At 52.3% G+C, this 52,248-nt stretch overlaps 2 protein-coding genes across 2 annotated transcripts; both read left to right on the forward strand.

The window, feature by feature from the left end:
- The first annotated feature begins 106 nt into the window (after positions 1–106).
- Positions 107–5,465, forward strand: LOC145340333 (phospholipase A and acyltransferase 2-like). The gene is made up of 2 exons (XM_080184785.1): positions 107–369; positions 5,055–5,465. The coding sequence occupies exons 1-2, from the start codon at positions 133–135 to the stop codon at positions 5,163–5,165; spliced, it is 348 nt and encodes a 115-aa protein (XP_080040911.1). The 5' UTR covers positions 107–132; the 3' UTR covers positions 5,166–5,465.
- A 7,583-nt stretch (positions 5,466–13,048) lies between these two features.
- LOC145340332 (atlastin-3-like) lies at positions 13,049–49,250 on the forward strand (the record flags this gene model as incomplete). Its single annotated transcript, XM_080184784.1, has 14 exons — positions 13,049–13,130; positions 16,439–16,571; positions 18,476–18,731; positions 19,728–19,871; positions 21,628–21,732; positions 29,239–29,289; positions 30,870–30,926; positions 35,526–35,618; positions 36,327–36,465; positions 37,905–38,032; positions 39,256–39,312; positions 40,791–40,862; positions 44,701–45,187; positions 49,034–49,250. Coding segments are annotated over exons 1-14 (2,021 nt in total), but the record flags the coding sequence as incomplete, so codon positions are not given.
- Between the last annotated feature and the right edge of the window lie 2,998 nt (positions 49,251–52,248).

Raw genomic sequence — 52,248 nt, forward strand, 5'->3', positions numbered from 1 at the left:
TCCCTCTCTCTCTCTCTCTGTCCTTCTCTCTCTGTCCCCCTCTCTCTCTGCCCCCCCTCTCTCTCTCTCTCTCTCTGCCCCCCCTCTCTCTCTGCCCTAGGTGAGGTGTGTGATGCGGGAGTGGGCAGTATTATGTCGGTCCTTACGGAGAAGGCGTGTATACGGAAGGACCGCCTCAGCGTGGTGGTGGGATCTGACCGTTACCGGGTCAACAACATCTTCGACAACCAGCTCCCCGCGCGGCCTGTACACGAGATCATCAAGGACGCAGAGCGCCGTGTGGGCGAGGAGGTGGATTACAGCGTGACCTCGGCAAACTGCGAGCACTTTGTCACTGATCTCCGATACGGAGTGCCAAAGTCTGGGCAGGTCAGCACCTCTCCCCCCGGATCTAACCCCGTGCTGTACCTGTCCTGGGAGTGTTTGATGGGGGACAGTGTAGAGGGAGCTTTACTCTGTATCTAACCCCGTGCTGTACCTGTCCTGGGAGTGTTTGATGGGGACAGTGTAGAGGGAGCTTTACTCTGTATCTAACCCTGTGCTGTACCTGTCCTGGGAGTGTTTGATGGGGGGACAGTGTAGAGGGAGCTTTACTCTGTATCTAACCCCGTGCTGTCCCTGTCCTGGGAGTGTTTGATGGGGGACAGTGTAGAGGGAGCTTTACTCTGTATCTAACCCCGTGCTGTACCTGTCCTGGGAGTGTTTGATGGGGGACAGTGTAGAGAGAGCTTTACTCTGTATCTAACCCCGTGCTGTACCTGTCCTGGGAGTGTTTGATGGGGACAGTGTAGAGGAGCTTTACTCTGTATCTAACCCCATGCTGTACCTGTCCTGGGAGTGTTTGATGGGGGACAGTGTAGAGAGAGCTTTACTCTGTATCTAACCCCGTGCTGTACCTGTCCTGGGAGTGTTTGATGGGGAAAGTGTAGAGGGAGCTTTACTCTGTATCTAACCCCATGCTGTACCTGTCCTGGGAGTGTTTGATGGGGACAGTGTAGAGGGAGCTTTACTCTGTATCTAACCCCGTGCTGTACCTGTCCTGGGAGTGTTTGATGGGGACAGTGTAGAGAGAGCTTTACTCTGTATCTAACCCCGTGCTGTACCTGTCCTGGGAGTGTTTGATGGGGGACAGTGTAGAGAGAGCTTTACTCTGTATCTAACCCCGTGCTGTCCCTGTCCTGGGAGTGTTTGATGGGGGACAGTGTAGAGGGAGCTTTACTCAGTATCTAACCCCGTGCTGTACCTGTCCTGGGAGTGTTTGATGGGGACAGTGTAGAGGGAGCTTTACTCTGTATCTAACCCCGTGCTGTACCTGTCCTGGGAGTGTTTGATGGGGGGACAGTGTAGAGGGAGCTTTACTCTGTATCTAACCCCGTGCTGTACCTGTCCTGGGAGTGTTTGATGGGGGGACAGTGTAGAGGGAGCTTTACTCAGTATCTAACCCCGTGCTGTACCTGTCCTGGGAGTGTTTTGATGGGGGGACAGTGTAGAGGGAGCTTTACTCTGTATCTAACCCCGTGCTGTACCTGTCCTGGGAGTGTTTGATGGGGGACAGTGTAGAGGGAGCTTTACTCTGTATCTAACCCCGTGCTGTACCTGTCCTGGGAGTGTTTGATGGGGACAGTGTAGAGGGAGCTTTACTATGTATCTAACCCCGTGCTGTGCCTGTCCTGGGAGTGTTTGATGGGGGACGGTGTAGAGGGAGCTTTACTCTGTATCTAACCCCGTGCTGTCCCTGTCCTGGGAGTGTTTGATGGGGGGACAGTGTAGAGGGAGCTTTACTCTGTATCTAACCCCGTGCTGTCCCTGTCCTGGGAGTGTTTGATGGGGGGACAGTGTGGAGGGAGCTTTACTCTGTATCTAACCCCGTGCTGTCCCTGTCCTGGGAGTGTTTGATGGGGGACAGTGTAGAGGGAGCTTTACTCTGTATCTAACCCTGTGCTGTACCCGTCCTGGGAGTGTTTGATGGGGACAGTGTAGAGGGAGCTTTACTCTGTATCTAACCCCGTGCTGTACCTGTCCTGGGAGTGTTTGATGGGGGGACAGTGTAGAGGGAGCTTTACTCTGTATCTAACCCCGTGCTGTACCTATCCTGGGAGTGTTTGATGGGGGGACAGTGTAGAGGGAGCTTTACTCTATATCTAACCCCGTGCTGTCCCTGTCCTGGGAGTGTTTGATGGGGGACAGTGTAGAGGGAGCTTTACTCTGTATCTAACCCTGTGCTGTACCTGTCCTGGGAGTGTTTGATGGGGGACAGTGTAGAGGGAGCTTTACTCTGTATCTAACCCTGTGCTGTACCCGTCCTGGGAGTGTTTGATGGGGGACAGTGTAGAGGGAGCTTTACTCTGTATCTAACCCCGTGCTGTACCTGTCCTGGGAGTGTTTGATGGGGGGACAGTGTAGAGGGAGCTTTACTCTGTATCTAACCCCGTGCTGTCCCTGTCCTGGGAGTGTTTGATGGGGGGACAGTGTGGAGGGAGCTTTACTCTGTATCTAACCCCGTGCTGTCCCTGTCCTGGGAGTGTTTGATGGGGGACAGTGTAGAGGGAGCTTTACTCTGTATCTAACCCTGTGCTGTACCTGTCCTGGGAGTGTTTGATGGGGGGACAGTGTAGAGGGAGCTTTACTCTGTATCTAACCCCGTGCTGTACCTGTCCTGGGAGTGTTTGATGGGGGGGACAGTGTAGAGGGAGCTTTACTCTGTATCTAACCCCGTGCTGTACCTGTCCTGGGAGTGTTTGATGGGGACAGTGTAGAGGGAGCTTTACTCTGTATCTAACCCCGTGCTGTACCTGTCCTGGGAGTGTTTGATGGGGGACAGTGTAGAGGGAGCTTTACTCTGTATCTAACCCCGTGCTGTACCTGTCCTGGGAGTGTTTGATGGGGGACAGTGTAGAGGGAGCTTTACTCTGTATCTAACCCCGTGCTGTACCTGTCCTGGGAGTGTTTGATGGGGACAGTGTAGAGGGAGCTTTACTATGTATCTAACCCCGTGCTGTGCCTGTCCTGGGAGTGTTTGATGGGGGACGGTGTAGAGGGAGCTTTACTCTGTATCTAACCCCGTGCTGTCCCTGTCCTGGGAGTGTTTGATGGGGGGACAGTGTAGAGGGAGCTTTACTCTGTATCTAACCCCGTGCTGTCCCTGTCCTGGGAGTGTTTGATGGGGGGACAGTGTGGAGGGAGCTTTACTCTGTATCTAACCCCGTGCTGTCCCTGTCCTGGGAGTGTTTGATGGGGGACAGTGTAGAGGGAGCTTTACTCTGTATCTAACCCCGTGCTGTACCTGTCCTGGGAGTGTTTGATGGGGGGACAGTGTAGAGGGAGCTTTACACTGTATCTAACCCCGTGCTGTACCTGTCCTGGGAGTGTTTGATGGGGACAGTGTAGAGGGAGCTTTACTCTGTATCTAACCCCGTGCTGTGCCTGTCCTGGGAGTGTTTGATGGGGGACAGTGTAGAGGGAGCTTTACTCTGTATCTAACCCCGTGCTGTACCTGTCCTGGGAGTGTTTGATGGGGGACAGTGTAGAGGGAGCTTTACTCTGTATCTAACCCCGTGCTGTACCTGTCCTGGGAGTGTTTGATGGGGGCACAGTGTAGAGGGAGCTTTACTCTGTATCTAACCCCGTGCTGTACCTGTCCTGGGAGTGTTTGATGGGGGGACAGTGTAGAGGGAGCTTTACTCTGTATCTAACCCCGTGCTGTACCTGTCCTGGGAGTGTTTGATGGGGTACAGTGTAGAGGGAGCTTTACTCTGTATCTAACCTCGTGCTGTACCTGTCCTGGGAGTGTTTGATGGGGACAGTGTAGAGGGAGCTTTACTCTGTATCTAACCCCGTGCTGTACCTGTCCTGGGAGTGTTTGATGGGGGGACAGTGTAGAGGGAGCTTTACTCTGTATCTAACCCCGTGCTGTGCCTGTCCTGGGAGTGTTTGATCGGGGACGGTGTAGAGGGAGCTTTACTCTGTATCTAACCCCGTGCTGTCCCTGTCCTGGGAGTGTTTGATGGGGGGACAGTGTAGAGGGAGCTTTACTCTGTATCTAACCCCGTGCTGTCCCTGTCCTGGGAGTGTTTGATGGGGGGACAGTGTGGAGGGAGCTTTACTCTGTATCTAACCCCGTGCTGTCCCTGTCCTGGGAGTGTTTGATGGGGGACAGTGTAGAGGGAGCTTTACTCTGTATCTTACCCTGTGCTGTACCTGTCCTGGGAGTGTTTGATGGGGGGACAGTGTAGAGGGAGCTTTACTCTGTATCTAACCCCGTGCTGTACCTGTCCTGGGAGTGTTTGATGGGGGGGACAGTGTAGAGGGAGCTTTACTCTGTATCTAACCCCGTGCTGTACCTGTCCTGGGAGTGTTTGATGGGGACAGTGTAGAGGGAGCTTTACTCTGTATCTAACCCCGTGCTGTACCTGTCCTGGGAGTGTTTGATGGGGGACAGTGTAGAGGGAGCTTTACTCTGTATCTAACCCCGTGCTGTACCTGTCCTGGGAGTGTTTGATGGGGGACAGTGTAGAGGGAGCTTTACTCTGTATCTAACCCCGTGCTGTACCTGTCCTGGGAGTGTTTGATGGGGACAGTGTAGAGGGAGCTTTACTATGTATCTAACCCCGTGCTGTGCCTGTCCTGGGAGTGTTTGATGGGGGACGGTGTAGAGGGAGCTTTACTCTGTATCTAACCCCGTGCTGTCCCTGTCCTGGGAGTGTTTGATGGGGGGACAGTGTAGAGGGAGCTTTACTCTGTATCTAACCCCGTGCTGTCCCTGTCCTGGGAGTGTTTGATGGGGGGACAGTGTGGAGGGAGCTTTACTCTGTATCTAACCCCGTGCTGTCCCTGTCCTGGGAGTGTTTGATGGGGGACAGTGTAGAGGGAGCTTTACTCTGTATCTAACCCCGTGCTGTACCTGTCCTGGGAGTGTTTGATGGGGGGACAGTGTAGAGGGAGCTTTACTCTGTATCTAACCCCGTGCTGTACCTGTCCTGGGAGTGTTTGATGGGGGGACAGTGTTTGGAATCGATGTATCTCTCTGATCACCTCTCCTCCTGTTGTCTTTGCAGGTGGATGATGTGGTGTTTGCTACCAAGGCTGCCGTGGGTGTCATCGCTCTGGGGGCGGTCGCTGGCCTGTGCTACCAGCTGGCGAAGAGGAGAGACAAGCACAAAGAGTGACCAGAGAGCCGACGTGAGAGCGGGGGGGAGCGTGAGCGTGGAGGTCCGGACAGACACCTCAGGATCCCTCTGCGTGTTCTAATGTGAAGAGTTGCCCAGGACAGAGAGGGAGGATAAATAATCAAGGTGGGGGCAATCTCAGAGTGGGCGATTGGAATCTCAGGCCTAACAAAACAAGCTTTCTCTGCGATGTGCCGCCTCACGTCCCCCACCAGACTTCAGACTGCCTTTCACACGTGTTTGGGCGAAAGCCATTCTCTCTCCCTCTCTCTCGATTCAATAAAGGGGGCTGTGTGTCAATGCATTCTGTGACTGCACCTTCATTTGTAGACTCTGTTCTCCGCGTGACGTCCGCTCCCCTCAGCTGCCAATTTACCTCCCTCCGCCCTCGCTGCACGCTGATCCGTCATCCGCCTGGTTCCCACAACTCAGTCCTGCCGCGTCCACCCTGTGCCAGTGTGGGCCAGCAATCGGCTCAGGAGATTGTTGCCTTGAGGGGGTCCCAGCCTGTCTCAGGAGGCACGGTGGCACCGTGGGTTAGGACTGCTGCCTCACAGGGCCAAGGACCCGGGTTCGAATCCCGGCTTGGGTCACTGCCTGTGCACATTCTCCCCATGTCTGCGTGGGTTTCCTCCCATCTTGCAAAAGATGTGCAGGTTAGGTGGATTGGCCATGCTAAATTGCCCCTTAGTGTCCAAAGATGTGCAGGTTAGGTGGATTGGCCATGCTAAATTGTCTCCTTAGTGTCCAAAGATGTGTAGGTTAGGGTGGATTGGCCATGCTAAATTGTCCCTTAGTGTCCAAAGATGTGCGGGTTAGGTGGATTGGCCATGCTAAATTGTCCCCTTAGTGTCCAAAGATGTGTAGGTTAGGGTGGATTGGCCATGCTAAATTGTCCCTTAGTGTCCAAAGATGTGCGGGTTAGGTGGATTGGCCATGCTAAATTGTCCCCTTAGTGTCCAAAGATGTGTAGGTTAGGGTGGATTGGCCATGCTAAATTGTCCTTTAGTGTCCAAAGATGTGCAGGTTAGGTGGATTGGCCGTGCTAAATTGTCCCTTAGTGTCCAAAGATGTGCAGGTTAGGGGGATTGGCCGTGCTAAATTGTCCCCTTAGTGTCCAAAGATGTGCAGGTTAGGTGGATTGGCCATGCTAAATTGTCCCTTAGTGTCCAAAGATGTGCAGGTTAGGTGGATTGGCCATGCTAAATTGTCCCTTAGTGTCCAAAGATGTGTAGGTTAGGGTGGATTGGCCATGCTAAATTGTCCCTTAGTGTCCAAAGATGTGCAGGTTAGGTGGATTGGCCGTGCTAAATTGCCCCTTAGTGTCCAAAGATGTGCAGGTTAGGTGGATTGGCCATGCTAAATTGCCCCTTAGTGTCCAAAGATGTGTAGGTTAGGGTGGATTGGCCATGCTAAATTGTCCCTTAGTGTCCAAAGATGTGCAGGTTAGGTGGATTGGCCATGCTAAATTGTCCCTTAGTGTCCAAAGATGTGTAGGTTAGGGTGGATTGGCCATGCTAAATTGTCCCTTAGTGTCCAAAGATGTGCAGGTTAGGTGGATTGGCCGTGCTAAATTGCCCCTTAGTGTCCAAAGATGTGCAGGTTAGGTGGATTGGCCATGCTAAATTGCCCCTTAGTGTCCAAAGATGTGTAGGTTAGGGTGGATTGGCCATGCTAAATTGTCCCTTAGTGTCCAAAGATGTGCAGGTTAGGTGGATTGGCCATGCTAAATTGTCCCTTAGTGTCCAAAGATGTGTAGGTTAGGGTGGATTGGCCATGCTAAATTGTCCCTTAGTGTCCAAAGATGTGCAGGTTAGGTGGATTGGCCGTGCTAAATTGCCCCTTAGTGTCCAAAGATGTGCAGGTTAGGTGGATTGGCCATGCTAAATTGCCCCTTAGTGTCCAAAGATGTGTAGGTTAGGGTGGATTGGCCATGCTAAATTGTCCCTTAGTGTCCAAAGATGTGCAGGTTAGGTGGATTGGCCGTGCTAAATTGCCCCTTAGTGTCCAAAGATGTGCAGGTTAGGTGGATTGGCCATGCTAAATTGCCCCTTAGTGTCCAAAGATGTGTAGGTTAGGGTGGATTGGCCATGCTAAATTGTCCCTTAGTGTCCAAAGATGTGTAGGTTAGGTGGATTGGCCATGCTAAATTGTCCCTTAGTGTCCAAAGATGTGTAGGTTGGGTGGATTGGCCATGCTAAATTGTTCCTTAGTGTCCAAAGATGTGTAGGTTAGGTGGATTGGCCATGCTAAATTGTCCCTTAGTGTCCAAAGATGTGCGGGTTAGGTGGATTGGCCGTGCTAGGGTTTAGCAGGGTAAATGTGTGGGGTTACGGGATTAGTGCCTGGATGGGATCGTGGTCGGTGCAGACTCGATGGGCCGAATGACCTCCTCCTGCATTGTAGGGATTCTATGAATGTATGAAAAAGAGAGAGGGAGGAGGTTTTTACTGGACTGTGACTCTTGGACAAGCGTGAGCCGAGTACAAACCATCGCTGTTCATCCATGAAGTGAAATAAAGGTTCCTGTTTAACCAGAGTTTCTTTCCACTCACTGACCCGTGCCTGTCGAACGGAGACCCAGTGACGATTGAACGAGAACAGAATACCGCTGGAATCCGGATCGGGATAACGGCGGAGAAACCCGGCATCGGCAGGGCAGCAAAAAAACAGAGTCAACATTTCCAATCCCGTTTGACTCTCCCCCAGAACTGAGAGGGAGGAAGGTGTTGGGTTGTATGTTGTGTAAGACGGGCTATAGAAGCTGCAGAGATTAGTAGCAGGAGTAGATTGGGTGGCACAGTGGGTTCGCACTGCTGCCTCACAGAGTCAGGGACCCCGGTTCGATTCCCGGCTCGGGTCATTGTCTGTGTGGAGACTGCACATTCCCCCCGTGTCAGTGTGGGTTTCCTCCGGGCGCTCGGGTTTCCTCCCACAGTCTGAAAGATGTGCTGGTTAGGAGGCTAAATTCTCCCTCAGTGTAACCCGAACAGGCGGCGGAGTGTGGGGACTCGGGGATTTTCACAGTAACTTCATTGCAGTGTTAATGTCAGCCTACTTGTGACACTAACAGGGCATATATAGACACAGTCACAATGGCAAGATAATGGTTGGAATGCGAGGCTTTACAGGTAATCAAGTCTTTACAGCTACAGACAGTGCGAGTGGAGAGAGGGATAATCACGGGTTAAAGAGGTGAGAATTGTCTCAAAACAGCACAGTTAGTGAGATTTTACAAGCCCAGGCAAGTCATGGGGGTTACAGATAGTGTGACATGAACCCAAGATCCCGGTTGAGGCCGTCCTCATATGTGCGGAACTTGGCTATCAGTCTCTGCTCAGCGACTCTGTGCCGTCGTGTGTTTTGAAGGCCGCCTTGGAGAACGCTTACCCCAAGATCAGGTAAGTGTGTGCTACCAAATAAACCTGTTGAACTTTAACCTGGTGTTGTGAGACTTCTTACTGCACACACAGTTATATAGAGATACACATTCATAGGATCGTAGAATCCCTACAGAGCAGAAAGAGGCCATTCGGCCCATCAAGTTTACACCGACAACAATCCTGCCCAGCCCCTATCCCTGTAACCCCACATATTTACCCCACTAATCTCCCTGACACTGAGGGGCAATTTAGCATGGCCAATCCACCTAACCCACACATCTTTGGACACTAAGGGGCAATTTAGCACGGCCAATCCACCTAACCTGCACTCCTTTGAACACTAAGGGACAATTTAGCATAGCCAATCCACCTAACCCGCACATCTTTGGACACTAAGGGGCAATTTAGCATGGCCAATCCACCTAACCCGCACATCTTTTGGACTGTGGGCGGAAACCAGGGCACCTGGAGGAAACCCACACAGACATGGGGAGAATGTGCAGACTCCGCACAGACAGTGACCCAAGTTGGGAATTGAACCCGGGTCCCTGGGCGCTGAGGCAGCAATGCTAACCCACTGTTCCGCCTGTATATTGAAGACACGTATTTATATTTATTGATGGAATGCTCTTACCATACAGTAATAAATATCGACAATACTCTTAAGTATATATATTTGATTGATTGCAAGGAATATTGATGTAGGCTGCAATTCCAATTGGGGTCGGTAGGTGCGCCAAGGCCTCACTGGGAGGTCAGCGGTGGGAACAGGAGGTGCCCTCTTGCGCCGCTCACGCCCTCCTCGGCAATGGGCTGAGCGCGGGGCGTGCCGGGAGTTGTAGTCCGAGGAAGGCGGGGACTACAGCTCCCAGCGGGCGCCGCGGCAGGGCAGCCTTAGCAACCAGGTGACTTAGCAACCAGGGCAGAGAGGCTGGGGGAGGGGGAGAGGCAGCATCCATCAGCAATAATACTGAGAATGAGGGCAGTAATGAGTGGCTTTTAACAGCTAACCTCACTCTGTGAAGGAATTAGAGCCAGCCTGACAGGGTGAGGCAATCAGAGACTGGAGGAGACCCTGTCAGAAAGGCAGAGTTTTAAAATCAAACTCTCCTTGTGGGATGGGACTGAACTGAGGGGCTTAAAACTGTACTAAACCTCAGGGAATTAACTTAAAACTTCAGGAAGATAACTTAAAACTACTCTAAACTTCAGGGAATTAACTTAAAACTATTCTAAACTTAAGGGAATTAACTTAAAACTTCAGGAAAATAATTTAAAACTGCACTAAACCAGGGAATTAACTTAAAACTATTGTAAACTTAAGGGAATTAACTTAAAACTTCAGGAAAATAACTTAAAACTTCAGGAAAATAATTTAAAACTGCACTAAACCAGGGAATTAACTTAAAACTATTCTAAACTTAAGGGAATTAACTTAAAACTACTCTAAACTTCAGGGAATTAACTTACAACTTCAGGAAAATAACTTAAAACTGCACTAAACCAGGGAATTAACTTAAAACTATTCTAAACTTAAGGGAATTAACTTAAAACTTAAGGAAAATAACTTTAAACTGCACGAAACTTCAGGGAATTAACTTAAAACTGCACTAACTTAAGAGAATTAACTTTAAACTGCACTAAACTAACTTAAAACTGTTCTAGACCTCAGGGAATTAACTTCAAACTTCAGGAAAATAAGTTAAACCTACACTAAACTTCAGAGAACTAACTTAAAACTGCACTAACTTAAGAGAATTAACTTAAAACTACGCTAAACTTCAGGGAAATAACTTAAAACTTACACTAAACGTCAGAGAATTAACATCAGATTCATCAACCCAACAGCCCCAAATCAATAATTTAAAATTGATAGCTTAAAATAATCATAAACCATTTAATCTAAATAGTGTAAAATTTTTAAACTCAGTTTCTGGGCATAACTTAAAATTGATAGCTTAAAATAGTCTGTACATATAAAATGTGTATATGTACATTAAAATAGTACTTACAGTTTTTGCTTGTCAAAATCTGAAGTCTAATAGATGGAAACCCATTGCATAAAGTTTTAAATGTTTTAATAGCAATAGTTTGAAATAATATCAATTACTTCAGAGAATTAACTCCGAATAAATCAAAAAACTCCAGATCAATAGCTGAAAATCTATCGCTTTAAATAATCATAAACCATTAAATATCCATAGTTTTAAACCACCAATACCTGGAAATAATTTAAAATCTACAGCTGAAAATCAACAGTGTAAAATAATGATAAACCATTTAATATCAATAACTTTAAAAGATTAAATCAAAGTAATTAACTTAAGTTTAACAGCTGAAAAATCAAGAGTTTGAAATGGTTCTAAACAGTTTAATATCGATAACTCAAAATCTGGAAAAATCAATAGCTGATGACGTGCAGACTCCACACAGACAGTGACCCAAGGGGGAATCGAACCCGGGTCCCTGGCGCTGTGAGGAGGCAGCAGTGCTAACTCACTTTGCCACCATGCCTCATCTGGTCACTGACCTGAGGGGGGTGGATAGAGAGACACCTTACACGTTCCCTACCTGTGCTATTTTCTGTGCAGCAGATACTTAAATTTAATGGGAGTGAGGGGGTGACTGTGGTGTGGATCACCCTCTCACTCAGGAGGTAGTGGGTTCGAGTCCTGCTCCTGTGTCCTTGGGCACACAGCCCAGGTTGATCTTCTGGACTTGAGGGGTGCGCCACAGTGCCTCGGGTGTCAATCTCCTCCCCCTGCTGCCCACTCAGGTGGTATAAAGCGTTGCTTCAGAGAGAGGCACAGCCTCAAGATAAAGGGGGGGGCGGTTTAGAACGGAGTTGAGGAGGAACTTCTTCACTCAAAGGGTGGTGAATCTCTGGAATTCTCTGCCCGTTGAAGTGGTGGAGGCTGCCTCGCTAAATATTTTTAAGACGCGGGTTGATAGGTTTTTGATAGGCAAGGGGATTAAGGGTTATGGGGAGAGGGCGGGAATGTGGAACTGAGACACAACAGATCAGCCATGATCTTATTGAATGGCGGGGCAGGCTCGAGGGGCTAGATGGCCTACTCCTGCTCCTATTTCTTATGTTCTTATGATACTAAGATTGGTGGCATTGTGTGTTGTGATGAAGATTGGCGGAGAATACAGCGGGATAGAGAGAGGCTGGAAAATTGGGTGGAGAAATGGCAGATGGAATTTAATCTGAACAAACGCGAGGTGATGCATTTTGCTGGTTCCAATTCAGGAGGGAGCTATAAAATAAATGGCAGAACCATCAGGAGCATAGACACACACAGAGAGATCTGGAAATTCAGGTCCACAGATCCTTAAAAGTAGCAGCAGAGGTGGAAAAGGTGGGGAAGAAAGCATGTGGCATGTTTGTCTTCATCGACTGGGGCACCGAGTATAAAAGTTGGTAAATTATGTTACAGGCGTGTAAAATGTTGGTGAGGCCACATTTGGAATACTCTGTCCAATTCTGGTCACCACACTACCAGAAGGATGTGGAGGCTTTGGAGAGGGTACAGAAAAGATTTACCAGGATGTTGCCCCTGGTATGGAGGGCATTAGCCACGAGGAGAGGTTGGAGAAACTTGGTTTGTTCTCACTGGAGCGACGGAGGTTGAGGGGAGACCTGATAGAGGTTTATAAAATTATGAGGGGTATAGGGATAGGGTGAAGAGTTGGAAGTTTTTTTCCCAGGGCAGAAATGACAATTACAAGGGGGCACAAGTTCAAGATAAAGGCGGGGGGGGAAGGTTTTTATGCAGAGGGTGGTGGGGGCCTGGAAGGCACTGTCAAGTGAGGTGGTTGAGGCAGATATATTAGACACATTTAAGACTTATCCGGATAGACACATGAACAGGCGGGGGGGGGGGGGATTGAGGGATACAGGTGCTTGATCTGGATAGGACAATGTGATCGGTGCAGGCTTGGAGGGCCGAAGGGCCTGTTCCCGTGCTGTATGTTCTTTGTTCTTGTTAAAATAATGGTAAACCATTTAAAAATCAGATAATCGTACCCTCTTTAACACCAATAATTTTCAATTCTCAAAATCTGGACATAATTAACTTAAAATCAATTATTTAAAGTAATCCTAAACTATTTAATTTCAATCGTTTAAAATAATCAGATCAATATCAGGAAATAATTAACTTAAAATTTATAGCTAAAAATCAATAGCGTAAAGTAGTCAATCCATTTACTATCAGTTGTTCAAAAGACATGGTGTGGAAGTGAGAGACTGCGAGGTTCTTGAGCAAATTGACATGGGGACGTGCAAGTGGCTGGCAGTCTTAAAAGCGGATAAATCTCCAGGTCCAGATGAATTGTGCCCTGGGCTGCTATGGGAGGCAAGGGAGGAGGGGATTGTCAGGGCTATGACCCAATTTTCAATTCCTCCCTGGCCACAGGGGAAATGTCAGAGGACTGGAGAAGGGTTAAGGGTTATTTAAGAAGGGTTGTAAAGATAAATCAGGGAGCTACAGACCAATGGGTCCCACGTCAGTGGTCAAGAAACCATTGGAGAAATGTCTGAAGGAGAGCATCAAGAGGCAAAGCTTGGTCAGGGATAGTCAGCGTAGCTTCGTCAGAGGGAGGTCATGCCTAACAAATTAGATTGAATTTTTTTTGAGGAGGGGACCAGGTGTGTAGACGAGGGTAGTGCGGCCGATGTCGTTTATATGGAATTCCAGCAAAGCCTTTGACAAGGTCCCACGTGGGAGACTCGTAAAGAAGGCAAATTCACATGGGATAAAGGGTAATTTGATAAAGTAGGTCCAAAATGAGTTCAGTTGTAGGAGACAGAGGGTGACGACAGAAGGCGCTTTAGTGAGTAGAAGCCCACTGGCGCACCACAGGGAACTGTGTTGGGCCCCCTATTTATATAAATGACAGTGATGACTATGTGTGGGGAGGGTAGGATTAGTAAGTTTGTGGCTGACACAAAGATTGGCTGGGTGGTTAACAATGAGGTGGGGTACATGAAGATTTGATTTATTATTGTCACATGTATTAGTATACAGTGAAAAGTATTGTTTCTTGTGCGCTATACAGACAAAGCATACTGTTCATACAGAAGAAAAGGAGATAGAGTGCAGAATGTAGTGTTACAGTCACAGCGAGGGTGTAGAGAAAGATCAACTTAATGCGAGGTAGGTCCATTCAAAAATCTGACAGCAGCAGGGAAGAAGCTGTTCTTGAGTCGGTCGGTACGGGACCTCAGACTTTTGTATCTTTTTCCCGAAGGAAGAAGGTGGAAGAGAGAATGTCTGGGGTACGTGGGGTCCTTAATTATGCTGGCTACTTTGCCGAGGCAGTAGGAAGTGTAGACAGAGTCAATGGATGGGAGGCTGGTTTGAGTGATGGATTGGGCTACATTCATGATCCTTTGTAGTTCCTTGTGGTCTTGGGCAGAGCAGGAGCCCAGACCAAGCTGTGATACAACCAGAAAGAATGCTTTCTATGGTACATCTGTAAAAGTTGGTGAGAATCGTAGCTGACGTACCAAATTTCCTTAGTCTCCTGAGAAAGTAGAGGCGTTGGTGGGGTTTTCTTAACTATAGTGTCGGCGTGGGGGATCAGGACAGGTTGTTGGTGATCTGGACACCTAAAAACTTGAAGCTGTCAACCCTTTCTACTTCGTCCCTGTTGATGTAGACAGGGGCATGTTCTCCTTTACACTTCCTGAAGTCGATGACAATCTTCTTCGTTTTGTTGACATTGAGGGAGAGATTATTATCACCACACCAGTTCACCAGATTCTCTATCTCATTCCTGTACTCTGTCTCATCATTGTTCGAGATCCGACCCATTACGGTGGTGTCGTCAGCAAACTTGAAAATCAAGTTGGAGGGGAATTTGGCCGCACAGTCACAGGTGTACGGGTATAGTAGAGGGCTGAGAACACAGCCTTAGTGTTCAGGATGATCGTGGAGGAGGTGTTGTTGCCTACCCTTACTGATTGCAGTCTGTGGGTTGAAAGCAAGTAAAATAAATTGTTTTAAAAACAAACCGCTTAAAATAATTAAAGTAATTTTAATTGACTTGCTTGGCGGAATCAATAACTTAAAAAAAACATTCAGGCAGAATTAACAACTAATATTCTTAAAAAATAACTAACTAGGATTCAGACTGTGGAAATTTGTGAATGAGCTGTCGATAAATGGTTTGGTATATCCACTTAGAATCACAAGGAAAATTATAGATTCACTTAGTTCGCTCAAAACAGTGCACTTCAGAGCTGCATTGATCTTGTGTTGGATGCTGCAATGCAATTTGACATTTAACAGTGATGCTCTGTGCTGATAACTCAAGTTGGGGTGGCACAGTGGGTTAGCACTGCTGCTTCACAGCTCCAGCGACCCGGGTTTGATTCCCAGCTTGGGTCACTGTCTGTGTGGAGTCTGCACGTTCTCCCCGTGTCTGCGTGGGTTTCCTCCGGGTGCTCCGGTTTCCTCCCACAGTCCAAAGATGTGTGGGTTAGGTTGATTGGTCATACTAAAAATTGCCCCTTAGTGTCTTGAGATGTGTAGTTTGGGGGGATTAGCGGGTAAATGTGTAGGGATATAGGGGTAGGGCCTGGGTGGATTTGTGGTCAGTACAGACTCAATGGGCTGAATGGCCTCTTTCTGCACTGTAGGATTTCTATGATTTTTTTTAATGAGATGGGAAGCAGAGCAGTGCACTTAAAATGATGGAGGTGTGAAAATAATATCAGCTGTCATTTTGAGATGTGTCTTTAGTTTGTCAGCAATGTGATGTTTGTTGCAAGATTAAGGTGGTCTCGTGTGTGCACTGTTAACCGAGCTATGTCTAAGGCGAGAAACTCCAGGTTCACAGTGCCACCCCAGGACATGATGCCCACCGAGGGGGTGTTTGTTACATGGTCAAATTCGAGAATCCCGACAGTGCAGAAGAAAGACCCATTGGGTTTTCGTGTGGCACAGAGGGTTAGCACCGCTGTCTCACAGCGCCAGGGACCTGGGTTCGATTCCCAGCTCAGGTCACTGTCTGTGTGGTTTTCTTCTGGATGCTCCGGTTTCCTCCCACACTCCAAAGATGTGACGTTTAGGTTGGATTGGCCATGCTAAATTGTCCCTTAGTGTCCAAAGATGTGGTGTTTAGGTTGGATTGGTCATGTTAAATTGCCCCTTTTTGTCCAAAGATGTGCAGGTTAGGTGGATTGGTCATGCTAAATTACCCCTTAGTGTCCAAAGATGTGCGGGTTAGGTGGATTGGCCATGCTAAATTGCCCCTTAGTGTCCAAAGATGTGCAGGTTAGGTGGATTGGCCATGCTAAATTGTCCCTTAGTGTCCAAAGATGTGCAGGTTAGGGGGATTGACCACGCTAAATTGCCCCTTTAGTGTCAGGGGGATTAGCAGGGTAAATATGTGGGGTTGCGAGGATAGAGCCTGGGTGGGATTGTGCCACAATCTCGATGGGCCGAATGGCCTCCTTCTGCACTGTAGGGATTCTAGAATGTGATTCCAAAACCATCGAAACGCGGTTGACTCTCAACTGCCCTCCAAGGGGCAACCAGGGATGGGCAATAAATGCTGGCCCAGCCAGTGGCGCCCATGTCCCAGGGATGAATAAAAAAATACTCCAAGGAGAAATTTGCAGGGCTATGGATGTGGGGGGCGGGGTCGGAGGCAGGATTAATTGGACAGATCTTCCAAAGAGCTAGCACAGCTCCAATGGGCTGAATGGAATGGATCCCTGCTGGGGTGTTCCAGATAAGCATTGGCAGGCCTTCCAAGGGTTCAGCGATCAAGTGGCAATCTCGCCATTGCTTCCTGGGTGGTGTCAGGCGTGCAGCTGATCCCTGGTTTCAGAATCGTTTTTCCACTCATCCTTGCTTCACTGCTTCTGAATTACAGGTTTCCCCACATCGGATTATTGTGAACCTCTGAGCGGTATCACCGGCGGGCCGGGTGTCGATGAGCAGAGGTGCCCGCTCGCCACGGCAGTGTTTGAGGCTGGGGCAGGCGTGGAGTCCGTTTCCTGTGTAAGGTTGGAAGAGGTCTGACCTGCCAGCGTAGCAGAGCTTATCTTATTCCTTTATCAGTGTCAAGATTAGGCTTACGTTAACTCTGCAATGAAGTTACTGGGAGCCAGGTTCGATTCCCGGCTCGGGTCTGCACATTTCCCCATGTCTGTGTGGGTTACCTCCAGCTTCCTCCCACACTCCAAAGATGTGCAGGTTAGGTGGATTGGTCATGCTGAATTGTCCCTTAGTGTCCAAAGATGTGTAGGTTAGGGTGGGTTGGCCATGCTAAATTGTCCCTTAGTGTCCAAAGATATGGAGGTTAGGTGGATTGGCCATGCTGAATTGCCCCTTAGTGTCCAAAGATATGGAGGTTAGGTGGATTGGCCATGCTGAATTGCCCCTTAGTGTCCAAAGATATGGAGGTTAGGTGGATTGGCCATGCTAAATTGCCCCTTAGTGTCCAAAGATGTGCGGGTTAGGTAGATTGGCCATGCTAAATTGCCCTTTAGTGTCCAAAGATGTGTAGGTTAGGTAGATTGGCCATGCTGAATTGTCCCTTAGTGTCAAAAGATGTGCAGGTTAGGGTGGATTGGCCATGCTAAATTGTCCCTTAGTGTCCAAAGATGTGTAGGTTAGGGGGATTGGCCATGCTAAATTGCCCCTTAGTGTCCAAAGATGTGCGGGTTAGGTGGATTGGCCATGCTAAATTGCCCCTTAGTGTCCAAAGATGTGTAGGTTAGGTAGATTGGCCGTGCTAAATTGTCCCTTAGTGTCCAAAGATGTGCGGGTTAGGTAGATTGGCCATGCTGAATTGTCCCTTAGTGTCCAAAGATGTGTGGGTTAGGTAGATTGGCCATGCTAAATTGTCCCTTAGTGTCCAAAGATGTGCAGGTTAGGTGGATTGGCCATGCTAAATTGCCTCTTAATTTCCAAAGATTTAGGGGGTTAGGTATTTATTTATTTATTAGTGTCACAAGTAGGCTTACATTAACATTTCATTAAAGTTACTGTGAAAATCCCCCAGTCGCCTCACTCTGGTACTTGCTCGGGTTACACCGAGGGAGAATTTAGCATGACCGATGCACATCTTTCAGACTGTGGGCAGAAACCACAGCACAGAGAGGAAACCCACGCAGACACGGGGAGAACATGCAGACTCTGCACAGACAGTGACACAAGGCTGGGAATCGAACCGGGTTCCTGGCGCTGTGAGGCAGCAGTGCTAACCCACTGTGCCACCGTGCCAGATCCAATGGCCACTGTTGGAAGAAGAGCCGGGGGGGGGCGGGTGGGGGGGCCAATATGTCTCCCTCAAACCAACATCACTAAAAACAGCTGATCCGGGTGATGATCACATTGCTGTGTGTGTGGGATCTTGCTGTGTGTAAATTAGCTGCTGCCTTTCCCACATTACAACAGTGAGCACACTTCAAAAAAAACCTCCTTCATTGTGTGTGATACACTCTGGGACGTCTTCAGGTGGGGAGAGGGGCAGGAGAGATTGGGCAGGGGGTGAACGTAGAGATGGGGGAAGGGGGACTGTTGAGATGGGGGTTGGAGGGAAGTGGGAAGAGGGGATGGAGAGATGAGGGGACGGAGAGACGGGAGGGGGGTGACGCAGGGACGGGAGGGGGTGACGCAGGGACGGGAGGGGGTGACGCAGAGATGGGAGGGGGTGTCGCAGAGACAGGAGGGGGTGACGCAGAGACGGGAGGGGGTGATGCAGAGATGGGATGGAGAGGTGGGGGGATAGAGAGATGGGGGAAGAGAGGCTGGAGAGATGGGGGATGGAGAGATAGTTGCTGGGGGGGGGTGGGGAGAACGGGGAAGTCTGTGTCTCACTTTGGGACGTCCCGAGGGGGTGGGGGGGGGGGAGGTGTTGAAATGAATGTTGTTGGTATATGAGCCTTTTGCTGTCCTGTGTCAGTGATAAATTCGGAGTTCCCTCTGCTTCTCTCTCTCCAGGCACCGATGACATGTCTTGCCCACTGGCCAAGTCTCTGCAAATCATTGACTTCCGCAAGAGCGATCACAGCTTCACGCTCAACGAGAACGGGCTGGAAAGTGTCCTCCTCCAGGAGCCAGTGCGAGACCTCAATGTCATGGTGCTGTCGGTCGCTGGCGCATTCCGCAAGGGCAAATCCTTCTTACTGGACTTCATGTTACGATTCTTGTACAAGCAGGTATAGCCATTTATCTCCCCGTGTATACCACCAGGCGGAAAAGACACACTAATAGTTAATTACAGGAGCAGAGAGAGAGAGAGATGTGGAGAGGGTTAGAGAGGGAATTCCAGAGAGATGTGGAGAGGGTTAGGGAGGGAATTCCAGAGAGATGTGGAGAGGGTTAGGGAGGGAATTCCAGAGAGATGTGGAGAGGGTTAGGGAGGAAATTCCAGAGAGATGTGGAGAGGGTTAGGGAGGAAATTCCAGAGAGATGTGGAGAGGGTTAGGGAGGAAATTCCAGAGAGATGTGGAGAGGGTTAGGGAGGAAATTCCAGAGAGATGTGGAGAGGGTTAGGGAGGAAATTCCAGAGAGATGTGGAGAGGGTTAGGGAGGGAATTCCAGAGAGATGTGGAGAGGGTTAGAGAGGGAATTCCAGAGAGATGTGGAGAGGGTTAGGGAGGAAATTCCAGAGAGATGTGGAGAGGGTTAGAGAGGGAATTCCAGAGAGATGTGGAGAGGGTTAGGGAGGGAATTCCAGAGAGATGTGGAGAGGTTTAGAGAGGGAATTCCGGAGAGATGTGGAGAGGGTTAGGGAGGGAATTCCAGAGAGATGTGGAGAGGTTTAGGGAGGGAATTCCGGAGATAAGGGCTGAAGCCACTGGCAGAGCGATGGGAATGGGGGGGATGCTCAAGAGGCCGGAATTGGAGGAGCGCAGAGATCCCGGAGGGCTGGAGGAGGTTACAGAGATAGGGAGGGGGTGTAGGGGCTGGAGGGGGTTACAGAGATAGGGAGGGGGTGTAGGGGCTGGAGGAGGTTACAGAGATAGGGAGGGGGGTGTAGGGGCTGGAGGAGGTTACAGAGATAGGGAGAGGGTGGGTGGAGGACACGGGGGAGGAAGGGCAGAGTTGTGGGTGAGATGATAATGAAGGGAACTCGATAGTGTGCAGTGTAGCTCTGTGTCCCGCCCGGGGATGACTGGCGCAATCACAGCCTCTCTGCTTTCCACCGACAGAAGATGGGAACAACCTCAAACTGGCTGGGGCGAGATGACAAGCCCCTGACGGGGTTCTCGTGGCGTGGTGGCTCTGACCCCGACACCAACGGCATCCTGATCTGGACAGAAGTTTTCATTGTGCAAAAATCGAATGGGAGAAAGGTACAGAGTCCCACTGACTGCACCTCCTTCACCCCTTCCCTCTGTATCACTGCAGTCCCGTTCAAATCCCACTGAAACCAGTCCACGGTGGCACAGTGGGTTAGCACTGCTGCCTCACAGCGCCAGGGTCCCGGTTCAATTCCAGCCTTGGGTCACTGTTTGTGCAGGGTCTGCACGTTCTCCCTGTGTCTCCGTGGGTTTCCTCCGGTGTTCCGGTTTCATCCCACACTCCAAAAATGTACAGGTTAGGTGGCTTGGCCATTCTAAACTGCCCCTTAGTGTCAGGGAGGACTAGCTAGGTTAAATAAGTAGGGATAGGGCCTGGGTGGGATTGTGGGAGGGTCGGTGCTGAGGGAGCGCCGCACTGTGGGAGGGTCGGTGCTGAGGGAGCGTCGCACTGTGGGAGGGTCGGTGCTGAGGGAGCGCCGCACTGTGGGAGGGTCAGTGCTGAGGGAGCGCCGCGCTGTGGGAGGGTCGGTGCTGAGGGCGCGCCGCACTGTGGGAGGGTCGGTGCTGAGGGAGCGCCGCACTGTGGGAGGGTCGGTGCTGAGGGAGCGCCGCACTGTGGGAGGGTCAGTGCTTAGGGAGCACCGCACTGTGGGAGGGTCAGTGCTGAGGGAGCGCCGCACTGTGGGAGGGTCAGTGCTGAGGGAGCGCTGCACTGTGGGAGGGTCAGTGCTGAGGGAGCGCCGCACTGTGGGAGGGTCAGTGCTGAGGGAGCACCGCACTGTGGGAGGGTCAGTGCTGAGGGAGCGCAGCACTCTGGGAGGGTCGGTGCTGAGGGAGCACCGCACTGTGGGAGGGTCAGTGCTGAGGGAGCGCCACACTGTGGGAGGGTCAGTGCTTAGGGAGCACCGCACTGTGGGAGGGTCAGTGCTGAGGGAGCGCAGCACTCTGGGAGGGTCGGTGCTGAGGGAGCACCGCACTGTGGGAGGGTCAGTGCTGAGGGAGCGCCGCACTGTGGGAGGGTCGGTGCTGAGGGAGCGCCGCACTGTGGGAGGGTCGGTGCTGAGGGAGCGCTGCACTGTGGGAGGGTCGGTGCTGAGGGAGCACCGCACTGTGGGAGGGTCAGTGCTGAGGGAGCGCCGCACTGTGGGAGGGTCGGTGCTGAGGGAGCGCCACACTGTGGGAGGGTCGGTGCTGAGGGAGCGCCGCACTGTGGGAGGGTCAGTGCTGAGGGAGCGCCGCACTGTGGGAGGGTCGGTGCTGAGGGAGCGCCGCACTGTGGGAGGGTCGGTGCTGAGGGAGCGCTGCATCGTTGGGGAGGCATAGGGGAGAATCTCCCTGGTGTCCTGAGGCCAATATGTCTCCCTCAAACCGACATCACTAAAAACAGCTGATCTGGGTGCTGATCACATTGCTGTGTGTGGGATCTTGCTGTGTGAAATTTGCTGCTGCCTTTCCTACAGTACAACAGTGAGCACACTTCAAATAAAAACTCCTTCAGTGTGTGTGACTCACTTTGAGATGTCCCGAGGGGGAGAGGGGCTGGAGAGATGGTGGGGGGATGGAAGCAGGGTCTGTGTTTCACTTTTTGGTGGGTGGGGGGGAGAGGGTCTGGGGATTTATCTTTTGTTCAGATGGGGTGAGTGAGCCGCTGTGTGAGAGTTGTGTTTCTCTGATACCCTGCCTGCTGGGTTTCGCACAGCGACCCCCCCCCCCCACCCCCCCCAGGGTAAAGGGTCAGACACCCCATCAAGGGGCACAATAAAGCAGCTGCGATGATCCTGTCCCCTGTCTTTCCCCCCCGCTCCAGATCGCTGTGCTGCTCATGGACACTCAGGGAGCCTTCGACAGCCAGTCGACCGTGAAGGACTGCGCCACCATCTTTGCTCTCAGTACCATGACCAGCTCTGTCCAGGTACAGTGAGGGAGCAGGGTGATACAGGTGTGGTGGACACATGTATACACTCACAACACACACACTCCCTCTCACACTCTCTCTCTCTGTCTCTCTCACACTCTCTCTCTCTGTCTCTCTCACACTGTCTCTCTCTGTCTCTCTCACACTGTCTCTCTCTGTCTCTCTCACACTCTCACTCTGTCTCTCTCTCTCTCTCTCTGTCTCTCTCACACTCTCTCTCTCTGCCTTTCTCACACTGTCTCTCTGACACTCTCACTCTGTCTCTCTCTCTCTGTCTCTCTCGCACTGTCTCTCTGACACTCTCACTCTGTCTCTCTCTCTCTGTCTCTCTCGCACTGTCTCTGTCTTTCTCACACTCTCTCTGTCTTTCTCACACTGTCTCTCTCTCACACTGTCACTCTGTCTCTCACACTCTCACTCTGTCTCTCTCACACTCTTTCTCTCTCACTCTCTTTCTCTCTCACACTCACACTCTCTGTCTCTCTCTCTCACAATCTCTCTGTCTCTCACGCTCTCTCTCTTTCTCTCTCACACTCTCTCTGTCTCTCTCTCTCTCACACACTCTGTCTGTCTCTCTCTCACACACTCTCTCTCTGTCTCTCTCTCAGACACTCTCTCTGTCTGTCTCTCTCTCACACACTCTCTCTCTGTCTCTCTCTCTCATACTCTCTCTGTCTCTGTCTCTCTCTGTATCTCTGTCTCTCACACTCTCTCTGTCTCTCTCTCCCTCTCACACTCACACTCTCTCACACTCTCTCTCTCACACTCTCTCTCTCTCTCACACTCTCTCTCACACTCTCTCTCACACTCTCTCTCACACTCTCTCTCACACTCTCTCTCACACACTCTCTCTCTCTCTCTCACACTCTCTCTCATGCTCTCTCTCTCTCACACTCTCTCTCTCATGCTCTCTGTCTCTGTCTCTCTCCCTGTCTCTCTCTCTCACACTCTCTCTCTGTCTCTCACACTCCCTCTCTCTCTGTCTCCCTCTCTCTCACACTCTCTCTGTCTCTCACTCTCTCCCTGTCTCTCTCACACTCTTTCTGTCTGTCTCTCTCACACAGTCTCGCTCTCTCTCTGTCTCTCTCTCTCACTCTCTCTCTCTCTGTCTCGCATAAGAACATAAGGACATAAGAAATAGGAGCAGGAGTAGGCCATCTAGCCCCTCGAGCCTGCCCCGCCATTCAATAAGATCATGGCTGATCTGTCGTGGCTCAGTTCCACATTTCCGCCCTCTCCCCATAACCCTTAATCCCCTCGCTTGTCAAAAAAAAGTCTTTTGAAAAAACAGGTGCATAACATGATTTCACATCAAACCAACCTTCTACACCCAAAACTAAATGGCAAACATGATTGTAGTATGATCAAAGTCAATGTTCTAACTGCTCTGAAACTACCTCCAGATGAGGTTCCAACAATTCCACAAAACAGTCTTGAATACTGGTTTTCCATTTCCCAACTTCCAATCAATTGGGACCTGATAAAACAATACATCTCTGGATGCAGGTCAGCATGTCCATGCATCTGCCAGTCCTTAGCCCTATTTCCACCAATACTTCAAGCATCACTCAACTGCCCATTTGCTACTTCAGACATGTAATTACAGCCTTCTACTGTGAAGACAAAAACAAGTTTGAGTAACATTTCTGCCATTTCCTTATTTCGAAAGGAAATTCCAGTGTTTGCCTCTAAGAGATCAATTACTTAACTTTAACTACTATTACATTCCACTTCTTTCTACACCTACATAAAATGCCTTGTTTAGATTGTACTATTTCTCACCACACCTAATGCTTTCACCAATTACTTCTAAATAATTAGATCTGCCACCCCACGCCCCCAACAATTTCCAACTTCAATGGCAATAGGTCTTCCAAACCACACTAGGCTGCTTGGCTTTATGCACCAATTAAATTTCCTTTAGTTGCTTTTATTCCAAATAAACCCAACCCATTCAGACTTTCCTGGCAGCTAAAGTTTTCCACCCTTAAAACTCTGTATTATCTCTAGTTCTTCCTGTAATCTGATCAGAGCTATAACTTTGATGCAGTGTTATCTACAACCTCCATTATATACTCCATGCTTCAGTCAATGAACAATATAGCTAGTTTGCTTTTTCAGTCTGCCTCACTATTGTCAGGGATCTGCACATGTGCTCAAGGTCCTGCTGTTCTCTCACACTCTTGCTCTCTCTCTGTCTGTCTCTCTCACATATACATGATAGGATGAGGAAGGAATGTTGGAGTTGAGGAAGGCCAGAATTCCACAAGTTGACGGGTACACTAACCCCGGGTTGGGATGAAAATGCGGTAAAGTTTGGGAAGGGTTTGGGTTCTCTTCCGACCCTATCCTGGAGACCTGAGAGTGGGAGTCCAGTTCAGAGCAGTACCTCTGCGACTGCTTTCTCCTTCTGGGGTGAGCCTGGTCACCTCGTTGATGCCTCAAAATCGAAACTATCACAGAAAGTTTCATTTCTCACAGCCCTCAAGGTTTCATTTCTCAAAGCCCTTCCAGTTTCACTGTGATCCCTCAGCAGCAGCACCACACCCCTTCCTTTGTGGGTAATGTGGTAAGTGTGAGGTGATTCACTTTGGCAGGAATAACAGCAAAGTGGACTATTATTTAAAAGGTTAAAGATTGCAGCATGCTGCTGTGCAGAGGGATCTGGGTGTCCTTGTGCATGAATCACAAGGAGTTGGTTTGCAGCAGGAAATGGAGAAGGTAAATGGAATTTTGTCCTTCATTGCAAGAAGGATGGAGTTTAAAAACAGCGAGGTTATGTTGCTGCTGTATAAGGTGCTGGTGAGGCCACACCTGGAGTACTGTGTACAGTTTTGGTCTCCTTACTTGAGAAAGGATATACTGGCACTGGAGGGGGTGCAGAGGAGATTCACTCGGGTGATTCCGGAGTTGAGAGGGTTGGATTATGAGGTGAGACTGAGTAGACTGGGGCTCGACTCATTGGAATTCAGAAGAATGAGGGGAGATCTTATAGAAACATATAAGATGATGAAGGGAATCGATAAGGTAGAAGCAGGGAAGTTGTTTCCACTGGTGGGTAAAACTAGAACTAGGGGGCATGGCCTCAAAATAAGGGGGAGCAGATTTAGGACTGAGTTGAGGAGGAACTTCTTCACACACAGGGTTGTGAACCTGTGGAATTCCCTGCCCAGTTGAGGCTCCCTCATTGAATGTTTTTAAGGCAAGGATAGATAGATTTTTGAAGAGTAAAGGAATTAAGGGTTATGGTGAGCGGGCGGGTAAGTGGAGCCCTCTCGCAATGAAGGACAAAATTCCATTTGCCTCCTTAATTACCTGCTGCACCTGCAAACCAACTTTTTATGATTTACGATTACGTAAGAACATAAGAACAAAGAAATAGGAGCAGGAGTAGACCATCTGGCCCTTCGAGCCTGCCCCGCCATTCAATAAGATCATGGCTGATCTGTCGTGGCTCAGGTCCACATTCCCGCCCTCTCCCCATAACCCTTAATCCCCTCTCTTATCAAAAACCCATCAACCCGCTTCTTAAAAATATTTAGCGAGGCAGCCTCCACCACTTCAACGGGCAGAGAATTCCAGAGATTCACCACCCTTTGAGTGAAGAAGTTCTTCCTCAACTCCGTTCTAAACCGCACCCCCTTTATCTTGAGGCTGTGCCCCCTAGTCCTACTGTCCTTTCTGAGCGGGAAGAGCCTCTCCACCTCTATCCTATCCATCCCATTCATCATCTTATACGTCTCAATGAGGTCTCCCCTCATTCTTCTAAACTCTAACGAGTACAAGCCTAGTTTATTCAGCCTCTCCTCATAGCTCAACCCCCTCAACTCCGGCATCATCCTAGTAAACCTCCTCTGCACTCCCTCCAAGGCCAAAATATCCTTGCGTAAGTACGGCGCCCAAAACTGCACACAGTACTCCAGCTGCGGCCTCACCAATGCCCTATACAGCCGCAGCAAGACCTCCCTACTTTTATATTCAATCCCCCTCGCTATGAAGGCCAGCATCCCATTCGCCTTCCTGACCACCTGCTGCACCTGCAAGCTGGGTTTTTGCGACTCATGCACAAGGACCCCGAGGTCCCTCTGCACCGTCGCCTGCTGCAGTTTTTCTCCACGTAAGTAATAGTCCTTCCTACCATTATTCCTACCAAAGTGGACCACCTCGCACTTGCCAAGATTAAATTCCATTTGCCATTTACTGGGCCATTCGCCCAGCCTATCTAGATCCTTCTGCAGACTCTCCACACCCTCCGCGCAATTTGCCGTTCCACCAATCTTGGTGTCATCAGCAAATTTCGACACCATACACTCGGTTCCCTCCTCCAGATCATCTATATAAATGGTAAATAGTTGAGGCCCCAGCACCGACCCCTGGGGCACTCCACTAGTCACCAACCACCAATCCGAATAGCACTCGTTGACCCCCACTCTCTGCCTCCTATTTGACAACCAGTCCTCTATCCACGCTAACACCCTACTCCCAACTCCATGTCCCCTGACCTTCTGCAATAACCTCTTGTGAGGTACCTTGTCAAACGCCTTCTGAAAATCAAGAAAGACCACATCCACCGCCCTAGACACATCCTCATAGAACTCCAGTAAATTCGTCAGACACGACTTCCCCTTAACGAAACCGTGCTGCATCTGCTCTATCAAGCAATTCCCCTCAAGATGCCTCGCTATTTCCTCCTTGATGACGGATTCTAACATTTTACCTACAACAGACGTTAAACTAACTGGCCTATAATTCCCCGCCTTTTGCCTGGCACCCTTCTTAAACAACGGGGTAACATTAGTCGCTTTCCAATCTTCCGCCACTTCCCCGGAATCCAGCGACGTCTGGAAAATAACCACCAAGGCATCCACTATCACCTCCGCCATTTCTTTCAGAACCCTCGGATGCATTCCATCCGGTCCTGGGGACTTGTCCACAATCAGCCCCTCCAGTCTGTCGAGCACCGCCTCTCTAGTAACAATAATGTCATCGAGACCCTCCAGTCCTACCACCTTTCCATCGCTAACACCCGGCAAATTACTCACTCAGCTCAGGAGGAGGCCATTCAGCCCACCCTTCCTGTGCTAGCTCTTTGAAAGATCTATCCAATTACTCCCCCTCCTCCCGCTCTTTCCCCCCACAGGCCTGTAAATCTCTCCTTTTCCAGTATCTCTCCCCTTTTGAAAGTTCCTATTGAATCTGCTTCCACTGCCCATTCAGGCAGCGCCTTCCAGATCACAACAACTCGCAAAAAACCATTCTCCTCATCTCCCCCTCTGGTTCTTTCCCCGATTCTCTTCAATCTGTGTCTCCCCACCCTCCCTCTGGTTCCCCACCCTCCTGACACTGGGAAACACTTTCTCCTTATTCACTCTCTCCAAACCCTTCCTGATTCTGAACATCTCGATTCAATCTCCCCCTGAACCTTCTCCGCTCCGAGGGAACCATCCCAACTTCTCCCAGTCTTTCTGCGTGAACTGAAGCCCCCTCATCCCTGGGAACATTCCAGAAAATCTTCCTCCATACCTCTCCCGGGCCTCGACTTCCTTCCTAAAGCGTAGGGGGGATGGATTTGGGCCCAGTCCTCCGGCTGGGCTCTAACCCAGTGTTTAGAAAGGCTTTCACATCATCGCCTTGCTGTTGTTTCTCTGTGTCTCTAATTGGAGGGACCAGGATTCTGTTTCCCCACTTAACAGCCTCCTCCACCTCTCCCTGCATCCACAGTGATTAGTGTTCGCCCCCTCTCCACGGGATTCTCTGTCCACTGCATTACTCCCACTTTAAAATGGTCCCACTGATTTGAGTTTGCCATAAGATATAGGAGCAGAATGAGGCCACTCGGCCCATTGAGTCTGCTCTGCCATTCAATCATGGCTGATATTTTTCTCATCCCCATTCTCCTGCCTTTTCCCCATAACCCCTGATCCCCTTATTAATCAAGAACCTATCTATCTCTGTCTTAAAGACACTCAATGACCCGGCCTCCACAGCCTTCTGTGGCAAAGAGTTTCACAGATTCCCCACTCTCTGGCTGAAGAAATTCCTCCTCATCTCTGTTTTAAAGGATCGTCCCTTTAGCCTGAGGCTGTGCCCTCTGGTTCTAGTTTTTCCTACTAGTGGAAACATCCTCTCCACGTCCAGACTATCCAGGCCTCGCGGTATCCTGTAAGTTTCAATAAGATCTACCCCCTCATTCTTCTAAACTCCATCGAGTACAGACCCAGAGCCCTCAACCGTTCCTCATTCAGAAATTTGCCATGTTCGCTACGACTCTCACCAACTTTTACAGATGCCCCATAGAAAGCATCCTTTCTGGTTGTATCACAGCTTGGTCTGGGCTCCTGCTCTGCCCAAGACCACAAGGAACTACAAAAGGTCGTGAATGTAGCCCAATCCATCACGCAAACCAGCCTCCCATCCATTGACTCTGTCTACACTTCCTACTGCCTCGGGAAAAGCAGCCAACATAATCAAGGACCCCACACACCCCGGACATTCTCTCTTCCGCTTTCTTCCGTCGAGAAAAAGATACAAAAGTCTGTGGTCATGTACCGACCGACTCAAGAACAGCTTCTTCCCTGCTGCTGTCAGACTTTTGAATGGACCTACCTCGCATTAAGTTGATCTTTCTCTACACCCTAGCTATGACTGTAACACTACATTCTGCACTCCGTTCCTTCTCTATGAAGGGTATGCTTTGTCTGCATAGCGCGCAAGAAACAATACTATTCACTATATGCTAACATATGTAACAATAATAAATCAAACCAAGTATATTAAGTTGATCTTTCTCTACACCCTAGCTATGACTGTAACACTACATTCTGCACTCTCTCCTTTCCTTCTTTATGAATGGTATGCTTTTTATAGCACACAAGAAACAATACTTTTCACTGTTTGCCAACATGTGTGACAGTAATAAACCAAATCAAAGTCAAGCTTTTCATAATTCTCGTGAAACTCCTCTGGACCCCCTCATTTGTCAGTGTTAAACTATCTGCAGTAAGCAGTCTCACATCACCAGGTTAAAGTCCAACAGGTTTATTTGGTCGCATGGGTTTTCGGAGCGCTGCTCCTTCAGGTGAGTAACAGCGCTCTGAAAGCTCCTGCTACCAAATAAACCTGTTGGACTTTAACCTGATGTTGTGAGACTACATACTGTGTCCACCCCAGTCCAACGCCGGCATCTCCACATCATTTAAACTGTATCTGCTACCTCTCTGCCCATTTCTCTCTCTCTCTCTTTTTCTATCCTTCTGAAATCTCTGCCTCTCCTCCCCATTCACAACATTTCCCAGTTTCCCGTCACCCAAAAATACAGAAACTCTGTCTCGTAACCCCGAGAGAAGGTCAGTAATTATTCAGAGCTCTGAGGAATGATCCCTGTATACCTCCCTGGGGTCCCATTAAAAAATAATCGAACGACCTCTTTTTCTCTGTACAGTTTTACAGCCACATTGCCACTGCATCCGGGAATCTTAATTTTGTCTTTCTGCTTGGTTACAGATCTATAATTTAACTAATAATATTCAGGAGGATGATCTACAACACCTCCAGGTGGGTCTGGGTGGCTGCTGGCCCTATTCTCTTCCTGATGTTCTGCCCTTTTGGAGAGTCAGTGCTGAGGGAGCACTGACTCCCCCACAGTGTGGCACTCCCTCAGCACTGACCCTCCCACAGTGCGGTGCTCCCTCAGCACTGACCCTCCCACAGTGCGGTGCTCCCTCAGCACTGACCCTCCCACAGTGCGGTGCTCCCTCAGCACTGACCCTCCCACAGTGCGGTGCTCCCTCAGCACTGACCCTCCCACAGTGCGGTGCTCCCTCAGCACTGACCCTCCCACAGTGCGGTGCTCCCTCAGCACTGACCCTCCCACAGTGCGGTGCTCCCTCAGCACTGGCCCTCCCACAGTGCGGCACTCCCTCAGCACTGACCCTCCCACAGTGTGGCACTCCCTCAGCACTGACCCTCCCACAGTGCGGTGCTCCCTCAGCACTGACCCTCCCACAGTGCGGCACTCCCTCAGCACTGACCCTCCCACAGTGTGGCACTCCCTCAGCACTGACCCTCCCACAGTGCGGTGCTCCCTCAGCACTGACCCTCCCACAGTGCGGTGCTCCCTCAGCACTGACCCTCCCACAGTGCGGCACTCCCTCAGCACTGACCCTCCCACAGTGCGGCGCTCCCTCAGCACCGACCCCCCCACAGTGCGGTGCTCCCTCAGCACCGACCCTCCCACAGTGCGGCGCTCCCTCAGCACTGACCCTCCCACAGTGCGGCACTCCCTCAGCACCGACCCCCCCACAGTGCGGTGCTCCCTCAGCACTGACCCTCCCACAGTGCGGCACTCCCTCAGCACCGACCCCCCCACAGTGCGGCGCTCCCTCGGCACTGACCCTCCCACAGTGCGGCGCTCCCTCAGCACCGACCCTCCCACAGTGCGGTGCTCCCTCAGCACTGACCCTCCCACAGTGCGGCGCTCCCTCAGCACTGACCCTCCCACAGTGTGGCGCTCCCTCGGCACTGACCCTCCCACAGTGCGCCGCTCCCTCAGCACTGACCCTCCCACAGTGCGGCGCTCCCTCAGCACTGACCCTCCCACAGTGCGGCGCTCCCTCAGCACCGACCCTCCCACAGTGCGGCGCTCCCTCAGCACTGACCCTCCCACAGTGCGGCGCTCCCTCAGCACTGACCCTCCCACAGTGCGGCGCTCCCTCAGCACCGACCCTCCCACAGTGCGGCGCTCCCTCAGCACTGACCCTCCCACAGTGCGGTGCTCCCTCAGCACCGACCCTCCCACAGTGCGGCGCTCCCTCGGCACCGACCCTCCCACAGTGCGGCGCTCCCTCGGCACCGACCCTCCCACAGTGCGGCGCTCCCTCAGCACTGACCCCCCCACAGTGAGGCTGTGTGATTTGCAGCCCAGATTCTGCACTCTAGACTCAGGAATATGAGTTGAACTTGAATACTGGATGGAGACATGCAAGAGCTACACACGGTGCCAGGGAAGCAGGATTGAGAGCAAGATGGGATGGTGCCAAAGTCTCTGTTTGACATAGGGTGGCACTGACCCTCCGCCTGGCCCCTGCTGCTGCTGGCGGGGGAAACTGTAACCTCCTCATTCTCTTCTGTTGCAGCTCTTCACAGAATACGGACGTCTAGCAATGGATGAGACATCAATCAAACCTTTCCAGGTAAGAGGATCACAGCAACCGGGAACAAGCCCCCAACTCCGGAAAAAGGCAAATTGCTGCAGATGCTGGAATCTGAAACCAAAAGAGAAAACACTGGAAAATCTCAGCAGCTCTGGGCAGCATCTGTAAGGAGAGAAAAGAGCTGACGTTTCGAGTCCAGGTGACCCTTTGTCAAAGGCAAAGAAAGTGGGAGATATTCATACTGCAGGGGGAGGGAATGAAAGATGAATCACAGTCATGAGTCTTTCTCCGCCCCCCCCCCCCCCCGCAATTCTTTCCCCCTACTTTATCCCCTTTCCTGATCCTTTTCTCCCTCTTTGCTTCCCTCTCCTTTGTCTCAATTTTACCCCCCTCCCCACATCTCCCTCCCCCATATCTCCCCACCAACATCTCCCCCCACATCTCACCAACCCCCCCCCGGCCACATCTCCCTCTACATCTTCCTCTGTCACAGTTTACCCTCTGATTTCAGCTTCTCTGCTCTTTGGCCGTTCACACCTTCTCTTCTCTCCATGGGCTGCCATTAGCAGCCTTTCCCCATGTCCAAAGATGTGCGGGTTAGGTGGATTGGCCATGCTAAATTGCCCCTTAGTGTCAGGGGGATTAGCTAGGGTAAATGGGTACTGGAATGGTGCCTGGGTGGAATTGTTGTTGGTGCAGACTCAATGGGTCGAATGGCCTCCTTCTGTCGGGATTCTATGATATTTCTATGATATTTGTTTCTGTGGCTAGAACTCAGCTTTCATTTCCTCCCCCTGCTGTATAAATATCTCCCACTTTTTATTCCTTTGACAGTGGGTCATCTGGACTCAAAACGTCAGCTCTTTTAAGAACATAAGAACATAAGAAATAGGAGCAGGAGTAGGCCATCTAGCCCTTCGAGCCTGCCCCGCCATTCAATAAGATCATGGCTGATCTGTCGCTGCTCAGTTCCACCTTCCCGCCCTCTCCTCATAACCCTTAATCCCCTCTCTTATCAAAAACCCATCAACCGCGTCTTAAAAATATTTAGCGAGGCAGCCTCCACCACTTCAACGGGCAGAGAATTCCAGAGATTCACCACCCTTTGAGTGAAGAAGTTCCTCCTCAACTCCGTTCTAAACCGCACCCCCCTTTATCTTCAGGCTGTGCCCCCTAGTCCTACTGTCTTTTTTGAGCGGGAAGAGTCTCTCCACCTCTATCCTATCCATCCCATTCATCATCTTATACGTCTCAATGAGATCTCCCCTCATTCTTCTAAACTCTAACGAGTACAAGCCTAGTTTATTCAGCCTCTCCTCATAGCTCAACCCCCTCAACTCCGGCATCAGCCTAGTAAACCTCCTCTGCGCTCCCTCCAAGGCCAAAATATCTTTGCGCAGGTGCGGCGCCCAAAACTGCACACAGTACTCCAGCTGCGGCCTCACCAATGCCCTATACAGCTGCAGCAAGATTGGCCGTGCTAAATTGTCCCTTAGTGTCCAAAGATGTGTAGGTTAGGGTGGATTGGCCATGCTAAATTGTCCCCTAGTGTCCGGGGGGGATTAGCCCCCTGAGTGTTACAGGAATAGAGCAGTCAGGGAGATGAGAGAGTCTGGGTGTGAGCAGAAACAGGACAGGGGAAAGCATGAAAACATCCTGGTTCTGGGCACGGGGAGGGGATGGCCTCGTGGTATTATCGCTGGTCTATTCATCCAGAAGGTAGGTGGGTGGGTGGGTGGGTGGGTGAGCTGCCATCTCGAACCCCCTCCAGTCTCCGTGTGGGGTAGGTCCACCCACGGCGCCGTTGGGGAGGGAGTTCCGGGATTTTGACCCCAGCCACAGCCAAGGAACGGCCGATAGGTTTCCAAGTCGGAGATGATGAGTGACCATCTCCTGGGGAACCTCCTGGTGGTGGGTGTTCCCCAGGTATCTGCTTCTCCCCTCCCCCCCCCCCGATTCTGCCAGACCTGCTGAGATTTTCCAGCGTTTTCTCTTTTGTTTAGCCCTCTTGGTCTCTCCTCAGGATTCCACCCCTATTATCTTCCTGATTTTATAGTTTAAACGCTGTATGGACTGTGGAGTAGGGACGTGTTGGCTCCTCTCTCAGACAGAGTCCCCTTGTGGCTACCTGCACAGATTCTGTAATCTCTCCTAGTCCCGCCACACCCACACAATAGATAAGAATTCCCAGCCTCTACTTTCGCAGGAAATTTGACATGTCGGCTACGACTCTCACCAACTTTTACAGATGCCCCATAGAAAGCATTCTTTCTGGTTGTATCACAGCTTGGTCTGGGCTCCTGCTCTGCCCAAGACCACAAGGAACTACAAAAGGGTCGTGAATGTAGCCCAATCCATCACGCAAACCAGCCTCCCATCCATTGACTCTGTCTACACTTCCCGCTGCCTCGGGGAAAAGCAGCCAGCATAATTAAGGACCCCACACACCCCGGACATTCTCTCTCCCGATGGAACAAGTGAAAATGAGATACAAAAGTCTGAGCTCACGTACCAACTGACTCAAGAACAGCTTCTTCCCTGCTGCTGTCAGACTTTTGAATGGACCTACCTCGCATTAAGTCGATCTTTCTCTACACCCCAGCTATGACTGTAACACTACATTCTGCACCCTCTCCTTTCCTTCTCCGTGAACGGTATGCTTTGTCTGTGTAGCGTGCAAGAAACAATACTTTTCACTGTGTCCCAATACATGTGACAATAATAAATCAAATCTAGACTACATATGTTTGGACACTAAGGAGTAATTTGGCATGGCCAATCCACCTAACTTGCATATGTCAAATAAAATAAGTTTATTTTATTAGGGTCACAAGTAAGGCTTACATTAACGTTACAATGAAGTTACTGTGAAATTCCCCTAGTCGCCACACTCCGCCGCCTGTTTGGGTCAATGCACCCGAACCAGCGCGTCGTTCAGACTGTGGGAGGGAACCCACGCAGACACGGGGAGAACGTGCAGACTTTGCACAGATGGGGACCCAAGCCGGGAATCGAACCCGGGTCCCTGGTGCTGTGAGGCAGCAGTGCTAACCCACTGTGCCAGTCAATGGCCTCGATTGTATCTGCCTCCAGCACACCCTCAGGCAGGCAGTTCCAGATCCCAACCAGGCACTGTCTTAAAGGGATCCCCCCCACCCCACCGTCGCCATAACGTCTCATCCAATAATTAACACTCCAAAATACACACCCAGCTCTCTCAAGTCCTGCCTGGGTGACAGGGTGGCGCGGTGGTTCGCACTGTTCCCTCACAGCGTCAGGGACACGGGTTCGATTCCCGGCTTGAGTCACCGTCTGCGTAGAGTTGGCAAGTTCTCCCCGTGTCTACGTGGGTTTCCTCTGGGTGCTCCCACACTCTGAAAGACGTGCTGGTTCGGGTGCATTGACCCGAACAGGAGCCGGAGTGTGGCAACTAGGGGAATTTCACAGTAACTTCATTGCAGTGTTAATGCAAGCTTCAGTTGCGACTAATAGACAAACTTTAAAACTTTGCGTTCCTCCACGTTTCATCCCAAGATCAACACACACCCAACCTCTGCCCCTTTAATAAACAGCCTGGTCTTGCTCTCCCTTCCCCCCAGCGTCCTGTCACACTCTGTGCAGCAGGAGAGCTGAGAGCCATGGGTGGAAGTCACTGCTCACTGATAGCCATGGTGTGTGTTCGATGTACAACACTGCCACCCTTCAGCATCAGGAGGGACTGCACCTCTCCAATTCACACTCTACTACACATTATCACAGCAAGGGAAAGACATTCTGCAGAGAGCGAGGACTATCGATGCGCTGAGCACCGACCCTCCCGCAGTGCGGCGCTCCCTCAGCACCAACCCTCCCGCAGTGCGGCGCTCCCTCAGCACTGACCCTCCCGCAGTGTGGCGCTCCCTCAGCACCGACCCTCCCGCAGTGCGGCGCTCCCTCAGCACCGACCCTCCCGCAGTGCGGCGCTCCCTCAGCACCGACCCTCCCGCAGTGCGGCGCTCCCTCAGCACCGACCCTCCCGCAGTGCGGCGCTCCCTCAGCACCGACCCTCCCGCAGTGCGGCGCTCCCTCAGCACCGACCCTCCCGCAGTGCAGCGCTCCCTCAGCACCGACCCTCCCGCAGTGCGGCGCTCCCTCAGCACCGACCCTCTCGCAGTGCGGCGCTCCCTCGGCACCGACCCTCCCACAGTGCGGCGCTCCCTCAGCACCGACCCTCCCACAGTGCGGCGCTCCCTCAGCACAACCCTCCCGCAGTGTGGCGCTCCCTCAGCACTGACCCTCCCACAGTGCGGCGCTCCCTCGGCACCGACCCTCCCACAGTGCGGCGCTCCCTCAGCACCGACCCTCCCACAGTGCGGCGCTCCCTCAGCACTGACCCTCCCGCAGTGCGGTGCTCCCTCAGCACCGACCCTCCCGCAGTGCGGCGCTCCCTCAGCACTGACCCTCCCACAGTGCGGCGCTCCCTCAGCACCGACCCTCCCGCAGTGCGGCGCTCCCTCAGCACTGGGACTGGGGAGTGTGAACCCAGCTTCTGCATTCCTGAGCAGGTCTGGAAACCACAAGCTTTTATCTCCGAGTGAGATGGAGATCTATCGCTGACACCAGATGCAATTTTAATGTGTTGTTCACCCTGTCCTGTAGACTCTGCTGTTTTTGGTGCGAGATTGGAGCTTTCCGTACGAATATCCTTATGGATTGAATGGTGGCAAGGACTTCCTGGAGAGGCGGCTACAGGTAAGAATGAGATCCTTCCCTTATCCATGTCTAACCTGCCTGTCCACTGATCCAGTTCAACACGGCACCGTCTACTGTGAAATGGTCAGAGGATAGCGAGAAAATATTCCTCCATCAAACACTCCCAGGACAGGTACAGCACGGGGTTAGATACAGAGTAAAGCTCCCTCTACACTGTCCCCCCATCAAACACTCCCAGGACAGGTACAGCACGGGGTTAGATACAGAGTAAAGCTCCCTCTACACTGTCCCCCATCAAACACTCCCAGGACAGGTACAGCACAGGGTTAGATACAGAGTAAAGCTCCCTCTACACTGTCCTCCATCAAACACTCCCAGGACAGGTACAGCACGGGGTTAGATACAGAGTAAAGCTCCCTCTACACTGTCCCCCCATCAAACACTCCCAGGACAGGTACAGCACAGGGTTAGATACAGAGTAAAGCTCCCTCTACACTGTCCCCCATCAAACACTCCCAGGACAGGTACAGCACGGGGTTAGATACAGAGTAAAGCTCCCTCTACACTGTCCCCCATCAAACACTCCCAGGACAGGTACAGCACGGGGTTAGATACAGAGTAAAGCTCCCTCTACACTGTCCCCCCATCAAACACTCCCAGGACAGGTACAGCACGGGGTTAGATACAGAGTAAAGCTCCCTCGACACTGTGCTCAGTGACAGACTGTGTGTTTGGTGTCTCTCTCAGGTGAAAGCTCACCAACATGAGGAGCTGCAGCTGGTGAGGAAACACATCCACTCCTGCTTCAACAACATCCAGTGCTTCCTCATGCCCCACCCCGGAATGAAGGTGGCGACCAACCCCACCTTCGATGGGAAGCTGAAAGGTAGGTGCCGAAAGTTCACTGTCCCTAACGGTCTGCAGAATAAAGAGCTGTCCTTAAAACAGAAACATGGTGGCATAGTGGGTTGGCACTGCTGCCTCACAGCGCCAGGGACCCGGGTTCGATTCCCAGCTTGGGTCACTGTCTGAGTGGAGTCTGCACATTCTCCCCGTGTCTGCGTGGGTTTCCTCCGGGTGCTCTGGTTTCCTCCCATAGTCCAAAATGCGTGTGTTAGTTTGATTAGCTGTTCTAAATCACTCCTTACTGTCACGGGGTCTAGCTGGGGTAAACGCATCGGGTTTTGGAGACACGGTCTGGTTGGGACTGTGGTCGTTCCAGTTCTCATGGGCTCAATGGCCTCCTCCTGTACAGTCGGAATCGTACAGCTCCGGTTCTGCCAGAGAGCTTCACAACCAATGAGTTCCCTCAGCACCGACCCTCCCACAGTGCGGCGTTCCCTCAGCACTGACCCTCCCACAGTGCGGTGTTCCCTCAGCACCGACCCTCCCACAGTGCAGCGCTCCCTCAACACTGACCCTCCCACAGTGCGGCGTTCCCTCAGCACTGACCCTCCCACAGTGCGGTGTTCCCTCAGCACTGACCCTCCCACAGTGCGGCGCTCCCTCAGCACCGACCCTCCCACAGTGCAGCGCTCCCTCAGCACTGACCCTCCCACAGTGCGGTGCTCCCTCAGCACTGACCCTCCCACAGTGCAGCGCTCCCTCAACACTGACCCTCCCACAGTGCGGCGCTCCCTCAGCCCTGACCCTCCCACAGTGCGGCACTCCCTCGGCACCAACCCTCCCACAGTGCGGCGCTCCCTCAGCACTGACCCTCCCACAGTGCGGCGCTCCCTCAGCACCGACCCTCCCACAGTGCGGCGCTCCCTTGGTACTGACCTTCCCACACTGTCTTTCTCTTTCTCACTCTGTGTCACTCTCTATGTCACTCTCTCTGTCTGTCTCTTGCTTTCACTTTGTTTCTCCCCCCTGCCCCCGTCGCTCTCTCCATCTCTGTCTGTCTGTCTGTCTCTCTCTCGCTCTGCCTTGCTGATTCTATCTCTCTGTCTCTGTCTCGCTGTGTCTCTCTGTCTCGTTCCGTCTGTGTCTTGCTCTGTCTCTCTCTGTCTCTCTGTGTCTTGCTCTGTCTCTTTTTCTCCATGTAGCTCTCGTTCTTTCTTTCTCTCTTTCTCTCTCTCCATTTAATCTGATCCACTGCATTTATTCTCGGGGTTACCGATTCCCCCTCCCAGGAAGCTCTGTGAATTATCTGACCTACCCCCTCGTACGTGTGTGGCCTCTCGCCCATCCTTGCCACAGTTCTTGTACCCAGACATTGTGAGGTCTACCCTCCAGCCCATCTGTCTACTCCCTCCTACCCACTGCCCCTACCCCACCTGCCCCATCGCCCGTGTTGCTGAAATTGACCTCTTTCTCGTTAAGATATCGAAGATGATTTCAAGATTCACCTGGAGGCGCTTGTCCATATGTTACTGAGTCCGGAGAACCTGGTGGAGAAGGAGATTGGAGGCTCAAGAATCAGCTGCCAGAACTTGCTGGAATATTTCAAGGTGGGGGCGCCCTCCACCGTGGACTCCCTGACACCTCGGGGTGGGGGCACTGGCCTATTATGGGTGGCTGAGTAAATTGAGACTATAAGACATAGGAGCGGAATTAGGCCACTCAGCCCATCGAGTCTGCTCCGCCATTCAATCATTTGCTTTGATAAGATGAAATTTGATTTGATTTTTTTATTGTCACATACAGTGAAAAGTATTGTTTCTAGGTTCAGTATACCGTTCATAGAGAAGGAAAGGAGAGGGTGCAGAATGTAGTGTTGCAGTCACAGCGAGGGTGCAGAGAAAGATCAACTTAACGCGAGGTAGGTCCATTCAAAAGTCTGACAGCAGCAGGGAAGAAGCTGTTCTTGAGTCGGTCGGTACGTGACCTCAGACTTTTGTATCTTTTTCCCGATGGAAGAAGGTGGAAGAGAGAATGTCCGGGGTGCGTGGGGTCCTTAATTATGCCGGCTGCTTTTCCCCGAGGCAGCGGGAAGTGTAGACAGAGTCAATGGATGGGAGGCTGGTTTGTGTGATGGATTGGGCTACATTCACAACCCTTTTGTAGTTCCTTGTGGTCTTGGGCAGAGCAGGAGCCCAGACCAAGCTGTGATACAACCAGAAAGAATGCTTTCTATGGGGCATCTGTAAAAGTTGGCGAGAGTCATAGCGGACATGCCAAATTTCCTTAGTCTTCTGAGAGAGGCATTGGTGGGGCTTTCTTAACTATAGTGTCGGCATGGGGGGGACCAGGACAGGTTGTTGGTGATCTGGATACCTGAAAACTTGAAGCTCTCGACCCTTTCTACTTCATCCCTGAAGAATTGAGGCTCCCTCATTGAATGTTTTTAAGGCAAGGATAGATAGATTTTTGAACAGTAAAGGAATTAAGGGTTATGGTGAGCGGGCGGGTAAGTGGAGCTGAGTCCATGGAAAGATCAGCCATGATCTTACTGAATGGCGGAGCAGGATCGAGGGGACAGATGGCCCACTCCTGCTCCTAGTTCTGGAAATCACAGGTGCTTTGGCCTCGCTCGTATCGGCCGGCAGAATTTGGGAGGAGTTGGGGAGAGCAGGTGGCGGTGCGCTGGGTGAATCGAGGTTGGAGGGAGGGGAAGGCGAGGGTTCCTGCAGCTGATTAGCTGAGATGGGGTGGTGGCGGGTGCTGCGACGGGCTTCGTTCTGCGTCCATCTCCCTGCTTATCCTGTTCTCTTCCTTTGCTCTGTCGCTTCAGGCTTACATCAAGATCTTTCAAGGCGAGGACCTTCCACATCCCAGATCCATTCTCGAGGTGAGACCGCTTCCCTGACAGGAATAACTTGTACGCAGCAGGATCCTTGGGGGAGCAGTGAACATTGGCACGTTGAACAGATTACTTTCGGAAAAGGCCGACACAATGGTTAGAGACACTGCCTCATAGCTCCAGGGACCTGGGTTCGAGTCCTGGCATGGGTCACTATCTTTACAGAGTCTGCATGTTCTCCCCGTGTCTGCCTGGGTTTCCTCCCACAAATCAAAGATGTGCGGGTTAGGTGGATTGGCCATGATAAATTATCCCTTAGTGTCCAAAGGTGTGCAGGTTAGGTGGATTGGCCATGGTAAAATATATGGGGTTGTGGGGATGGGCCCTTGGTGGGATTGTGGCCGGTGCAGACTCGATGGGCTGAATGGCCCCCTTCTGCACTGTAGGGATTCTCTGATTACGTGGGAGGGAAGTGAATCTGTCACTACCTGGGGGTGAGCTTACCCTTACGCCTCGATCAGTTCACTGCTGGGGATCCTTTCTGGTATCTGTGGTCCTCAGCACCCCCTCCATTCCCCCTGGCTGCACAGAGAGGGTACATATCGGCAAGCTATTCGCCTGTGTGAGGCATCCCCCCCTTGAGCTCGGAAATCCCTGCCCCTTTGCCATGAGGGATCCTGATTGGTTCTTCCTTCTCTTCCCTTCCCTTCCCTTCCCTCCATCTCCAACCCTCACCGTGGTGGTATTATTGCTAGACTCTTAATCCAGAAACTCAGCTAATGTTCTGGGGGACCCCGGGTTCGAATCCCGCCACGGCAGATGGTAGAATTTGAATTCAATAAAAAATATCTGGGATTAAGAATCTACTGATGACCCATTGTTGGAAAAACCCATCTGGTTCCCTTTAGGGAAGGAAATCTGCCGTCCTTACCCCGGTCTGGCCTACATGTGACTCCAGAGCCACAGCTCTGACTCTCAACTGCCCCTCTGAATTGGTATGGGAGCACAGGGCAACCTGGAGGGTTTAAAGTTAAGATTTTCAAATATTTTTAAAAGTTTATTTATTTGTGTCTCAGGTAGGCTTACATTAACACTGCAATGCAGTTACTGTGAAAATGCCCGAGCCGCCACACTCCAGCACCTGTTCAGGTAACACTGAGGGAGAATTTAGCACCTAAATTCAGACTGTCGGAGGAAACCGGAGCACCCGGAGGAAACCCACGCAGACACGGGGAGGACGTGCAGACTCCACACACACACGCACTGACCCAAGGCTGGGAATCGAACCCGGATCCCTGGAGCTCTGAGGCAGCAGCGCTAACCATTGGTTGGGCCGGGGACTGAGATAGCGGAGGTCAGGGCACCGTGGAGGGCTGGGCCAGGGGGAGACGGGCTGAGATATCGGAGTACTGGGGGGGCGTTGGGAGCTAACGGGCTGAGAGTTCGGGCTTGGAGGAGGATGGGTCAGATTGATCCGTGTGCTGGGCCTTTCCCTGAAGTAACAATTGCTCTTTGTCTTTTGATAGGCGACAGCTGAAGCCAACAACAGGGCAGCGTTTGCTTTGTCCATCAATTATTATCAGCAGGCGATGGAGGGGGTAGGCAGCGAGACCACACCACTTCAGACTGAAAGGCTGCTTACTGCTTGTAGATCTGTAGGATCCACGTACTCCCCGCACAGCAAGGGGCCACTGGATTCACTGAAGCTGTGCTGCTGCTTTTATCCTCCCCCACTCCCCCCCGCGGGAGCGAGTCCCACATTCTCCCCCACTCCCCCCACGGGAGCGAGTCCCACATTCTCCCCCACTCCCCCCGTGGGAGCGAGTCCCACATTCTCCCCCCACTCCCCCCGTGGGAGTGAGTCCCACATTCTCCCCCACTCCCCCTGCGGGAGCGAGTCCCACATTCTCCCCCACTCCCCCCGTGGGAGTGAGTCCCACATTCTCCCCCACTCCCCCCGTGGGAGTGAGTCCCACATTCTCCCCCACTCCCCCTGCGGGAGCGAGTCCCACATTCTCCCCCACTCCCCCCGTGGGAGTGAGTCCCACATTCTCCCCCACTCCCCCCGCGGGAGTGAGTCCCACATTCTCCCCCACTCCCCCCGTGGGAGTGAGTCCCACATTCTCCCCCACTCCCCCTGCGGGAGTGAGTCCCACATTCTCCCCCACTCCCCCCGTGGGAGTGAGTCCCACATTCTCCCCCACTCCCCCTGCGGGAGTGAGTCCCACATTCTCCCCCACTCCCCCCGTGGGAGTGAGTCCCACATTCTCCCCCACTCCCCCCGTGGGAGTGAGTCCCACATTCTCCCCCACTCCCCCTGCGGGAGTGAGTCCCACATTCTCCCCCACTCCCCCTGCGGGAGCGAGTCCCACATTCTCCCCCACTCCCCCCGTGGGAGCGAGTCCCACATTCTCCCCCACTCCCCCCGTGGGAGCGAGTCCCACATTCTCCCCTCTCTCTAAGGAAAGATATTTCTCCTGAATTCCCTCAACAACACTCGAGAAGCTCGACACCATCCAGGACAAAGCAGCCCTGCCCGATCGACACACTAACCACAAACACCCACTCCCTCCACCACCGACACACAGTGACAGCCGTGTGTACCATCTACAAGATACCCCGCAGCGACTCACCAAGGCTCCTTCCACAGCACCTTCCAAACCCACCACCTCTACCATATAGGAGGACAAGGGGCAACAGACACATGGGGAACACCACCCCCTGCAAGTTCCCCCTCCGAGTCACTCACCATCCCGACTCGGAAATATATCGGCCGTTCCTTCACTGTGGCTGGGGTCAAAATCCTGGAACTGCCCCCGGACAGCACTGTGGGTGTACCTACACCACACACGGGGACTGACTGATGTCCAATCACAATCCTGGAACTCCCTCCCTAACAGCACTGTGGGTGTACCTACACCACACACGGGGACTGACTGATGTCCAATCACAATCCTGGAACTCCCTCCCTAACAGCACTGTGGGTGTACCTACACCACACACGGGGACTGACTGATGTCCAATCACAATCCTGGAACTCCCTCCCTAACAGCACTGTGGGTGTACCTACACCACACACGGGGACTGACTGATGTCCAATCACAATCCTGGAACTCCCTCCCTAACAGCACTGTGGGTGTACCTACACCACACACGGGGACTGACTGATGTCCAATCACAATCCTGGAACTCCCTCCCTAACAGCACTGTGGGTGTACCTACACCACACACGGGGACTGCAGTGAATTCAAGATGGCAGCTCACCCACCCCCTTCTCAAGGGGCAATTATGGATGGGTAATAAACGTGGGACCAGCCAGCGTTACTGTAAATGAATTTTGATAACATGCTTAGTGACGATTTGATATTGATATTGGAGCTCTTGTGGTGCAGTGGGGATTATCCCTGTCTCTGAGCCAGGAGCTCTGGGTCTGAGTCCCACCCCAGGAGTTGACGGTCAAGGAAGGTACGGTATGACCCGGCCAAACAGGTCAAGTGTCGGCCAGGAAATTCCTCCCAACACTCGCCACTGGTTGAAGGTAAGAGCAGGAGAGACTCCTGATCAACCAAGTTTGATGTGGAGTGGCGTCCCTCAAGCTATGAGCCCCTGGCGACAGGTTAGTGACCCGTTCCAGGAAAGATCCTCGGTATGGTAACAGATTAAAGTCTGTGCACCACTAAGTGCCGGAAGCATAGAAGATAGGAGCAGAAGGAGGCCATTTGGCCCTTTGAGCCTGCTCCCCCATTCATCACCATCATGGCTGATCATCCAACTCAATAGCCTAATCCTGCTTTCTCCCCATAACCTTTGATCCCGTTCACCCCAAGTGCTATATCCAGCCGCCTCTTGAATACATTCAATGTTTTGGCATCAACTACTTCCTGTGGGAATGAATTCCACAGGCTCACCGGGTGAAGAAATGTCTCCTCACCTCCGTCCTAAATGGTCTACCACCAATCCTCAGACTGTGACCCCTGGTTCTGGACTCCCCCCATCATCGGGAACATCCTCCCTGCATCTACCCTGTCTAGTCCTGTTAGAATTTTATAAATCTCTATGAGATCCTCCCCTCATTCGTCTGAACTCCAGTGAAAACAATCCTAACCTGGTCAATCTCTCCTCATACATCAGGCCCACCATCCCCGGAATCAGCCTGGTAAACCTTCACTGCTCTCCCTCGAGAGCAAGGACATCCTTCCTCAGAAAAGGAGACCAAAACTTCACACAATACTCTCAGTGTGGCCTCACCGAGGTCCTGTATAATTATAACAACATATCCCTGCTCCTGGACTCGAAACCTCTCTCTGTGAAGGCCAACATACCATTTACCTTCTTTACCGCCTGCTGTACCTGCACGCTTACCTTCAGTGACTGGTGCACCAGGACACCCAGGTCCCTCTGCACACTCCCCTCTCCTAATTTACACCCATTCAGGTAGTAATCTGCCTTCTTGCTTTTGCTTCCAAAGTGAATAACCTCACAGTTATACAAATTATCCTGCATTTGCCATTGATTTGCCCACCCACCCAACCTGTCCAGATCATCCTGAAGGATCTCTGCATCCTCCTCACAGTTCACCCTCCCACCCAACTTGGTATCACCGGCAAACTTTGAGATGTTACATTTTGTTCCCTCATCCAAGTCATTAATATATATTATGAATGGGTTGGGGTCCCAGCACCGATCCCTGTGGCACCCCATTAGTTACTGGCTGCCAATTTGAAAAGCGCCCATTAATTGCTACTCTTTGTTTCCTCTCAAACCAGTTTTCTATCCATCTCAATACACTTCCCCCAATCCCATGCGCTTTAATCTTGCACAATAATCTCTTAGGAGGAACAAGAAACAACAAGCTATCTTATATTGATGCCTCCCTAGTTTTGGTCTCTGCCCCAACACAAGTAGAAACATCTTCTCTACACCAACCTTCTCGAAACTTCCTTCATCATTTTCAACACATCCATCAGGTCCAAGGCAGGTGGATACAGATGGCCATGATTTAATTCAATGGTAGAACATTGCCTGAGGGGCTGAATGACCTCTTCCTGTTCCTGTGGAACAGGCTGGTGGAGGAGAAGGGCTGAATGGCTTTGTTGCGCTGTGGGTGTTGCCCCAAGATGCCCCATGTGCCACCCAGAGAAGCCCCCACCCCAGTATCACGCCGAGGTGCTCCCCCCGTGTTGCCCCGAGGCGCTCTCCCCCCCCCCGCGTCACCCCGAGGCGCTCTCCCCCCCCGCGTCGCCCTGAGGTGCCCCCTCCCCACGTCGCCCCGAGGAGCTCCCCCCCCCGCGTCGCCCCGAGGTGCTCCCCCCCGTGTCGCCCCGAGGAGCTCCCCCCCGCGTCGCCCCGAGGCGCTCCCCCCCGCGTCGCCCCGAGGAGCTCCCCCCTCCCCCCTCGTGTCGCCCCGAGGTAACTCTGTGTTGCTCTGCCTTCCAGCTGTGTGGCGGGGACAAAGCTTACCTCAAGCCCAGCAAGATCCGTGAGCGACACCAGGTTTACCGTGAGGCAGCGGTGGAGAAATTCCGCAGCATCAAGAAGATGGGAAGCCGGGCGGTGAACATGCGGTTCGAGGACCAGCTGGAGTCGCAAATCGAGGACATGCTGGAGAGCTACCTCAAGTTTAACCGCAGCAAGAACTTCTTCAGCATCCTGCGCACCCCAGCCGCCATGTTACTGATGATCATCAGCATGAACGTGCTGTCCAGCATCCTGGGCATCCTGGGCCTGGGCTTCCTCTCCTTCATCTTCAGTTTCCTGATTGGCATCTGCACCCTCACCCTCATGACCTGGTCCTACGTCAAATACACGGGGCAAAGCCCCCTGCTGGGAGAGATCATCGATTCCATCAGCGAGGCCATACTGAGCGGGGTGAGTGAGCTCCGCTTCTCCCCACCTCTTCTAAACACACGGAGAATCCCAGCAGGTCCGGCCCGCATCCCTCAACAGAGAAAAGAGCTGACATTCCCAGTCCCGATAACCCTTTGTCAAAGGCAGAGAAAGTGGGAGATGTTTATACTGCAGGGGTGGAGGGAGGGCGGAGGGAATGAAAGATGTAAAAAAACAAATATCATGGAACTATCATAGAATCCCTACAGTGCAGAAAGAGGCCATTCAGCCCATTGAGTCTGCACCAACCACAATCCCACCCAGGCCCCATTCCCATACCCATTTACCCTGCTTATCCCCCTGACACTAAGGGACAATTTATCATGGCCAATCCACCTAACCGGCACATCTTTGGACACTAAGGGACAATTTAGCATGGCCAATCCACCTAACCTGCACATCTTTGGACACTAAGGGGCAATTTAGCATGGCCAATCCATCTAACCTGCACATCTTGGGATACTAAGGGGCAATTTAGCATGGCCAATCCACCTAACCTGCACATCTTTGGACACTAAGGGACAATTTAGCATGGCCAATCCACCTAACCTGCACATCTTTGGACACTAAGGGACAATTTAGCATGGCCAATCCATCTAACCTGCACATCTTTGGACACTAAGGGGCAATTTAGCATGGCCAATCCACCTAACCTCCACATCTGTAGACATTGAGGCAATTTAGCATGGCCAATACCCCTAACCTGCACATCTTTGGACACTAAGGGACAATTTAGCATGGCCAATCCATCTAATCTGCACATCTTTGGACACTAAGGGGCAATTTAGCATGGCCAATCCACATGTCTTTGGACAAGGGGAAAGGCTGCTAATGGCAGCCTGTAGAGAGAAGAGAAGGTGTGAACGGCCAAAGGGCAGGGAAGCTGGAATCAGAGGGTAAACTGTGACAGAGGAAGATGTGGAGGGAGATGGTTGGGAGAGAGGTAAAATTGAGAAAAACAAAACAAACAAAAACAAAGAACAACCCAGCACGGGAAACAGGCCCTTTGGCCCAACAAGCCCGCGCCGCCGCATCACCCTACACCTATTCTACCCTGCGTGTCTATGAATAGAACCCCTGACTTAGCCAGATTCAGGGGAGAATAGTGTCAATTTGGTAAAACCAAAGGGGGGAAAGGGGAAGCAGAAGGAGAGGAAAGGTCAGGAAAGGGGATAAAGTAGGGGGAAGGAGTAGGGAGGAAAGACTCATCTTTCATTCCCTCCCCCTGCTGTATAAATATCTCCCTCTTTCTCTGCCTTTGATAAATGGTCATCTGGATGCGAAACGTCACCTCTTTTCTCTCCTGACGGATGCTGCTAGACCTGCTGAGATTTCCCAGTGATTTTTGGTTTCAGATTCCAGCATCTGCAGTAATTTGCTTTCCTCTAACGGGCAGCACGTTGCTTAGCACCGTTCCCAGATTTAAGAAATAAGTTTATTTATTGGTCACAAGTAGGTTTACATTAACACTGCAATGAAGTTACTGTGAAAATCCCCCTAGTCGCCACACTTGTTCGGGTGCAGAGAGGAATTTAGCACCTAACCAGTACATCTTTCAGACAGTGGGAATGAAACCGGAGCCCTCGGAGGAAACCCACTCAGACACGGGGGGGGACGTGCAGACTCCGCTCAGACACTGACCCAAGCCAGGAATTGAACCCTGTGAGACAGCAGTGCTAACTGCTGTGCCATTTTGTTCTGGGGGACCCAGGTTCAAATCCCGTCACAGCAGATGGTGGAATCTGAATTCCATTAAAAAAAAATCTGGAATACAGAATCTACGGATGACCACGAAACCATTGCCGATTGTCAGAAAAACCCATCTGGTTCAATAATGTCCTTTAGGGAAGGAAATAATGTCATAGAGGTTTAGAACATAGAACATAGAACATAGAACATTACAGCGCAGAACAGGCCCTTCGGCCCACGATGTTGCGCCGACCAGTTACAAAAACAATGACCCACTAGCCTATACCAATCCCTTTTCGTCCATAAACCTATCCAGAGATCTCTTAAACGCCCCCAAACTAGACGCATTTACAACTGCAGCAGGCAGGGCATTCCAATCCCTCACCACCCGCTGGGTAAAGAACCTACCCCTGACATCCGTCCTGTAGCTACCCCCCCTTAATTTAAAGCCATGCCCCCTCGTGCTAGCTTTCTCCATCCGAGGAAAAAGGCTATCACTATCCACCCTATCTAAACCTCTAATCATCTTATATGTTTCAATAAGATCCCCTCTTAGCCGCCTTCTTTCCAACGAAAACAACCCTAAATCCCTCAGTCTCTCCTCATAGGACCTCCCCACCATACCAGGCAACATCCTAGTAAACCTCCTCTGCACCCTCTCCAACGCCTCCACATCCTTCTTGTAATGCGGGGACCAGAACTGCACACAGTACTCCAAGTGCGGCCGCACTAGAGTAGTGTACAGTTGCAACATTACACTGCGACTCCTAAATTCAATCCCCCTACCAATAAACGTTTACAGCATGGAAACAGGCCCTTCGGCCCAATTTATACATGCCGCCCTTTCTTTCCTAACCCCTAGTCCCATTTGGCCCATATCCCTCTATACCCATCTTACCCATGTAACTGTCTAAATGCTTTTTAATAAATCTGTTGTCCTTACCTGGTCTGGCCTACATGTGACTCCAGAGCCACAGCAATGTGGGTGACTCTCACCTGCCCGCCAAGGGCATCTAGGGATGGGCAATAAATCCTGGCCTAGCCAGTGACATCCATGTCCCAGGGATGAATAAAAAAAAATTACAATAACACAAACTTCCAATGTAAACATGTCACACTGTAATTGCACCCTCCCACCAGTGTGGGCACTGCAGTGCCTCCATGGGAGAGGGAAGGGAAGGTGGGTGGCGAATGTGCCATTTTAATCTTGGGGACAACTGGGAGGTGGCTGCACTATGCTGTTGGGTGGAGGGGGGGAGGTGGCTCTTTCGCACATTTAGAGACAGTGCCCACACTGGTGGGAGGGTGCAATTACAGTGTGACATGTTTACATTGGAAGTTAGTGTTATCGTAATTCATTGGTGGGACATGAGCATCGCTGGTTGGGCCAGCATTTACTGCCCATCCATGGTTGACCTTGGAGGGCAGTTGAGAGTCAACCATATAGATTATGATGATCACGGACAGAGTGGATAGTCAGAAGCTTTTTCCCCAGGGTGGAAGAGTCAATTACTAGGGGGGGGCACAGGTTTAAGGTGCGAGGGGCAAGGTTTAAAGGAGATGTACGAGGCAGATTTTTTACACAGAGGGTGGTGGGTGCCTGGAACTCGCTGCCGGGGGAGGGAGTGGAAGCGGATACGATAGTGAGTTTTAAGGGGCATCTGGACAAATCCATGAATAGGATGGGAATAGAGGGATACGGTCCCCGGAAGGGTAGGGGGTTTTAGTTCAGTCGGGGCAGCATGGTCGGTGCAGGAGGGGCCGAAGGGCCTGTTCCTGTGCTGGAATTTTCCTTGTTCTTTTCATTCATAAGACCGTAAGACGTAGGAGCAGAATGAGGCCACTCGGCCCATTGAGTCTGCTCCGCCATTCAATCGTGGCTGATATTTTTCTCATCCCCCATTCTCCTGCCTTTTCCCCCATAACCCCTGATCCCCCCTCCCTTATTAATCAGGAACCTATCTATCTCTGTCCTAACCCCGTCACTGTGGCTATGGAGTTGGATCTTGCTGTGCACAGTCTGGAGGCCGCAGCGCTAAAAGTCACCTGTTGACCGTTGTGAGGGGGTAGGAGATACTGAGGGATGGTGTGAGAGTCAGTGTGTTCAGGTCCGATGTCCAGTCTTGCTGACCCTCGATATCTCCCTTCCTTCCAGGTGATGACACTGATAGTTAACCGCTACCTGTCACCGCAGCAAGCTACCCTGGTGTCTGGACTGGCCCAGGCCAGCAGGAGATACTAACGATCCACACCGGCCGGGGGCTTCCAGACCCGCCCTCGCCGGCCCGGAGCCGCTCGCAGGGGACAATGACGGAACGCGGAGCCCTCCCTCCCTCCTCCCCAGCCGGCACGGTGCCGGACACAGTGGCAGCTTGGGTGAAGCCAGGGGTCTGCTCGGAGAAGCAAGGCCGGTATGCCCAACATGAGGAGCGGGCATCGTCCCTAGGCACCACTTGGAGTGACTCCCGGGGGGGGGCTAGGGGAGTGTGGGTGGGGGCAAAGGGATTGCGGTGTTGGTTGTGGCACTCCCATCTCCTCTTGCCCCTTCATTCCCCCCCTTTCTCTCTCTCTGTTAGGCAACAGTAAGCAGCATTCTCAGGTAACACAGTTCTCAAGCCTGCTTCAACCACACAATCTAGTCCACGCTCTCCGCTGCTGAGGGAGCGCCGCACTGTGGGAGGGTCAGTGCTGAGAGAGCGCCGCACTGTGGGAGGGTCAGTGCTGAGGGAGCGCCGCACTGTGGGAGGGTCAGTGCTGAGGGAGCGCCGCACTGCAGGAGGGTCAGTGCTGAGGGAGCGCCGCACTGTGGGAGGGTCGATGCTGAGGGAGCGCCGCACTGTGGGACGGTCAGTGCTGAGGGAGCGCCGCACTGTGGGAGGGTCAGTGCTGAGGGAACGCTGCACTGTGGGAGGGTCAGTGCTGAGGGAGCGCCGCACTGTGGGAGGGTCGGTGCTGAGGGAGCGCCGCACTGTGGGAGGGTCGGTGCTGAGGGAGCGCCGCACTGTGGGTATGGTCAGTGCTGAGGGAGCGCGGCACTGTGGGAGGGTCAGTGCTGAGGGAGCGCCGCACTGTGGGAGGGTCAGTGCTGAGGGAGCGCGGCACTGTGGGAGGGTCGGTGCTGAGGGAGCGCCGCACTGTGGGAGGGTCGGTGCTGAGGGAGCGCCGCACTGTTGGGGAGGTGCTGTCTTTCAGGATGGGACATTCGACTCCGTCTGCCCTCTCGGAATGGGTGTAAAAAAATTCTACGGCCATTATTGCAAGAAGAGAATGGGGGGACGTGGGGGTTGTGGGGGGGGCGGAAAGGGGCGAGTCGCCCTGGTGTCCTGGGGCCAATATTTTTCCTCAAATCAACATTACGAGAAACAGCTGATCTGGGTGGTGATCACATTGCTGTGTGTGGGATCTTGTTGTGTGTAAATTAGCTGCACTACAACAGTGAGCACACTTCAGAAAAAGCTCCTTCGTTGTGTGTGACACACCTTTGGGGTGTCCTGAGTGGGGGAGAGGGGCCGGAGAGATGGGATTGTGGGGATATGGGTCCGTGATTCACTTTGAATAGTGAGGGAGGGATAGGAGCGGGAGAGATGGGGGGTGGGGTTTGCAAATCTGTTTCTGTCTTTGGGACTTCCCAAGGGAGGGATAGGAGCGGGAGAGATGGGGGGGGGTGGGGTCTCCGTTACACTTTGGGACATGCCGAGGGAGGGATAGGAGCGGGAGAGATGGAGGATGCGGTCTGTGTTTCACTTTGGGATGTCCCGAGGTATGTGGGGTGACAGGGGGATCCTGTCTTCTCCCTGCTTCTGTGCTCTTCCCGAGAGCCCCACCCCAGTCAAGAACAAGGGTCCGCCGACACTCCCCAAAGCCTGTCTCCTCATGGGCACATGTGGTTTCCCCACTCTCCCTGCAGCCCCCCCACTCTCCCCGCAGCCCCCCCCACTCTCCCCGCAGCCCCCCCACTCTCCCCGCAGCCATCCCACTCTCCCCGCAGCCATCCCACTCTCCCCGCAGCCCCCCACTCTCCCCGCAGCCCCCCCACTCTCCCCGCAGCCCTCCCACTCTCCCCGCAGCCCCCCCACTCTCCCCGCAGCTCCCCCTCTCTCCCCGCAGCCCCCCCTCTCTCCCCGCAGCCCCCCTCTCTCCCCGCAGCCCCCCCTCTCTCCCCGCAGCCCCCCTCTCTCCCCCGCAGCCCCCCCACTCTCCCCGCAGCCCCCCCTCTCTCCCGCAGCCCCCCCACTCTCCCCGCAGCCCCCCCACTCTCCCCGCAGCCCCCCACTCTCCCCGCAGCCCCCCCACTCTCCCCGCAGCCCCCCCACTCTCCCCGCAGCCCCCCCACTCTCCCCGCGGCCCCCCCACTCTCCTCGCGGCCCCCCCCACTCTCCCCGCGGCTCCCCCACTCTCCCCGCGGCCCCCCCACTCTCCCCGCGGCTCCCCCACTCTCCCCGCGGCCCCCCCACTCTCCCCGCGGCCCCCCCACTGTCCCCGCAGCCCCCCTCTCTCCCCGCAGCCCCCCACTCTCCCCGCAGCCCCCCACTCTCCCCGCAGCCCCCCCACTCTCCCCGCAGCCCCCCCACTCTCCCCGCAGCCCCCCCACTCTCCCCGCAGCCCCCCACTCTCCCCGCAGCCCCCCCACTCTCCCCGCAGCCCCCCCCCTCCCCCGCAGCCCCCCCCACTCTCCTCGCGGCCCCCCCACTCTCCCCGCGGCTCCCCCACTCTCCCCGCGGCCCCCCCACTCTCCCCGCAGCCCCCCCACTGTCCCCGCAGCCCCCCTCTCTCCCGCAGCCCCCCCACTCTCCCCGCAGCCCCCCCACTCTCCCCGCAGCCCCCCCACTCTCCCGCAGCCCCCCCACTCTCCCCGCAGTCTCCCCACTACCGGGGGAGGGGGAGTGAGCCCAACCCAGTTCCCACACGGAGCGCCGTGTCTGATGTACGCCCAAATTTGAAGCAATAAAAATCTGTTCTTAGAATCTTCTGGTGTGGAATGAAATGATAAATTTAATTACCAGGGCAGCGAGGCAGGGGGGTCGCAGTTAATAAACACTGGCTAGCCAACAAGGCTCCCCCCCCCCTCCATCCCACAAATAAATAAAACAAACCCACTGAGGATTAGATGGGATAATGGTGAATATAAATTTCTGTGTGCCGTATCCAGCGCTGTCAGAGTAAACTGAATCCAATTAGCCTGTACCTTGGTCTGTACCTCCGATAGCCAGCCCCCTCACCTGTCCTTTATCGGAAACCTGTAGATTCCACCCCCGGCCTTTTGCCTCTTTAGGTGGGTAGAATCACAGAATCCCGACAGTACAGAAGGAGCCATTCAGCCCATCGAGTCTGTTGAATGTTGAAAATGCTGGGAGTCCCCCACCCCCTGATTCCCATCGCTCCGCCGTTGGTGGCCTGTGCCTTCGGCTG

The sequence above is a fragment of the Carcharhinus amblyrhynchos genome, unplaced genomic scaffold (assembly GCF_965287045.1).
Source record: "Carcharhinus amblyrhynchos unplaced genomic scaffold, sCarAmb.v2.hapA scaffold_938, whole genome shotgun sequence".
Lineage (NCBI taxonomy): Eukaryota > Metazoa > Chordata > Chondrichthyes > Carcharhiniformes > Carcharhinidae > Carcharhinus > Carcharhinus amblyrhynchos.

Excerpts from the sequence above, each read along its gene's own strand:
- LOC145340333 (XM_080184785.1), top strand. The coding sequence starts at position 133 with ATGTCGGTCCTTACGGAGAAGGCGTGTATACGGAAGGACCGCCTCAGC. Across the intron at positions 370-5,054 it reads GAGTGCCAAAGTCTGGGCAG|GTGGATGATGTGGTGTTTGC; the intron begins GTCAGCACCTCT and ends TTGTCTTTGCAG.